The 60,008-nt window shown below is 35.0% G+C and overlaps 3 protein-coding genes across 4 annotated transcripts; all 3 read left to right on the plus strand.

Annotated features, from left to right (window-relative positions):
• The first annotated feature begins 15,272 nt into the window (after positions 1 to 15,272).
• LOC138897964 (uncharacterized) lies at positions 15,273 to 15,977 on the plus strand. The gene has a single exon (XM_070183991.1). The coding sequence runs from the start codon at positions 15,273 to 15,275 to the stop codon at positions 15,975 to 15,977; it is 705 nt and encodes a 234-aa protein (XP_070040092.1).
• An 11,331-nt stretch (positions 15,978 to 27,308) lies between these two features.
• On the plus strand, positions 27,309 to 39,527 carry LOC104100027 (ubiquitin-like domain-containing protein CIP73). Of its 2 annotated transcripts, XR_011410545.1 has the most exons (17): positions 27,309 to 27,411; positions 28,045 to 28,188; positions 28,544 to 28,661; positions 28,774 to 28,845; positions 29,310 to 29,428; positions 29,526 to 29,591; positions 33,945 to 34,088; positions 34,243 to 34,312; positions 34,409 to 34,584; positions 35,577 to 35,741; positions 35,854 to 35,925; positions 36,010 to 36,142; positions 36,270 to 36,677; positions 36,792 to 36,872; positions 37,353 to 37,690; positions 37,872 to 37,952; positions 38,915 to 39,087. XR_011410545.1 is itself a non-coding variant. In XM_009607183.4 (16 exons), exons 2-16 carry the CDS (start codon positions 28,060 to 28,062, stop codon positions 38,921 to 38,923), a joined length of 2,100 nt encoding a protein of 699 aa, XP_009605478.1. In that variant the 5' UTR covers positions 27,309 to 27,411; positions 28,045 to 28,059; the 3' UTR covers positions 38,924 to 39,527. The 2 variants fall into 2 exon arrangements, 1 of the variants encoding a protein (XP_009605478.1); XM_009607183.4 differs by lacking the exon at positions 36,792 to 36,872 and having other exon boundaries at positions 38,915 to 39,527.
• Positions 39,528 to 40,508: 981 nt separating this feature from the next.
• LOC104100026 (small ribosomal subunit protein uS17-like) lies at positions 40,509 to 42,920 on the plus strand. Its single transcript, XM_009607182.4, has 6 exons — positions 40,509 to 40,691; positions 40,796 to 40,836; positions 40,935 to 41,035; positions 42,250 to 42,394; positions 42,473 to 42,562; positions 42,641 to 42,920. The coding sequence occupies exons 1-6, from the start codon at positions 40,680 to 40,682 to the stop codon at positions 42,729 to 42,731; spliced, it is 480 nt and encodes a 159-aa protein (XP_009605477.1). The 5' UTR covers positions 40,509 to 40,679; the 3' UTR covers positions 42,732 to 42,920.
• Positions 42,921 to 60,008: the final 17,088 nt, after the last annotated feature.

Below are 60,008 nucleotides of genomic sequence, written 5' to 3' on the forward strand. Positions count from 1 at the left end.
ACCAAAGCTACCTCTCAGAGTCTTTCTAACTCTTTCAGCAAATAATGAGGGAAGGCCATCTATAAACTTAGCTTTCCAATGGTCATACTTATTTTCTGGTAACTCTATAACTCTACTCATAAAGGTGTCTTTATACCATCTGAATTCACCTAAGGTCCTACATCTAAGACCATTAAGTAGAGTACGAACTGTCTCATGCTGATTGGTAAATCTACCATTGAAGTGTTCTAATATTATAAGAATAAGGGTATAAATAGCATCTTCTCTATTTTTCACAAGAGCCATGCCTAAGTTATCAATTCCTTCGTCAGTGGCTATAGCATTAATAACCATTAACTTTTCATCAGCAGTCAAATAATTATCCCACTAGCCACGAAGTTGGCCAGTAAAACCTGCAACAATCATTTTGTAAATAGTTCTATCTGTATTTTTCACACTCTTACAGATAGTTGCATACATAAGCATTCTATGCACAAGAATAGCTAATTGTCTATCAGTTAATCCATCAAGATTCCACTCATAAATTTCGGAACCACTATAAGACGTATTAGTCTGATTCCAATCACATTCCTCTATCAAGACATCTTGAGGAGTAGGACGATCGTAATAATAAGTTTGCATTCTGGGTTTATCAGCATGCCTACTATTCTTTTTGGGATAACTTCTGAGTTTATTAAACTCTGACCAAACTTCATTTTTGTAATCAAAAGTAGTATCTAATTTATCAGCAAAATCTTTTGAGAAATCAATAGGTTTGATATTCAAACCGGATAACTTTTTATCAAGAAGTTCTTCTAAATCATTTAAAGATTTAAATTTAAAATCCTGAATCTCAGGGGGTCTTTGAACACGAGTAAGAACAATTTGAGGTTCTCATTTGCTTCCAGACGTAGAGGCAATATCAGTTGTCTTCTTGCTAGTACTCATATCTTTTATCAAAACAGTTAATTCATCAAGTTTTTTATCAAGAAAACTGATTTGTTCACTCAAAACCTTAACATATAAACTCAAATAATTATTTTGAGAAATCAAATTATTAATTTCTGCGATGCTGACTGCAGCAACATCTTCATCAATAAATTTTTGAAATGCAGTAAATGTAATACCTATATTATTTGGTAAAACAAAAGGTGTTTGGGGAGGGTATATTGCTTTAGTAATATTGCCCTTCCCATCTTTATAAGATCTTTCTAAAACCTTTATATAAAGCGGTAAATAAGTGGTTATAAACCAAGGAACAAAATACATAATTTGATTATGTAGAGCACAAGTTTCATAAAACTCTTGAGAAATATTATTTAAATCCTCTTTACTATAAGTATCAAAAAACCAAGTTTTAAACCGATTCCATTTATTACAAAAAAAATCTTTTTGAATATATTTTCCAGCTTGTGACCCTGGACTAAAATCTATTTGGTGTGGGATCATTAAGTATCATTGGGGTTGAAATCCATTTCGGATGCAGAAGGAATATCCTTATAAGAAATATTATCACTATCCTGAACAATATTTCTTTGGGGGTTAATCTTAACCTTTTCAACTGGCTTATCACCCATTTTGGTAGAAATTGTATGCAAATATGCAGCACGATTTCTAGCTGGTCCATAGACTGGTTCAATAATAATAATAATAATTAATAATAATAATAATAATAATAATAATAATAATAATAATAATATTATTATTATTATTATTATTATTATTATTATTATTATTATTATTATTTTCAAAGTTTTATTTAAAATCTGGATATTGGCAGATACAAATATTTAAAGAGCATACTTATAGAACTGCTTTTAATGTTCCATTTGGGCAATATGAATGGAATGTTATGCCTTTCGGTTTGAAGAATGCCCCTTCTAAATTCCAAAAAATTATGAATGATATTTTCAACCCCTATCTAGACTTTATCATTGTTTATATCGATGACATTTTGGTATTTTCCAAAACACTTGAAATGCATATTAAGCATTTAGATATTTTTAAAAGAATTGTTATACAAAATGGTTTGGCTATCTCAAAACAAAAAATGAGTTTATTCTAAACTAACATTCGATTTTTAGGAATTTATATTTGTCAAGGAAAGATTACTCCTATTCAAAGATCGATCGATTTTGCTTCAAAATTTCCCGATATTATCACTAATAAAACTCAATTACAAAGATTTTTGGGAAGTTTAAATTATATATCGCCTTTTTATAAAGATTTGTCGCGAGATTTAGCCCCCTTATATGATAGGCTAAAAAAGGATTATAAAAACCCTTGGACTGATAGTCATACTGCATTGGTTAAAAATATTAAGCAACGTGTTAAATCTTTACCTTGCTTGACCCTTGCTAATCCTGCATGGCAAAAGATTATAGAGACTGATGCGTCTAATATTGGTTACAGAGGGATTTTGAAACAGATAAATCCCAATAATAAGCATGAATATCTGATTAGATTCTACTCTGGTAAATGGTCTGAAGCCCAGAAAAAATACGCTACTGTGGCACACGAAATGTTAACCATAGTAAAATGGGTTTTAAAATTTCAAGACGATTTATACAATCAAAGGTTTTTGATATAAACTGACGCACAATCTGTTAAATATATGTTTAACAAAGACTTTAAACATGATGCCTCGAAAATGATATTTGCAAAGTGGCAGGCTCAATTAGCCCCTTTTGATTTTGAAATACAATATAAAAGGGGAATTGATAATTCTCTGCCAGATTTCTTATCTCGTGAATATTTACAGGATGGAACCCCCCTGGGTAGGGGAAGAGGTAGAGGTTGGGGAAGATCATCCCCACAGTCCAGAGGAAGATTATCACCTTCAGGATCGTCATACGGATCCACATCAAACTCCCCAGTTATAAAAATGGGAAGAAAGAGTTTAACCAATGAGAGGATATCTCTCAGAGAAGAATCATCGATCGGATCATCCGTCCATCTGAAAGATATTCCAGAAGATAGTCCGTTATACGCACATTTGCAGGCATATTTGACTGCTCAAAAACAGAAAGATACTTCTGCTAAGCAAAGTGATACTTTTGCTTCCATTACAAAAGATGACAATGATGATATCAAGTCATATGAGAAAGTGTCTAAAAAATAAATGATATTTCTTTTAGAAAATTCTAACATTCAGAGAAAAGAAGAGTCGTGGAAGATATTCCCAAGGTATTTGATAAATGGATTATATTATCCGGGTGAGTCATATAAAACTTGATCTTATTATGAAACAATACTCACCAGTACTGGCAGTGCAGAGTTTCAGCACTTTTCTGGTTATAGAACAGATGAGAACGTTTATAACTTCTCGAAGATTATAATTAAACAGATTATATCTGTTGAAGACTGGTGTATATCCACAATGAAAGAAAGGCAGATAAGCCTTAACAAATCTCGAATAAATTTCACCTATTGGGATATATCCAGGCATTTGATAAAGTGTTATACTACAATAATGATCGACACAAACATACTTGGTTTATTAAAGTATGTGCAAAGATATTTGCAGAGGCTATTCCTAATTGGTTTCTAAACTGGTGGTCATACCACAGTCCGACAGTAAAAGTTTTACCTAATCCATTTCTCATGTTATACAAAGAATGGATAAAACTTTCCCCTTTTATAATCAATTTATATCACACTGATCATATCTGTTACCCAAAAAAAATTGACCAAATTTATTTCTTTCTGGAATTATCTATTCCCTGAATTCATAAATGGACTCCAGAAGTCGGATTCACCGAAGAACAAGTCCCATGCTTATACAGGACCTTTTAAAACAACTTTTGGGATAAACTAATGAAAAAGGATCCCAAAACAAAGACATTATATGGTCAAGAACTCTTGGATTCCATCAAAATAAAAATCCAAGAATATTCCAGCAAACCTCAGAAAGAGGTGATTGATGACAGCTCAGTACGGCATATTGCCAGAAAGATCTCCTTTCAGGAAGGAGATAAAGAAGAAATGATTAACAACTACTTGGAAGAAGTCAAAAGAAATTCACTTCGTTCCATTAATCAATATGAAAAATCAGATACTTCAATGCAAAGTGAAACCAGCAACGATGATATCGCTGAAGATTCTCAGCCCATTGAAGCAGAAAGGATGTTATCTGAAGAAGACTTAAAAGATGCGGAAGAATTCCTCCGCAAAATGAAAGAATCAGACAAACGACCAGCACAGTGAAAACAGCTGGACCCCACAAGCACAGTGAAGCCGCCGGACCCAGTGCATAGTGAAGCCGTCGGCCCCCACTCAAACAGTAGATACACTGTTCATCAACAGTAGATACACTGTTTATCAACAGTAGAAATACTATTTTGTATAGTAAAAATACTGTAACAGGGACACACGGGACCCACTTTTACTGTTCATAGATTCTTTTCTTTTTCTATTTATACGTTTCATTCGTTCAGAAGAAGAAGAAGGAAATCGAGACCCTCTCTCTCTAGAATTCTCTCTCTCTCTCTTCAAAGTGTAATTAAGAGTTTGTAGTTTGAAGTTTGTAACAGAAGAACAAGTAAATAAAGTTTTCAGTTCTTCATCTTCAGGCCTTGTATCCCGGCCAAAAGCAACTGATTTCTTTCTTAGTTAGTTTTTCTTCTAGTCTCTCCTCTCTGGCCCTGACGATGTCCGGCTAAGAGATTTCATATCTATGTTGAATATCTAACTTCTCTCCTATATAAACCATGAAAGCGACGGCATCTATTAAAATATAAATGAATTTTATATATAGTATTTTGACTTGGTTTCGAGATGGTTGGTACAGTCTAATATAGCACTACTCTTATTGGCTTTGCCTTAGTGGCTTCGTCTAGTCAGCCATAAACCTTAGCCCGATTAAAGGAGTTGAAAAGGGCATCTTCTTTCACGGTTAGAACTGCTAGACACATAAGCTCAATAAAAGTATGTATTATATTAAGACAGGCCCCTTGCTTGAGTAAAAGGTTTTAACCTTCCATACAGTCATTAAACTATATAAAACATTCAAGTATATTTCAATTCTTATATCCTTACTGATTGTGCGGATTACCGCCAGTCTTTAAATATAAGGGTACTGAATTAGCTAGATTAAGAATTCTCAAACATGTTAAAATAGAAATCTTTAACTGGTGGAAACCTTGGTGGACATATAAATGTCAGCAGAGGTGCGAAACAATTCCAGTTCCCGGTTAAACGGTGATTTCTGTTTTAGCTTAGTTGAGAAGGCCGCGCGGATTACCGCCCGCTGCTTGATCCTGTTAAAATGGTTGATTGGAAGAGGTAGATATACCTCAAAACCTTGATTTGTTAAACAAATGGACGATTCCTAAAGTCCCTATTAGAACAATCTATGATTATGGATGGTTTGATAAACTTTCTTCTAAACAACTTGTTAAAACTACTGAGTAATCTTTAACTTTAAATTCGTCTGAACAGACTATTCGTTTGTTGAATAAGCATGATGTAGATGTTTATAAAAACCAATATAATTATCTGCATATTGGTATGGTTCAAATTGCTTTTAAGCCATTAACCCTTAAAGGGTTACCAGAGACGTTTTTGGCTGCTCTCAGAGATGCCAGAAATCTGAATTTTAGACAGTCTCTGATGGGTTCTATTGAATCTACTGTTGCCTACGGCCCAGTATATTTTAATACTCAACCCAATCTGCAATTATCTCTATCTGATATTAATATACTTGATGCATTAACATTAAATGTGAAAACGCATGGCTATAATTATGCGCCTGGTTCTGAACTTATATGTTTAACGTATAGGATTTACTTTAAATTGCTATCAACGTTAAACCCTAGATGTAAATTATATGATACATCTGATCAGACTATATTAGTGGAAACGAATTTTACAAAGTCTAAGGTCACAACCAGGAGACCTATTAAGTGGGAAGAAATTAATTTTCCAACTACATGGACTTTGGATTCGGTTATATCCCCCAGTCAGATAACTAATGATGTCAGTAATACTGAGTATTCTCATATTACTCGAAATCCGGATGGAAGGATTTGCATTCAGTTTGATGATAACAGTTCCACTTATAGTAGACAATCATTTTCTAATAATAGACGGTTGCCTGCTATTAGTTCTAATTATAATAGACATTCTTTTACTAGTCGTAGACTGTTGCCTGATATTCAACACATTTTTCCTGTTGAACCAGTCTATAGAGCAACTACAAATCGTGCTGCATCTCTACACATAATTTCTACTAAAGTAGGTGATAAACCAGTTGAAAGGGTTAAGATTAACCCGAAGACAAATATTGTTCAGGATAATGATAATATTTCTGATAAGGATATTCCTTCTGCGTCCGAAATGGATTTTGACCCAAATGAAGTTTAAATGATTTCACACCAAATTGATTTTAGTCCAGGGTCACAAGCTAGAGGTTATATCCAAAAAGAATTTTTCAGTAATAAATGGAACCAGTTTAAAACTTGGTTTTTTTATACTTATAGTAAAAAGGATTTAAACAATATTTCTCAAGAGTTCTATGAAACTTGTGCTTCACATAATCAAATTATGTATTTTGTTCCTTGGTTCATAACCACCTATTTACCACTTTTTATAAAAGTTTTGGAAAGATCTTATAAAGACGGGAGTGGCAATATTATTAAAGCCACCTACCCTCTTCAAGTTGTTTTACCTAATAATATAGGTATTACTTTCACTGCATTTCAAAAATTTATTGATGAAGATGTTGCTGCAGTCAGCATCGCAAAAATTAATAAATTAATTTCTCAAAATAATTATTTAAGCTTATATGTTAAAGTTTTAGGAGAACAAATTAGTTTTCTTGATAAAAAACTTGATGATTTGACAGTTTTGATTAAGAATATGAGTACTAGTAAGATTTTGACTAATATTGCCTCTACAAGCAAATCAGAACCTTAAACTGTTCTTACTCATGTTCAAAGGCCCCCTGAGATTCAGGATTTTAAATTTAGATCTTTTTATGATTTATAAGAACTTCTTGATAAAAAGTTATCCGGTTTGAATATCAAACCCATTAATTTATCAAATGATTTTGCTAATAAATTAGATACTACTTTTGATTATAAAAAAGATGTTTTGTCAGAGTTTAATAAACTCAAAGGATATCCCAAAAAGAATAGTAAGTTTGCTGATAGCAGATATGCTGATAAACCCAGAATGCAAACTTATTATTACAATCGTCCTACTCCTCAAGATGTTTTAATGGAGGAACGTGATTGGAATCAGACTAATACGTCTTATAGTGGTTCCGAAATTTACGAATGGAATCTTGATGGATTGACTGATAGACAATTGACTATTCTTGTGCATAGAATGCTTATGTATGTGACTATCTGTAAAAGTGTGAAAAATACAGATAGAAATATTTGCAAAATGATTATTGCAGGTTTTACTGGCCAACTTCGTGGCTGGTGGGACATTTATTTGACTTTAGAAGAAAGGGAAATGGTTATTAATGCTACAGCCATTGACGAAGGAGTTGATAACTTAGGCATGGCCCTAGTGGCAAATAGAGAAGATGTCGTTTACACCCTTATTCCTACTATATTAGAACACTTTAACGGTAGATTTACCAACCAACATGAAACAGTTCGGACTCTCCTTAATGGTCTTAGATGTAGGACCCTAGATGAATTCAGATGGTATAAGGATACCTTTATGAGTAGGGTTATGGAACTACCCGAAAATAAATATGACCATTGAAAAACAAAGTTTATAGATGGCCTTCCCTCCTTATTCGCAGAAAGAGTTAGAAAAACTCTAAGAGGTAGTTATGGTGAAATCCCGTACAAAGATTACACCTATGGAAAGTTAATAGGAATTTGCACACAGGAAGGGTTAAACCTGTGCAATGAGTTAAGATTGTCTAGACATCTTAAGATGGATAAGCTTAAGGAAAAATCCCAGTTAGGAGATTTTCGTACCCAGTTCGGTCTACCCGAGGCTTCTACTCATAAGAAGAAAAAATATAAGTATCATAGATACCCTAACCAAGATAGTCCTTATAGGAAAAAGAGATCTAGATATAAATCCAAAGAAGAACGAGAAGCCAAGAAAGCTCATCGCAAGTCTACTAGATTTACCAAAAATAGGTCTAAGCGAGATCTTGCTGACATTAAGTGTTATAAGTGTGGTAAATTTGGCCATATAGCCCCGAATTATAAGCTTCAAAAGCTGAAAACCTTAGAACTAGACAATGAGTTACGTGATAAGGTTTATGGTTTGTTATACACTTCTGGATCAGAATCTGATTATTATTATTTTGAGTCAGAATCCGAAGTTGAAGTAGATTTACTTGATTTATCCGATAGTGATAAAAATATTGATAATACTTGTACCGCTTGCAATAGTAATACATGTACTTGTGAAGATGATGAATTTTATAAATTGCAATCACAGTTTCAAGATTTGAACATGAAAACTATTACATCTGATAATGTAATAGAACTTTTAAAAGAAGTTACTGATGAAAAACTTAGTGAAAAAATTATTAATTTGGCTGCTAGTTCAAGTTCTAAATCAAGTTCTAGTTTTTCAAAACCTTTTGAAAAAGAATTTGAATATTCCCCGCCTTATTCTTTACTAGAGGTTAATAACCGTCTTTTAAATAAAAATGCAACTCCAGCAAGAGATTCTTCTTTCAATGATTTAAAGGTTGAAGTTGAAAACTTGAAACGAGAGATTAAATCTCTTAAACAAAATCAAATGATTTGTGATCATAGGATTACTCAGATTGAGAAAATCAATTCTCCAGCTGAGAAATCTAATGATAAAAACAAAGGTATTTCTGAAAATGATATTGAAGAAAAACCTATTAGTTTTGATCCTAAACATGATATGTTTTTAGGAATGATGCAAATTATTACTGCTCATAAATGGTATCTCAAATGTACTATTTTCATTGATAATAGTTTTTCTATTACAAACATTGCCATGATTGATAGTGGAGCAGATGTTAGCTGCATTCAAGAAGGTTTAATACCTACGAAATATTTTCAAAAAACTACTCATATGGTTAGATCTGCATCCGGACATGCTTTAGATATAAAGTATAAACTACCTAATACGGGTATTTGTCAGAATAAAGTCTGTATTCCTCACTTCTTTTTCTTCATTAAAAACCAATTATACCCTCCTATTATACTTGGAACACCGTTTATTAACGCCATTTATCCTTTTACTAGCATAGACTCGAAAGGTTTTACTGCTATTTATAAGGATAAGGAGATAAGTTATACTTTTGTTACAGATCCAGTAACTAGAGATATTAATACTTTAATTGATATGAAGCAAAAACATGTTGATTCTTTGCAGTTAGAATTATTTAGTATGAATATATTTGATAATTGAATTCTACAAAAGTACAGGAAAAGATCAAATTGATTTCCGAAAATATTGCCATTGATATTTGTGCAGAACATCCCAGTGTTTTTGGAATAGAAAAAAGCATATTGTCACTCTGTCTTATGAAGATAATTTCTCTGAGGATGATATTCCTACTAAATCTCGACCATGTCAGATGAACGCGGAATTAGTGAAATTCTGCAAAAAGAGATTGATAATTTGTTACACAAGGGTTTGATAAAACCCTCAAAATCTCTTTGGTCTTGCACAGCTTTTTACGTTAATATCGCAGCTGAAAAGGAACGTGGTATTCCTAGATTGGTCATTAATTATAAACCATTGAATAAATATTTGAAGTGGGTTAGGTATCCTATTCCCAATAAAAGAGATTTATTGTCAAGATTATATGATGCCAATATATTTTCAAAGTTTGATTTAAAATCTGGATATTGGCAGATACAAATATTTAAAGAGCATACTTATAGAACTGCTTTTAATGTTCCATTTGGGCAATATGAATGGAATGTTATGCCTTTTGGTTTGAAGAATGCCCCTTCTGAATTCCAAAAAATTATGAATGATATTTTCAACCCCTATCTAGACTTTATCATTGTTTATATCGATGACATTTTGGTATTTTCCAAAACACTTGAAATGCATATTAAGCATTTAGATATTTTTAAAAGAATTATTATACAAAATGGTTTGGATATCTCAAAACAAAAAATGAGTTTATTCCAAACTAACATTCGATTTTTAGGACATTATATTTGTCAAGGAAAGATTACTCCTATTCAAAGATCGATCGATTTTGCTTCAAAATTTCCCGATATTATCACTGAAAAAACTCAATTACAAAGATTTTTGGGAAGTTTAAATTATATATCGCCTTTTTATAAAGATTTGTCGCGAGATTTAGCCCTCTTTTATGATAGGATAAAAAAGGATTATAAAAACCCTTGGACTGATAGTCATACTGCTTTGGTTAAAAATATTAAGCAACGTGTTAAATCTTTACCTTATTTGACCCTTGCTAATCCTGCATGGCAAAAGATTATAGAGACTGATGCGTCTAATATTGGTTACGGAGGGATTTTGAAACAGATAAATCCCAATAATAAGCATGAATATCTGATTAGATTCTACTCTGGTAAATAGTCTGAAGCCTAGAGAAAATACGCTACTGTAGCACATGAAATGTTAACCATAGTAAAATGTGTTTTAAAATTTCAAGACGATTTATACAATCAAAGGTTTTTGATAAAAAATGACGTACAATCTGTTAAATATATGTTTAACAAAGACTTTAAACATGATGCCTCGAAAATGATATTTGCAAGGTGGCAGGCTCAATTAGCCCCTTTTGATTTTGAAATACAATATAAAAAGGGAATTGATAATTCTCTGCCAGATTTCTTATCTCGTGAATATTTACAGGATGGAACCCCCCTAGGGTAGGGGAAGAGGTAGAGGTTGGGGAAGATCATCCCCATAGTCCAGAGGAAGATTATCACCTTCAGGATCGTCATACGGATCCACATCAAACTCCCCCGTTATACAAATGGGAAGAAAGAGTTTAACCAATGAGAGGATATCTCTCAGAGAAGAATCATCGATCGGATCATCCGTCCATCTGGAAGATATTCCAGAAGATAGTCCGTTATACGCACATTTGCAGGCATATTTGACTGCTCAAAAACAGAAAGTTACTTCTGCTAAGCAAAGTGATACTTTTGCTTCCATTACAAAAGATGGCAATAATGATATCAAGTCATACGAGAAAGTGTCTAAAAAAGAAATGATATTTCTTTTAGAAAATTCTGACATTCAGAGAAAAGAAGAGCCGTGGAAGATATTCCAAAGGTATTTGATAAATGGATTATATTATCCGGGTGAGTCATATAAAACTCGATCTTATTATGAAACAATACTCACCAGTACTGGCAGTGCAGAGTTTCAGCACTTTTATGGTTATAGCACAGATGAGAACGTTTATAACTTCTCGAAGATTATAATTAAACAGATTATATCTGTTGAAGACTGGGGTATATCCACAATGAAAGAAAGGCAGATAAGCCTTAACAAATCTCGAATGAATTTCACCTATTGGGATTATATCCAGGCATTTGATAAAGTGTTATACTACAATAATGATCGACACAAACATACTTGGTTTATTAAAGTATGTGCAAAGATATTTGCAGAGGCTATTCCTAATTGGTTTCTAAACTGGTGGTCATACCACGGTCCGACAGTAAAAATTTTACCTGATCCATTTCTCGCGTTATACAAAGAATGGATAAAAATATCCCTTTTTATAAGCAATTTATATCACACTGGTCATATCTGTTACACAGAAAAAATTGACCAAATTTATTTCTTTCTGGAATTCTCTATTCCCTGGATTCATAAATGGACTCCAGAAGTCGGATTCACCGAAGAACTAGTCCCATGCTTATACAGGACCTTTTACAACAACTTTTGGGATAAACTAATGAAAAAGGATCCCAAAACTAAGACATTATATGGTCAAGAACTCTTGGATTCCATCAAAATAAAAATCTTTCCAGCAAACCTCAGAAAGAGGTGATTGATGACAGCTCAGTACGGCATATTGCCAGAAAGATCTCCTTTCAGGAAGGAGATAAAGAAGAAATGATTAACAACTACTTGGAAGAAGTCAAAAGAAATTTACTTCGTTCCATTAATCAATATGAAAAATCAGATACTTCAATGCAAAGTGAAACCAGCAACGATGATATCGCTGAAGATTCTCAGCCCATTGAAGCAGAAAGGATGTTATCTGAAGAAGACTTAAAAGATGGGGAAGAACTCCTCCATAACATGAAAGAATCAGACAAACGACCAGCACAGTGAAAACAGCTGGACCCCACAAGCACAGTGAAGTCGCCGGACCCACAGCACAGTGAAGCCGCCGGACCCCACTCCAACAGTAGATGCAATGTTCATTAACAGTAGATACACTGTTCATCAACAGTAGATACACTGTTTATCAACAATAGAAATACTGTTTTTTATAGTAAAAATACTGTAACAGGGATCCACTTTTACTGTTCATAGATTCTTTTCTTTTTCTATTTATACGTTTCATTCGTTCAGAAGAAGAGGAAGGAAATCGAGACCTCTCTCTTTAGAATTCTCTCTCTCTCTCTTCAAAGTGTAATTAAGAGTTTGTAGTTTGAAGTTTGTAACAGAAGAACAAGTAAATAATTTTTCAGTTCTTCATCTTCAGGCTTTGCATCCCGGCTAAAAGGTACTGATTTCTTTCTTAGTTAGTTTTTCTTCTAGTCGCTCCTCTCTGGCCGTGACGATGTCCGACGAAGAGATTTCATATCTATGTTGAATATCTAACTTCTCTCCTATATAAACCATAAAAGCAACGACATCTATTAAAATATAAATGAGTTTTATATATAGTATTTTGACTTGGTTTCGAGATGGTTGGTACAGTCTAATATAGCACTACTCTTATTGGCTTTGCCTTAGTGGCTTCGTCTAGCGAGCCATGAACCTTAGCCCGATTAAAGGAGTTGAAAAGGGGATCTTCTTTCACGGTTAGAACTGCTAGACACATGGGCTCAATAAAAGTATGTATTATATTAAGACAGGCCCCTTGCTTGAGTAAAAGGTTTTAACCTTCTATACAGTCATTAAACTATATAAAAAATTCAAGTATATTTCAATTCTTATATCCTTACTGATTGTGTGGATTACCGCCAGTCTTTAAATATAAGGGTACTGAATTAGCTAGATTAAGAATTCTCAAACATGTTAAAATAGAAATCTTTAGCTGGTGGAAACCTCGGTGGACATATAAATGTCAGCAGAGGTGCGAAACAATTCCAGTTCCCGGTCAAACGGTGATTTCTGTTTTAGCTTAGTTGAGAAGGCCGCGCGGATTACCGCCCGCAACTTCACCCTGTTAAAATGGTTTATCAGCATATCTGCTATCAGCAAACTTACTATTCTTTTTGGGATATCCTTTGAGTTTATTAAACTCTAACAAAACATCTTTTTTATAATCAAAAGTAGTATCTAATTTATCAGCAAAATTATTTGATAAATCAATGGGTTTGATATTCAAACCGGATAACTTTTTATCTAGAAGTTCTTCTAAATAATAATAATAATAATAATAATAATAATAATAATAATAATAATAATAATAATAATAATAATACCCAATCTGCAATTATCTCTATCTGATGTTAATATACTTGATGCATTAACATTAAATGTGAAAACGCATGGTTATAATTATGCGTATGGTTCTGAACTTATATGTTTATCGTATATGATTTACTTTAAATTGCTATCAACGTTAAACCCTAGATGTAAATTATATGATACATCTGATCAGACTATATTAGTGGAAACGAATTTTGCAAAGTCTAAGGTCACCACGAGGAGACCTATTAAGTGGGAAGAAATTAATTTTCCAACTACATGGACTTTGGATTCGGTTATATCCCCTTATCAGATAACTAATGCTGTCAGTAATACTGAGTATTCTCATATTACTCAAAATCCGGATGGAAGGATTTGCATTCAGTTTGATGATAATAGTTCCACTTATAGTAGACAATCATTTTCTAATAATAGACTGTTGCCTGCTATTAGTTCTAATTATAATAGACATTCATTTACCAATCGTAGACTGTTGCCTCATATTCAACACATTTCTCCTGTTGAACCAGTCTATGGACCAGCTAGAAATCGTGCTGCATCTCTACACACAATTTCTACTAAAGTAGGTGATAAACTTGTTGAAAGGGTTAAAACTAACCCCAAGACAAATATTGTTCAAGATAATGATAATATTTCTGATAAGGATATTCCTTCTGCGTCCGAAATGGATTTTGACCCAAATGAAGTTTAAATGATTCCACACCAAATTGATTTTAGTGCAGGGTCACAAGCTAGAGGTTATATTCAAAAAGAATTTTTCAGTGATAAATTGAACCAGTTTAAAACTTGGTTTTTTGATACTTATAGTAAAGAGGATTTAAACAATATTTCTCAAGAGTTCTATGAAACTTGTGCTTTACATAATCAAATTATGTATTTTGTTCATTGGTTTATAACCACCTATTTACCACTTTTTATAAAAGTTTTGGAAAGATCTTATAAAGACGGGAGTGGCAATATTATTAAAGCCACCTACCCTCCTCAAGCACCTTTTGTTTTACCTAATAATACAGGTATTACTTTCACTGCATTTCAAAAATTTATTGATGAAGATGTTGCTGCAGTCAGCATCGCAGAAATTAATAAATTAATTTCTCAAAATAATTATTTAAGCTTATATGTTAAAGTTTTAGGAGAACAAATTAGTTTTCTTGATAAAAAAACTTGATGATTTGACAGTTTTGATTAAGGATATGAGTACTAGTAAGATTTTGATTGATATTGCCTCAACAAGCAAATCAGAACCTCAAACTGTTCTTACTCATGTTCAAAGACCCCCTGAGATTCAGGATTTTAAATTTAGATCTTTTTATGATTTAGAAGAACTTCTTGATAAAAAGTTATCCGGTTTAAATATCAAACCCATTGATTTATCAAATGATTTTGCTGATAAATTAGATACTACTTTTGACTATAAAAATGATATTTTGTCAGAGTTTAATAAACTCAGAGGTTATCCCAAAAAGAATAGTAAGTTTTTTGATAGCAGATATGCTGATAAACCCAGAATGCAAACTTATTATTATAATCGTCCTACTCCTCAAGATGTTTTAATAGAGGAACGTGATTGGAATCAGACTAATACGTCTTATAGTGGTTCCGAAATTTATGAATGGAATCTTGATGGATTGACTGATAGACAATTGACTATTCTTGTGCATAGAATGCTTATGTATGCAACTATCTGTAAAAGTGTGAAAAATACAGATAGAACTATTCGCAAAATGATTGTTGCAGGTTTTACTAGCCAACTTCATGGTTGGTGGGACAATTATTTGACTCTAGAAGAAAGGGCAATGGTTATTAATGCTACAGCCTCTGACGAAGGAGTTGATAACTTAGGCATGGCCCTAGTGGCAAATAGAGAAGATGCTGTTTACACCCTTATTGTTACTATATTAGAACATTTCAACGGTAGATTTACCAACCAACATGAAACAGTTCGCACTCTCCTTAATAGTCTTAGATGTAGGTCCTTAGGTGAATTCAGATGGTATAAGGATACTTTTATGAGTAGGGTTATGGAACTACCCAAAAATAAATTTGACCATTGGAAAACAAAGTTTATAGATGGCCTTCCCTCCTTATTCGCTGAAAGAGTTAGAAAAATTCTAAGAGGTAGTTATGGTGAAATCCCGTACAAAGATTATACTTATGGTACGTTGATAGGAATTTGCACACATGAAGGGTTAAACCTGTGCAATGAGTTAAGATTGTCCAAACATCTTAAGATGGATAAGCTTAAGGAAAAATCTCAGTTAGGAGATTTTTGTACTCAGTTCGGTCTACCCGAGGCTTCTACTCATAAAAAGAAAAAACATAAGTATCATAGATACCCTAACCAAGACAGTCCTTATAGGAAAAAGAGATCTAGATATAGATCCAAAGAAGAACGAGAAGCCAAGAAAGGTTATCTAAAGAAGACTTAAAAGATGCTTAAGAATTCCTCCGCAAAATGAAAGAATCAGACAAATGACCAGCACAGTGAAACAGCTGGACCCCACAAGCACAGTGAAGCCGCCGGACCCACAGCACAGTGAAGCCGCCGGCCCCACTCAAACAGTAGATACACTGTTCATCAACAGTAGATACACTGTTTATCAACAGTAGAAATACTGTTTTGTATAGTAAAAATACTGTAACAGGGACACACGGGACCCACTTTTATTGTTCATAGATTCTTTTCTTTTTCTATTTATACGTTTTATTCGTTCAGAAGAAGAAGAAGGAAATCGAGACCCCCTCTCTCTCTAGAATTCTCTCTCTCTCTCTCTTCAACGTGTAATTAAGAGTTTGTAGTTTGAAGTTTGTAACAAAAGAACAAGTAAATAAAGTTTTCAGTTCTTCATCTTTAGGCCTTGCATCCCGGCCAAAAGGTACTGATTTCTTTCTTAGTTAGTTTTTCTTCTAGTCTCTCCTCTCTGGCCGTGACGATGTCCGGCTAAGAGACTTTCATATCTATGTTGAATATATAACTTCTCTCCTATATAAACCATGAAAGCGACGACATCTATTAAAATATAAATGAGTTTTATATATAGTATTTTGACTTGGTTTCGAGATGGTTGGTACAGTCTAATATAGCACTACTCTTATTGGCGTTGCCTTAGTGGCTTCGTCTAGCCAGCCGTGAACCTTAGCCCGATTAAAGGAGTTGAAAAGGGCATCTTTTTTCACGGTTAGAACTACTAAATACATGGGCTCAATAAAAGTATGTATTATATTAAGACAGACCCCTTGCTTGAGTAAAAGATTTAATCTTCCATACAGTCATTAAACTGTATATAAAATTCAAGTATATTCCAATTCTTATATCCTTACTGATTGTGCGGATTACCACCAGTCTTTAAATATAAGGGTACTGAATTAGCTAGATTAAGAATTCTCAAATATGTTAAAATAGAAATCTTTAATAGGTGGAAACCTAGGTGGACATATAAAAGTCAGCAGAGGTGCGAAACAATTTCAGTTTCCGGTCAAACGGTGATTTCTGTTTTAGCTTAGTTGAGAAGGCCGCGCGAATTATCGCCCGCCACTAATAATAATAATAATAATAATAATAATAATAATAATAATAATAATAATAATAATAATAATAATAATAATAATAATAATAATAATAATAATAATAATAATAATAATAATAATAATAATAATAATAATAATAATAATAATAATAATAATAATAATAATAATAATAATAATAATAATAATAATAATAATAATAATAATAATAATAATAATAATAATAATAATAATAATAATAATAATAATAATAATAATAATAATAATAATAATAATAATAATAATAATAATAATAATAATAATAATAATAATAATAATAATAATAATAATAATAATAATAATAATAATAATAATAATAATAATAATAATAATAATAATAATAATAATAATAATAATAATAATAATAATAATAATAATAATAATAATAATAATAATAATAATAATAATAATAACGGTAATCCGCACGGCCTTCTCAACTAAGCTAAGATAGAAATCACTGTTTGACCGGGAACTGGAATTGTTTCGCACCTCTACTGACTTTTATATGTCCACGGCCTTCTCAACTAAGCTAAGATAGAAATCACTGTTTGACCGGGAACTGGAATTGTTTCGCACCTCTACTGACTTTTATATGTCCACCGAGGTTTCCACCAGTTAAAGATTTCTATTTTAGCACATTTGAGAATTCTCAATCTAGCTAATTCAGTACCCTTATATTTAAAGACTGGCGGTAATCCGCACAATCAGTAAGGATATAAGAATTGAAATATACTTGAATTTTATATATAGTTTAAGGACTGTATGGAAGGTTAAACCTTTTACTCAAGCAAGGGTTCTGTCATAATATAATACATACTTTTATTGAGCTCATGTGTCTAGCAGTTCTAACCGTAAAAGAAGATGCCCTTTTCAACTCCTTTAATCGGGTTAAGGTTCACGGCTGGCTAGACGAAGCCACTAAGGCAAAGCCAATAAGAGTAGTGCTATATCAGACTGTACCAACCATCTCGAAACCAAGTCAAAATACTATATTTAAAACTCATTTATATTTTAATAGATGACGTCGCTTTCATGGTTTATATAGGAGAGAAGTTAGATATTCAACATAGATATGAAGTCTCTTAGCCGGACATCGTCACGGCCAGAGAGGAGAGACTAGAAGAAAAACTAACTAAGAAAGAAATATGTACCTTGTGGCCAAGATGCAAGGCCCTGAAGATGAAGAACTGAAAACTTTATTTACTTTGTTCTTCTGTTACAAACTTCAAACTAAACTTTAAACTTTAATTACACTTGAAGAGAGAGAGAGAGAGAATTCTAGAGAGAGAGGGTCTCGATTCCATCATCTTCTTCTGTCAGGAAGGAGATAAAGAAGAAATGATTAACAACTACTTGGAAGAAGTCAAAAGAAATTTACTTCGTTCCATTAATCAGTATGAAAAATCAGATACTTCAATGCAAAGTGAAATCAGCAACGATGATATCGCTGAAGATTCTCAGCCCATTGAAGCAGAAAGGATGTTATCTGAAGAAGACTTAAAAGATGCGGAAGAATTCCTCCGCAAAATGAAAGAATCAGACAAACGACCAGCACAGTGAAACAGCTGGACCCTACAAGTACAGTGAAGCCGCCGGACCGACAGCACAGTGAAGCCGTCGGACCCCACTCAAACAGTAGATACACTGTTCATCAACAGTCGATACACTGTTCATCAACAGTAGAAATACTGTTTTGTATAGTAAAAATACTGTAACATGGACCCACGGGACCCACTTTTACTGTTCATAGATTCTTTCTTTTTCTATTTATACGTTTCATTCGTTCAGAAGAGCTGTCATCAATCACCTCTTTCTGATGACAGAAGAGCTATCATCATGTCTCGATTCCTAAAAGGAGATCTTTCTGGCGATATGACGTACTGAGCTGTCATCAATCACCTCTTTCTGAGGTTTGCTGGAATATTCTTGGATTTCCATTTTGATGGAATCCAAGAGTTCTTGACCATATAATGTCTTTGTTTTGGGATCCTTTTTCATTAGTTTATCCCAAAAGTTATTATAAAAGGTCCTGTATAAGCATGGGACTTGTTCTTCGGTGAATCCGACTTCTGGAGTCCATTTATGAATCCAGGGAATAGAGAATTCCAGAAAGAAATAAATTTGGTCAATTTTTTCTGGGTAACAGATATGATCTGTGTGATATAAATTGTTTATAAAAGGGGAAATTTTTATCCATTCTTTGTATAACATGAGAAATGGATGAGGTAAAATTTTTGCTGTCGGACCGTGGTATGACCACCAGTTTAGAAACCAATTAGGAATAGCCTCTGCAAATATCTTTGCACATACTTTAATAAACCAAGTATGTTTGTGTCGATCATTATTGTAGTATAACACTTTATCAAACGCCTGGATATAATCCCAATAGGTAAAATTCATTCGAGATTTGTTAAGGCTTATCTGCCTCTCTTTCATTGTGGATATACCCCAGTCTTCAACAGATATAATCTGTTTAATTATAATCTTCGAGAAGTTATAAACGTTCTCATTTGTGCTATAACCAGAAAAGTGTTGAAACTCTGCACTGCCAGTACTGGTGAGTATTGTTTCATAATAAGAACGGGTTTTGTATGACTCACCCGGATAATATAATCCATTTATCAAATACCTTTGGAATATCTTCCACGGTTCTTCTTTTCTCTGAATATCAGAATTTTCTAAAAGAAATATCATTTCTTTTTTAGACACTTTCTCATATGACTTGATATCATCATTGTCATCTTTTGTAATGGAAGCAAAAGTATCACTTTGCTTAGCAGAAGTATCTTTCTGTTTTTGAGCAGTCAAATATGCCTGCAAATGTGCGTATAACGGACTATCTTCTGGAATATCTTCCAGATGGACGGATGGTCCGATCGATGATTCTTCTCTGATAGATATCCTCTCATTGGTTAAACTCTTTCTTCCTATTTGTATAACTTGGGAGTTTGATGTGGATCCGTATGACGATCCTGAAGGTGATAATCTTCCTCTGGACTGTGGGGATGATCTTCCCCAACCTCTACCTCTTCCTCTACCCAGGGGGGTTCCATCCTGTAAATATTCACGAGATAAGAAATCTGGCAGAGAATTATCAATTCCCTTTTTATATTGTATTTCAAAATCAAAAGGGTCTAATTGAGCCTGCCATCTTGCAAATATCATTTTCGAGGCATCATGTTTAAAGTCTTTGTTAAACATATATTTAACAGATTGTGCGTCAGTTTTTATCAAAAACCTTTGATTGTATAAATCGCCTTGAAATTTTAAAACACATTTTACTATGGTTAACATTTTGTGTGCCACAGTAGCGTATTTTCTCTGGACTTCACACTATTTACCAGAGTAGAATCTAATCAGATATTCATGCTTATTATTGGGATTTATCTGTTTCAAAATCCCTCCGTAACCAATATTAGATGCATCAGTCTCTATAATCTTTTGCCAGGGTCAAGCAAGATACAGATTTAACACGTTGCTTAATATTTTTAACCAAAGCAGTATAACTATCAGTCCAAGGGTTTTTATAATCCTTTTTTAGCCTATCATATAAGGGGGCTAAATCACGCGACAAATCTTTATAAAAAGGCGATATATAATTTAAACTTCCCAAAAATCTTTGTAACTGAGTTCTATCAGTAATAACATCGGGAAATTTTGAAGCAAAATCAATCGATCTTTGAATAGGAGTAATCTTTCCTTGACAAATATAATGTCCTAAAAATCGAATGTTAGTTTGGAATAAACTCATTTTTTATTTTGAGATAACCAAACCATTTTGTATAACAATTCTTTTAAAAATATCTAAATGCTTAATATGCATTTTAAGTGTTTTGAAAAATACCAAAATGTCATCGATATAAACAATGATAAAGTCTAGATAGGGGTTGAAAATATCATTCATAATTTTTTGGAATTCAGAAGGGGCATTCTTCAAACTAAAAGGCATAACATTCCATTCATATTCACTATCAACCATGGCAATATTTGTAATAGAAAAACTATTATCAATGAGAATAGTACATTTGATATACCATTTATGAGCAGTAATAATTTGCATCATTCCTAAAAACATATCATATTTAGGATCAAAACTAATAGGTTTTTCTTCAATATCATTTTCAGAAATACCTTTGTTTTTATCATTAGATTTCTCAGTTGGAGAATTGATTTTCTCAATCTGAGTAATCCTATGACCACAAATCATTTGATTTTGTTTAAGAGATTTAATCTCTCATTTCAAGTTTTCAACTTCAACCTTTAAATCATTGAAAGAAGAATCTCTTGCTGGAGTTGCATTTTTATTTAAAACACGGTTATTAACCTCTAGTAAAGAATAAGACGGGGAATATTCAAATTCTTTTTCAAAAGGTTTTGAAAAACTAGAACTTGAACTAGCAGCCTAATTAATAATTTTTTCACGAAGTTTTTCATCAGTAACTTCTTTTAAAAGTTCTATTACATTATCAGATGTAATAGTTTTCATGTTCAAATCTTGAAACTGTGATTGCAATTTATAAAATTCATCATCTTCACAAGTACATGTATTACTATTACAAGCAGTACAAGTATTATCAATATTTTTATCACTATCAGATAAATCAAGTAATCTACTTCAACTTCGGATTCTGACTCAGAATAATAATAATCAGATTCTGATCCAGAAGTGTATAACAAACCATAAACCTTATCACGTAACTCATTGTCTAGTTCTAAGGTTTTCAGCTTTTGAAGCTTACAATTCGGGGCTATATGGCCAAATTTACCACACTTGTAACACTTAATGTCAGCAAGATCTCGCTTAGACCTATTTTTGGTAAATCTAGTAGACTTGCGATGAGCTTTCTTGGCTTCTCGTTCTTCTTTGAATCTATATCTAGATCTCTTTTTCCTATAAGGACTGTCTTGGTTAGGGTATCTATGATACTTATATTTTTTCTTCTTATGAGTAGAAGCCTCGGGTAGACCGAACTGAGTACAAAGATCTCCTAACTGGGATTTTTCCTTAAGCTTATCCATCTTAAGTTGTCTGGACAATCTTAACTCATTGCACAGGTTTAACCCTTCCTGTGTGCAAATTCCTATCAACTTACCATAGGTATAATCATTGTACAAGATTTCACCATAACTACCTCTTAGAGTTTTTCTAACTCTTTCAGCGAATAAGGAGGGAAGGCCATCTATAAACTTTGCTTTCCAATGGTCAAATTTATTTTCGGGTAGTTCCATAACCCTACTCATAAAGGTATCCTTATACAATCTGAATTCACCTAAGGTCCTACATCTAAGACCATTAAGGAGAGTACGAACTGTTTCATGTTGGTTGGTAAATCTACCGTTGAAGTGTTCTAATATAGTAAGAATAAGGGTGTAAATGGCATCTTCTCTATTTGCCACTAGGGTCATGCCTAAGTTATCAACTCCTTCGTCAGAGGCTGTAGCATTAATAACCATTGCCCTTTCTTCTAGAGTCAAATAATTGTCCCACCAGCCACGAAGTTGGCCAGTAAAACCTGCAACAATCATTTTGCAAATAGTTCTATCTGTATTTTTCACACTTTTATAGATAGTCGCATACATAAGCATTCTATGCACAAGAATAGTCAATTGCTTATCAGTTAATCCATCAAGATTCTATTCGTAAATTTCGGAACCACTATAAGACGTATTAGTCTGATTCCAATCACGTTCCTCTATTAAAACATCTTGAGGAGTAGGACGATTATAATAATAAGTTTGCATTCTAGGTTTATCAGCATATCTGCTATCAGCAAACTTACTATTCTTTTTGGGATAACCTCTGAGTTTATTAAACTCTGACAAAACATCAATCACCTTTCTGAAAGGATCTCCTTTGGATTCGGTTATATCCCCCAGTCATATAACTAATGATGTTAGTAATACTGAGTATTCTTATATTACTCAAAATTCGGATGGTGCATTTAGTTTGATGATAATAGTTCCACTTATAGTAGACAGTCATTTTTTAATAATAGACTGTTGCCTGCTATTAGTTCTAATTATAATAGACATTCCTTCACCAATCGTAGATTGTTGCATGATATTCAACACATTTCTCCTGTTGAACCAGTCTATGGACCAGCTAGAAATCGTGTTGCATCTCTACACACAATTTTTACTAAAGTGGGTGATAAACCTGTTGAAAGGGTTAAAATTAACCCCAAGACAAATATTGTTCAAGATAATGATAATATTTCTGATAAGTATATTCCTTCTACATCCGAAATGGATTTTGACCCAAATGAAGTTTAAATGATTCCACACCAAATTGATTTTAGTCCGGGGTCACAAGCTAGAGGTTATATTCAAAAAGAATTTTTCAGTGATAAATGGAACCAGTTTAAAACTTGATTTTTTGATACTTATAGTAAAGAGGATTTAAACAATATTTCTCAAGAGTTCTATGAAACTTGTGCTTTACATAATCAAATTATGTATTTTGTTCCTTGGTTCATAACCACCTATTTACCACTTTTTATAAAAGTTTTGGAAAGATCTTATCAAGACGGGAGTGACAATATTATTAAAGCCACCTACCCTCCTCAAGCACCTTTTGTTTTACCTAATAATATAGGTATTACTTTCACTGCATTTCAAAAATTTATTGATGAAGATGTTGCTGCAGTCAGCATCGCAGAAATTAATAAATTAATTTCTCAAAATAATTATTTAAGCTTCTATGTTTAAGTTTTAGGAGAACAAATTAATTTTCTTGATAAAAAACTTGATGATTTGACAGTTTTGATCAAGGATATGAGTACTAGTAAGATTTTGACTGATATTGCCTCTACAAGCAAATCAGAACCTCAAACTGTTCTTACTCATGTTCAAAGACCCCCTAAGATTCAGGATTTTAAATTTAGATCTTTTTATGATTTAGAAGAACTTCTTGATAAAAAGTTATCCGGTTTAAATATCAAACCCATTAATTTATCAAATGATTTTGTTGATAAATTAGATACTACTTTTGACTAAAAAGTGATGTTTTGATAATAATAATAATAATAATAATAATAATAATAATAATAATAATAATAATAATAATAATAATAATAATAATAATAATAATAATAATAATAATAACAACAACAACAACAACAATAACAATAACAACAACAACAACACTAGAAATAAACAGGTAACTCAATTCAACAGTTGAAGCCAACTCGGCAGTCATAACCAATTATTATTTCAATCAGTTTTCGTTGCAGCGTGCAACCCGATCCCACAATATATTCATTTTCATTCAATCCTGTTGCGGCGTGCAACTCGATCCTCAATATATCTTTTCAATCAATTCTGTTGTGGCATGCAACCCGCTCCTCCAATAATATAATTTACCAATCCTTATAAAAAAAATACTCAAATAAATGCAACAATTAATATGAAATTATAAGACAACAAGCATACAATAATTATAATTTATTTAGAAATAAGTGATGACAAGTAGCAATTAATTATAGAAATCAAGGAGGAAATATGAATTTAAATAATTAGTATGCTAATTGTCAAGTAGCAATTGAGTCACATAAATCAAATAAGCATGTAACAATTATAGCATGGATTCAAGGCATAATATTGAGCAAGGAATGTGAGAGAAGCAATTAATATAATAATTAATTCATGATTAAAAAACGATTTATGATTTTAAAATAATTATGCAAATAATTAATTTGACGATGTATAGGCACTCGTCATCTTGCCTATACGTCATTACACATGAATTTCACTTAACAAATAATTCAAGGGCTCTATTCCCTCAAGTCAAGGTTAACCGCGACACTTACCTCGCTTCGAAACCAATTTCAAGATTTCAATACACCTTTGCCTCGTGAATTTGTGTCCGAAAGCTTCAAATCTAGTCACAAACAATTTGATATACTCAACACGAATCATAGGAATTAATTCCATATGAATCTACTAATTTTTCGGATAAAAAATCAAAATTCATTTTAAAAATCGACAGTGGGACCCGCATCTCGAATCCCAAAAAACTCATGAAATTCAAACACGCGTTCCGATACAAGTTCAACCATATAAAAATTATCGAATTCCGACATCGGATTGACTTTCAAACCTTCATTTTATATTTTTGGAAAATTTTATAAAAATCTGATTTTTCTTCCATAAATTTACGGATTCATGATGTAAATGAGTATGGAATCATAAAATATAATCAATATAGTATAAGGAACACTTACCCCAATGTTTTCACGGGAAAATCACCCAAAAATCGCCTTACCCGAGCTCAAAACCGTGAATAATGAAAAATGGGAAGAAATCCCATTTCCATAACTTAAGTTCGACTATCCAGGAATTTCTTCTTTCCGAACGCGGAAGTTTCCTCATGTTCCCGAAGCACATTTTGTGTTGCCCCAGATTCCTTCTTTGTGAACGCGAGCCTAGTCTCGCGAACGCGAAGACCAATTTCACCCTAGACCGGCTTTTCCCTTCGCGAACGCGAAGCTTTGCCCTCGACCCTTCGTGAACGCGTGCCCTTAGTCGCAAACGTAAAGCACAAAACGGGCAAGTCCAATTTTTCTCTTCGCGAACGCGAGACACCCCTCGCGAACACGATGAAGGAAACCAGATACAAGCATCAGAAATTCCAGCAGATGTCTAAGTCCAAAATTCAAACCGTTAACCATCTGAAACTCACCCGAGGCCCCCGAGACCTCAACCAAATACACCAATAAGTCCTAAAAATAATACAAACTTAGTCGAAATCTCAAATCACATCAAACGACGCTAAAACCACGAATCATACCACAATTCAAGCTTAAGGAACTTAAGAATTTTTAGCTTCTATATTCGATGCCGAAACCTATTAAACCGAGTCCGATTGACCTCAAATTTTGCACACAAGTTATACATGATATAACAGATATACTCAAATTTCCAGAATCGGATTTCGACCCCGATATCAAAAAGTCAACTCCCCATTCAAACTTCTAAACTTAAATTTCTATTTTAGCCATTTCAAGCCTAATTTTAACTATGGACCTCCAAATAATTTTTCGGACACGCTCCTAAGTCCAAAATTACCATACGGAGCTATTGGAATCATCATAACACTTATCCGAGTCCGTTTGCTCAAAATATTGATCGAAGACAACTCAAATGCGTTTTGAAGCTCTATTTCACATTTTAATCAATTTGTCACATAAAAACTTTCCGGAGAATTTACGGACAGCGCACGTAAGTCGGTGAAAGTTGAATGGTGCTATTTGAGGTTTTAGAATACCGAAATAATTATTAAATTTAAAGATGACCTTTCGGGTTATCACACTACTTGGCTTAACCACAATGCATACTACCCTCCTTCTAATATAATATAGATGATCCCCTACCCTCCTTTTAATATAATATATAGATAGATATAGGTATTGTCCTAAATTGTCAAGTGGCTTTTTTTTTAGCTTGTCACTTGGCTTAAGCACAATGCATACTACCCTCCTTTTAATATAATATATGTAAATTTTATTTTTATTTTTATTTTATATTTTAACTTGCTCCAAATTATAGATAGTCATAGGTTATCTCAATTTACGCCTTTCTATATATATTTTTTTCTATTATAGTTTTTTTAGTTAATTATTTACCTTCGTAGTTCTAGCTAATATAGAAGAAAATCTATGAGTGGATCAGTATATAGATAGATATAGATATACATGTAGATATATAGATACGAGTGGTCTCCATGATTAAATATAATGAGTTTACATGTTGGCTATTAGTAAATAGACATGTAGTAATATTGAATTCAATAATAGAGGTGTATGATTTACTAAAGCAATACGATATAATATGTTCAAACAAGTCTGATCACAAATTAAATTTATTAATAAATTTTTAATATTGATCGTGTATCGCGGGTACGACTATTAGTTATATTAAAAATAAAAAGTGACAAATTATAATAATTTAAAGGACAAAACAAGCATTTAAGAAATTCAATCGAGATATGAGGAGATAATGTTGGATTGTTCAAATTGAAATCTGGGGTTTGATTTATGTGAAAAACAAAGTTGGAGCGGAAGCATGATTTTTATTTTACCCTCTTATAATTTAAAAAGAAAACTTTTTTTTAAAGAAAGGCAAAGGAACCGCATCGGACGGCTCTAATCGCTCAATCAGATCTGATATTAACAGGCACTGACTATTTATTATATCTAAGAGAGAGAGAGAGAGAGCGCCACATAAGCTTGACATAACTCTCTGCTGATTGCTCACAGTAGAATCATCTTCGTGACCACTTTCGATCGAGCTATCCGTCAGGTTCTATCTCCGATTATTCTTTGTGAAAGTCGTTTTATTTTATGATCGTTTTGGTTTGTTCACTTTAATTTAGGGTTTTTGATGATTGATTCTGATTGATCAAACCAGAAAAAATTATGGAGATTTAGTTCTATTTAGCTGTGAAAGGTTGGAATTATGACTGTTATGTTTGCTATGCCTTGGGGTTTTAGGCTGGTGATAACAGCTGCAACGATTGAACACCGAGTTTTTTCTATCTGTATTTGATTTTTTAAATCTTTTAGGTACTCTTGTGTGTGTGTCTCTCTCTGTGTCTGTGTCTGTGTGTGTGGTGAGGTGGTAATAGCAGTTGTCAAGACTGAACTTTTACTATTCTGGGTTTGAGATTTTTTTGTTTAGGCACTCTTCTGTGGGCGCCTGTGTTTTGTGGTGAGATGGTAATAGCAGTTGTCAAGACATGAAGTTGTCAAGACTGAATATTTACTGTTTAGGGTCTGAGAATTTAGGGTTGTTTAGGCATTTGGGTTATGATGGCTTTTGTTAGACGTAATTAACTTGTTGGATGAAAGTTGGGTTATCTCTTGAGCAACGTGAGAAGTTCTTATTTTTCTTTTTTCTTTTTTTATCATCTGAATGTTACTTTCTTTGTTTCAGGGGGCAATAAGTGAGATGGGTAACAACGGTGCTGAAGACATGAAAATTTGTGGGTTTGATGATGCTATATCTCCTGAGACCACTGTTGAAATAAAGATAAAGACATTGGACTCGCAGACATATACATTACGAGTGGATAAATGTGTAAGCATCTTTTGCCTTTTGTATTCTGTGCCTTAAGGAAGAAGGCTCTTATACCTGTCAATTTGGGGGGGGGGGGAGGGAAAGAAACAAATACGGAAGGGCTATCCTTCCATACGTAATTTGCTTATATAGTTCATTAGGAAATAGAACCTCTTAAGCAAGCATTTCCAGTGCATATGAGCTTGTAATATCTATGAGAACTCCAGTTCCATTTTCATGTCTGATTTGAAGCAGAATCACGTGTACACTAATCATTCTATTAAGTTGACATTGGTAACTCTTTTCTCTCTTTCAAACATGCTTCAATACTCATGATAATGCTTTTTCTCTTTTTTCTTTTTTGCTTTGAATGCAGGTTCCAGTTCCAGCACTGAAGGAACAAATTGCCACAGTTACTGGTGTCTTGTCAGAACAACAACGGCTCATATGCCGGGGGAAAGTGTTGAAGGATGATCAGCTCCTTTCAGCTTACCGTATCCTTCTTGTTATTGATTCTTCTTCAAGGGTACCACTACTTGTATCCAATCCTAGGATTCCGGGACTTCAATTTAGATACTTGAATTCCTTCATTGATTTACATAATAGATGTAGAAGATGGACACACACTGCATTTGGTTGTGAGGCAACCTTCATCAGAAAGCACCCCTGATCCTCAAGGTTTGTTATGGTTTGAGCCGTACTGTGTTTCATTTGGAAGTAGACACGAAGTGCTAGAGCAAGTCGAACTTCCCTTGTTGTTTAGGTTATGCTCTTGTGATCTCACTTTGTTGTTATAATGTTTAATTGTTGGATATTTGGAAACTCAGTATTATTGAGGAAAGTAATCGCAGATAAAACAAATCAAAGACATTTCGACTAAACTAGTTGTTTGCAACCTAGGTGGTTGAGTTGACCAAAAAACAGCCGTGGTGGTTGAAAAAAGGGTAGAAGAAACAATACACAAATTGATGAATGCTTTATATAGATCCTATATCATGTTTGCGAGTTCTTTCTAGTCTTCAAAATTTATGGAAACTTGTAGGAACTGCTAGAAGAAAAAAATAAAAAATTTGATGGATGTTTTATGTAGATCCGGCCATGTTTATGTGTTTCATAACCTTCAAGATTTATGAAAACTGTAGGGACTGCTTCTGCATCAAGTTCTGGGCATATTCAAGGAAACCGAGTGGGTCCTGGTGTAGTTGTTGGAACGTACAACTTATCCGAACATGGAGATGGAACTTTTCCTGACCTGAATCGGGTAGGCATGCTTCTTATTTTTTCCTTGTGACAGTGTATGTAGACCATTTGCCTTATGTTTCAGGAAACAAATTAATTTCTACTTTCATATTTATAAGATTATCTCAGCTGTGCTTGGGTCGTTTGGAGTTGCAAGCGTTGGCAACGAGGGGATTGATCTCAATGTAAGTTTCATCAGGCCTCACTTTTGATCCTATGCTGATTTTTGAAATTTCCCCTGTTCTGTGGAGGACTGCTGGAGGTGGTTCAATAACTTTCACATTTATTTCATGTTTACTAATTTTCTTTGTCAAAGGTTGACGAATTGCATGTGGACCCACTCATCTCTTCTTGGGTGTGTGGTTTATTAAGATGCCAGGCACACCCACTTTGTGCTCTTTTTGAGGGTTTTTTGACTTAAAAATTGTTAAAAGTAATTTATCCAAAATTTGACATAAATATATTTGCCATTGCTATGAATTGTATTACTCAGGCTTTCCAGTTTTACATGAGGTAGTTTTGTCGTGAAGAGCCTTCTAAAGATAAGTATAACTTGCATATTATGCTAGTGAGAGTAAAAATATATTAAAGTGAAAGAAATTTGTGTGGTAAGGGAGACATCATATATTAAAGTTGAATTACTCATAAATGAACCAGAATTTTCAGAGGAAGTAAGTTTTGTATTAAACAACACCAAAAACCAAAAAAAGGAAAAAAAAATCATCTCAAACATTTTAGGACATCCCAAATTGAGAAAATGTGTCATATAAAATTTGATGGAGGGAGGTGATGTATTGAAATTTTCAGTTCATCTTGATGAACAGAGAAGTTGGTATTGGTAAATGGAAATGTTAATCTGTGAAGGTGATTCGCATGACAATAAAAGGAAAATACCACATGTTGGAGCAATTAATGAGCATGCTGCAGTACTATTATACTTGGAGATTAGGTCAATACTTGACGACGCCTTTATGCTCTTGTGATATTTAAGTTGTAGTTATGTGGAATGTTTGTACTTTAATGGACAATTATAGATTTTTTTTAAAGAAAGTTCATTTTCACATCAAATACATTTGTACTCTCCATGTATATTATACATGTAATAGAATCACCTCTATTAACAATAAATTCTTCTTGCTTAAGCGCAGGAGGAAGGACCTTCCTTCCCTCTTGTTTCAAATACATAGAGCAATTCTATAATTTACCCTTCATTGAAGAAAAAACCCTTTAATGAAAGAAATCGAATGTGACTGTTATAGTTTGAGTTTTCTTTTATTTCAAGTGCTAACTAACACGATTGATTTCTATGATTTACAACACTAATTGTGGTAATCTTGGAATGCCATATAACATTAATATCAGATCGTTAAAACTTTAATAACCATAAGAAGGGAAGTTAGTTATTCACTTTTCTTTAAAAAATGTGGTGTGCAATGTAATCTTGTAAACTGGAATGGAAGTGTGAATGATTTCTGTTGATGGAATGGGAGGTTAGTGGTTTACGCTGGTTTAGTCCTGTGCATGGATTGTGGTATTCAAAAACGGCATATGATATCCATGTTTTTTATGTTTGTTCCAAACTTTGGGAACTTCTTGGAAATTGACATTTTCCCTCAAAAGCCTTGCTCAACACAAACTAAGAACCCATCATATTTCCAAGGAGATCCTGCATTTTAACCCCACTTTACCTTTCATGTGCTCTAAAAGGCTGCACTCATTTTTCTTCTGAACAAGCCCCATTTCTAAATTTTGAAGACATACATGCATTTTGTTTCAGAAGGCATGATTTTCCAAAAGGTGCCAATTTAGCCCGTGAAAATATAACTCGCAAAAGTTTTCCAAACTTGGGAGGGTTGAGTCGGGTATATATTCGTTGACAGGTCAATTCAGGCATAACCCAAACAGGTCCATCTACAAGTTTGGGTCAATTTGAACTACCTATAGCGCAAATTGACCCGTGACAAAACTTGTCAAATAAAGCAGAAATAATTTAAGGTTTGGTTTGTAGGTGGAAAAAACTTTTTTTTTTTTGAATTTGGCGTGTTAATTAAGAGTATATATTGCATTTGTTTTCAGTTGGGCGGGTTTGGTTATAACCCATTATTTAGCCATATTTACCACCTATTCTTTTTTCACGTAAGTTGTGTGTGTGTTTTGTGTTATTTATTACTAAATCAAAGAAGATAACATAATGAAAGATATATACAGCATTTTTAAGGAGAATGTTTTTTAATTAAAAAGGACAAATAATGAACACAAGGAAGTAATAATTTTTTTTAAATTGGTAGTAACTTTTTGAAAAATCTGATTCAAGAACAGTACATGCATCTTTTGTGCATATGGCTCTACAAGAAAATTGACCTTCCTTTCTTCCTATTGGAGAAAGAGAAAAATAGAATGTATCAAACTCAGATGGGTAAATGGTCAAATTGTCATTCATTTTTTTCGGAGTTAAATTGCAGCTACAAAGCTCCCCCCCCCCCCCCCCAAAACCAACGGAACAAAATGAAGATAGAGGTTGCATTTGATATGGATCTATAGATCATTCTTCCAATTTTATCTTGATATATGTGACATACCCTCGACATACCATCTATTCCATTTATTTGCTATGTCTGTTTGCTCTGACAGTTTGAATTACTCCTATGTCTTATAGTTTGAATTACTAGATCTTTTATTTCCAATCTGAATCTCGGTATCTAGTGAAAGAATCAAATCATTGAAGGAAAAGCGAGAGATATAGGCATATTCAAAAAATCTCGGAGTAATCTTTCTTTAACATTCCGAAGAAGTAATTGAGTAAACCATTGACATTAGTTCAAGGGGCGGCAAAAAGGAAGAGTAAACCTCACACCTTTTTACGCATGATCCTTGATATGAAATAAGTCGATGAAGATAAATTCATTTTCAAAAATTTGAAAGTGATAAATGTGCAATATGCCTAGTATCTCATTATACAACCACTATGTTTTCCTTTCTTTCTCATACAACGTGCATATACATACAAAGTTTGAAGGAGGAGGCTTGGACCGGCAGGAGGATTTATTCAATTACATAGTTTGGGCTCATAATGAAATTGGTTCTCGAGTGTATCTTATCAATCTTTTTTGGCCAGAAGCTCTTGAATTATTGTTCTATTTCTATAAGAAGATTCATTTAATTATTGTAGGAATGCATAAAAAAAGATGGCAGTTCTCGAAAACTGCAAAAAGGAGATTTACTTTGTTTGTAATGTCACCGTTCGAGGAAATAATGTTCTTTAACTAATTGAAAAAGTCAAATAATAAATACAGGGAAGTAATGAAGTATTAAAATTAATTTTAACTATTTGACAAATATGGTGGTTTCCGAAAACTTAGAAAGTAGATATTATGCATTTCTGATGTCACCATTCAAGGAAATAATGAAAGTTTTATTACTTTATATAGTCAAATAATGAATACAAGGAAATAATAAAGTTAAAAATATTAACTGTAAGCACAATTGTACCCTACATCTTTATTAAAAAAATATTTTAACCCTACTTGGAACGCACTTACGAAGAGTAAATAAAGTTCACCGATACTTTGTGTTGGGGTTTCTGCTTGAATAGTAGAATAGATAAGTAAATTTACCTGCCCATCTTGACCAAGTAAACATAGGCCATGTTATGACCCAACCCGTTTACTGACTAAACCTATTCAATCTGTCCAAATTTAGCACAAGTTTGACACAGCTAGTTTAGTACATTTCCGGGCCTCGAGGAATATATCAAGTTACCTAAATGGATAGCTTGGCAAAACAAAGTTTATTGGCTGAGGCTGAGATTTAGTTTTATGAAAAGCCATTGCTTCATTGCTTGAAGCGATGCAAAGCGAAGGGGTTATTGTTTCATGGGTGAAACCATGCGCTTTAGAGAAGTTTGCGCTTAAAAAAATGGTGCACAAAGTGATCCCAATGAGAATTGATTGCTTCTTTGAATCTTAACTTTGAGGAGTGGATTAATATTAGCAATTATATATCGGATGCTGAAATTAGGTAGTTTAATTGTAATTTTCAAAAACGTTGGTAGCAATTTGACTTTAATTGTACTGAATTTATAGATGTTTGGTATTTTTTTAATTTCCCATAAATTGTGGACTTCACTTTAAAGAAGGTGTGATTGACTTCTCTCTTTTTGCTTCAAGCTTCATGGACCTTGTCGTTTTTCTTTTTCCGGCCTTATGCCTTTAAAAACACAGTGCTGACTGCTGAGTGATATTAGTGACTGCATATGACATGTCTGGTTCTCTAGGAACTTCAACTTATTGTAGTAGCTCTGTTTACTATTTACAGTTAGGTGCTGTTTCAATATGTTCTTTATTTAGGGCTTTCTAGTGTTAACTTGCACCTGCATACACATGCACGCTCATTTCATTGTGGGCTTTCTAGTGTTAACTTGCACCTGCATACACATGCACGCTCATTTCATTGTGGGTTGGGAGGGGGAGGGGGAGTTGATTGCAGGACTTGATTAGTTGTTTTGTAACTTGTGGACATCCATGCTGTATCATCTGTAGGGTCTTGGTGCAGCTAGTATGGGAAATATGAGAAATTCTGACCAACTGCAGACTGAACAAGCTAGTACAACCAATCAATCTGGTTCCGGTATTGGCGCTTCTGCACGTGCAACAGGTTTCCCAGTGGAAGCTCTGCAACCACCGGTAACTTTTCCATCAAATGTTTTCAGGCATCTCTTTGTCTGATGTACAAAGCAACATGTTCTCCATCTCCAGTATCATTTCAGTGGTAGAACATTGTTGTCACTTATTCCAGCTTTTCTCCTTTACGGCTCATTTATCTGTGTTTTTCTTGCAGGTTATTCCCGATTCTCTGACAACTTTAACACAGTATTTGACTAATTTGACTGAAGAGTTCAGAGCAAATGGTAAAAGTCCCTTTGTCTTCTTTGCCACTGACAGCCCTCCTTGGAGAGGGATGAGAGGTAAAAATTGTTCTCATATGTGAAGTCTACTGTTGTCAGCAAGGAGACAAAGTGAGATTGCATTAACTGTTGGGATCTGTGGAGCTGATAGACCAGATTCTAATGCACCCTCACATACCAGTCGACAGAGAGGCCTTCCAACGCCTGCATCCTTGGGAGAGATGATGCTCTCGATGCAACAATTACTCACTGAGCAAGCTGCAGAGTGCTTGTTGGTATGTGCTTTAACTTTTAGCAAATTCTGTTTAAGCCTTCCATTATTTTAAAAAAAGTTTCTGGTTGATTTGTTCTGCTTATTATCCTCTTGAAACTAATCCGCAGTTCGAGGATAGACTTCTTGAAACCAGTTGAGGGAGAGTTACTTCCCTATTATACAGGAGAGTGATAAGTAATGAAGCTTCCTATATCTGGAGCTACTTAACATAACTAGCTTTTTGGGAATGATGATAATGAGCTAGCAGTAAGTGATTGAAGAAGTAGCGTTGTAGAAACCTTGGAGCCAAATGCATTCTACTAGTTTTGCGTGAATCACATGAATTCAAAATTAACTTTATTGTTACTAAACCTCAACGTTTATGGTTGTTTTATGATTACCTATTTAGTTTCTTTAAGAGTACTAATATTCTGCTTACTTCTAAAAAGAAGTTATTGAAAAAAAAAAGATTTATCCATCAAACCAAAAAAGAAAACTGAAAAAGAGAAGTTCTGGATTTTGCTGTCTCTTAAGGGACTACCATCAAGGTTCTGTTTGGCCAATGCTTGTCTTTTCTTTTCTGACACTGTAGCTTTCTCATTCAACTGAAGCAAAATGAAGTATAATATTGTTTTTCCTCCTTTTTACAACTTTCAAAGTCTTATAAAAAAGAACGTAAAATTGGTATTTTGGTTAGTCATATTATGTGGAAGTACCAATTACTGTTAATCTCTTCTTTTATACCCATCAAGCTTCAACTTACGACAATTATTTTACCATGATTTGAATGATCTGTAGAGTTAGATATCTGAATTTGTAACAGAACTGCTCTTATATCATAACTGCGCTTAATGACAATTCTATATGGGTTTGGTCTTCCCGGGATGCTAAGGAAAAGGAATATATTAGTATGTCTATACAGTTGTAGCTGGAGGTACTATTCAGCATGAAGCAGAACGTTGTTCCATGTGACAATTAATTTTCTGGTATTTCCTGCTCTGCACTTGACTGCAGCAATTTTCGAGGCTGCTAGAGAATCAAGCAAATATCACAGAACCAACGCAAAGAATGAGAATTCAATCGCATGCTTTAAGAACTGGAGATCTATTCCAAAAATTAGGTGCTTTGCTGCTTGAGCTTGGTCGGACAACAATGACATTGCGAATGGGTCAAACAGCGGTAGGTTTAATTTCAATTTGGATGAGGGTAGCATTAATATTATATCCTGGATTTGCTTGTCTTTGTGCTGGTAAGATTGTAAATCATGCTGACAAAGGAACAATGAACTTAGGATGATGCTGTGGTGAATGCTGGACCTGCTGTTTTTGTGTCTACTGCTGGCCCTAATCCTATTATGGTTCAGGTGTTTTACTTGTCTGAGATATACGTTATTTATCGAAGCCCATTGATGTGGATGCTCAAGTTCATTATGTTTGATGATGTGCAGCCACTACCTTTCCAGCCGGGTGCAAATTTTGGTGCCATTCCTGTTGGAACTGTACAAAATGACAGTGGACTTTCTGGACCATCTATTGGTTCTGGTTTTACTCCTAGGAATATTGACATCAGAATACGAACAGGTTTTTTCTCATTCTTGTTTGCATTGATGGCACCCTTTAGGATGGACGTGAACCTTTTTAGAGTCGCTAGATCCACATCTTGTTCATGCGTATCTTCTACTTGTTACTCACTCACTTGTACCGTTAGGTTCATTTACGCCTTCAACTCTTAATCGAAGAGAGCCTGCTGGTTCACAGCGTCCAGTTCAAGCTACTCCTGCAGCTTCTAATGGTGGAAATCCTGATCAAGAGACCAATGGAGGCACTGGAAGCTCTGCTGCCATGGAGTCTGGAGTGCGGGTGGTTCCTATCAGGACAGTCGTTACTACAGTTCCAGCTTCTGTTGGGCATTCAGCTTCTGATTCATCTCGAGGTTCCATGGGATTATTTTATCCAGTTTTAGCAAGAGTTCAACATATCAGCTCCAGGAATACTAATAATTCTGCAGCTGCTCAAGAATCTGCCGTAAATAATTCACATGGAGTTGAGGCTGAACAACCGCCTAATCCTGATAATGCTGGGGAACGGCAAACTAGTGGATTTGCTGGTGCTGAAGGTAATTAACTAACCATGCAATAATGTCTTTTTCCTCTCAGCAGGAATTTGGCCCTTTAAGATTTTTTCTGTCAGGTTTCTAAACATTAGGCTGAAAATGGTTGAGTCGTTACAGGGTTTATGGAGTACTATTTGAGTGATCTCTTACTATTTGACAGCACATTACATCCACCATTTTTTTTATGATAAAGTGGCGGTAAGTATGTCCAGTAAAGAAGTAGATCTTTTATCTTTGTTGCTTTCCACTGTCACTGGCATTTGATTCGAGTACATGTCCTGTCTCTTCCACTATATCTCAAATCAAATTTCATAAAACCTGTATCGATGAGTAGTTATGCTTGCATCAATATTGTTCTTAGCTGCTATACACTCCCATTTAAGTTGTCAGGCAGATGATCTTTTATGTATGGAAGGTTGATTCTGGTCAGGGTGTTAGTTTGTTTCTGTAGTTTATGAATAGAGGAAGGCATAAATGCCATGTGGGTATTATGGCTTTTGGTTTTCTGATTGCTTGGTCTGGTATAATTTCTGAGGTTGCTGTTGATATGTTTTGAGTATTCATATTCATGCAAAAAAAACCAAAACACACACGCACGCACACACACAAAAACAGACTCATTTTTGTTCTTTCTAAAAAAAAAACAGACTCATTTTTGTTTGGGATAACGGGTTTCAGGTAATTTTGGCTCACTTAGTGAACTATCAAGCAGTGAAGAGTTCTCCACACAGTTCCAAAGTAGAATTGACCAAATTTATAGGTCATTTTTCACTGGAGAAAATCTACATCCTGAGAATGTCAGTGGGGGTAACAATTCTGCCACTGGAGGTAGTGTGGCTGCTGAAGACATTGGTAATTCTCAGGCTACGGCCATGGTAGCAGGCGAGGAAGGAGTTATTTTGTCAAATATACTTCGTCATATCATGCCGATTATCTCTGAATCTGTAGGAACTGATAATTCATCTAGTGATAGACCAAATCTTGATGAGGATAGAAGTGACCATGATTCAATGCAGGTATTTTCAGCCCCTAGACATCTTGTTTAGTAGACTAATTTGTGGTCATAGTAGGTTTGAAAGAGACAGAACAGCTTAATTTTTTGAGAAAGAAGACTCGATAGATTCTTGAAGGCCATCACTTGTGAAACAGAAATACTTACCAGAACTCTCTATCTAAAAATGTTTTGCCTTGTCTCAGGGTCAAGAAAACACGGAGCAAGCAAGTTCTTCAGATAGGTGCCACAATCCTTCATTGCCACCAAGTTCAAAGCGTCAAAAGGTAAGTGCCCTTTTCTCCATATCGTATACTTCGAATAACTGCCAAAGAGAAAGTTAAGCTGCAAAGCTATGCCGCACACCTCCTGCTGGGCAGATAATATACAAAAAAGAAAAAAGTAGAGGGATGAAGGGTTGGGGCAGGATAGAGTGAGAGTAGGAGCAGATATGGTATGTTGTGATTGAGAGGATTTTTATTTTTTAGGTTCAAAATTATAAGGCTGATTGCTGATATCAATGTCACATGAACTACCTAAGTATACAACGTTGGTGACCCAAAACTTTGCTAAAGGTTAAAGTCATTTGCCTGATTGTCTTTTGGGGAATGGGAAGGTACTAATATGCCGACTCTTCTTCACTAGAAGTCAAGAAGAATGAAATGTGTTTTTTTGGTCGAATCTGTATATTAGAAAATTTGGTTTCAGAATAAATTGACAGGTTCTGGACACAAGCTTAATGCGTGTAATTTTATGAGCCTGTTTGAAATAGAGCTGAAAGTAGTATCAGGTTTCTTTCTATTTGACCAAGAAGTGTTAGTTTAAGATATTTCTAACTAGATTAACTGTTCTTTTGGATTGCAAAACCTTCTGGATGTAATCCAACTTTGGCTCTACATTAATGTGTACGTAGTAATGATGGGTGATGAGATGGTGATTTATCGCCAAGGCAAGTGAAGTTGCTCTAGAGCAAAGTGGGATAGGACACTCCCTGATTGGAGGGTTTTTTTTAGAAGGGGATGGGGGGTTGATTAATGGTTAACTTAGTAGATCTGAATATTTTTATTATACAAGTGTTTTTTGGCTTGGTCATTCCATGAATACTTGTTGGGGTTACAGTGAACAACATGATCAAAATCTTTTGTTGGTTTGAAATGTGTTGTAACTCCTTTAGTGTTACAGGCTCACTAGTTATTTCACATTGCATGTTCACCTGTCCAGAAAATAATGTTACTGATTTATGATGCAGCGGGAATGATTTCAAGGTCCCAAGTTCATGCAACGTTTCCAGCCATGATAATGCGTTGCAGCCTTCTTTTTGATGTTTCGATCTGTATAACGAGATCTGAGCGCTGCTTTGGCAGCACAGCTGTAGTAGTGAACACTTTCCAGATTCTATAGTATTGCCTTGTTGGTCCTCCATTTAAGTTCTGCATTTTTGGCTCTTCATTCTGGATATCAAGGAAGTGTATAATCATATAGCAAGTCAGAAGGTCCTTGCATGGACAACTAAGTTATCGTTCTCATTTTTAAAGCTCTATTATGATATTCTTCAAACAAATGTAGAAGAGGTTGAAGAAGGGGCAATGATCCTGAATTTGTGAGGCAACGGAGAGTTGGGGTGGGGGTGGGTGGGCGCTATTGGCAGCTGTGATGATCACCTTTACCCCAGTTATTTATATACAACAATATTTAAACAAAAACTCATGCTTGTGACGAAGATGGAGATTTTTTCTAGTATATCTTTTGTTTCTACTCTATAATTTGTTCAATGAGGCTTACGTTTGTCATGCGAAATTAAATGTATGTTCGTTTGATGTTTTCCTAAACAGAAAATCGAAGCTCTTATTATTTCTTTTTTCCTTTTGGATCTATTTTCTGTATCTTATATGGGATTTATTAGGTATTTCTGTTTTTTCACGTAGTATAGAACTGAGAGTGTTGCATGAAGTCATGAACGATTAATGAGAGTTGAGAGGTGAGACGTATGTAAAATTCATAGAAAGAGACTATTAGAAGCTTTAAGATTATAGGCGACAAGGCAAATTCAGTATTACTAAAGGAGCTAATCATGTTCTGATAATACTTTAAATGAGTTATCTAGATAAGGAAAAGAAAGAAAGAGGACATTGTAAATTTCTTATTTGGTCAGATTGGAGCGATGTTACGATTTTAGACTACTCCATTTATTACGGGAATTTTTAGATCTAAAGTTATTAATAAGCTATTCTTATTTCTCCAATGCTGGACTGCTTTATTTGTTTTCATTAGTTAATTTTTCTATCCCCATCCATTTATTGTCTATTCTGCCCCAGTAGAACCAGACATTGACCCTATTGAGGATTTCCGTCGAGTTTTAAACCCAGAAAGATTGTTGGACTTGAAAAAAAAAAAAAAAAGAATCGGTGGCTTTGAATTTAAAAACAATTTGGCGTTATTATTTTAAAATTTTAAATTGGAAAACAATTAAATGCGTATGTTTTTTGCTCCTTTTCGGACACTTAACTCCCGTTTAGCCATAGATTTTGGCTTCATTTTTTCAATTGTTTTTTCAAAAAACGTTGCTTGTATATGAAAGATGATCATGTTTTGAAAAAAAAAAAACTTCAAAATTTTTTAAATGCCTTATTCCACTCACAAAATTTCAACTTTTCTTCAAATAAAATGCATGTACAAATACAACTTCAACTTTTAAAAATTATTTTTCAATTAAATTTATGTCCAAACGCTAACTTAATAAAAAATTTAAAAACAAAAGAAGCGTGTTTTTGATGATTAAAAAAAAGGATAGAGCGGGTTTGGGCCAGGCTATATATTAAGTTGGGCTAGGCCTGTCAATAAACAGGCCTAAATCAATATCACGGGCTAAGTGAATGTCATGGCTAGGGTATCAGTAGTATAAACTATAAAGTCTTCAGTAGCTCACAATTCAATTCAATCTCCGCCTAGGGTTTTTGCTGCCGTGCCACTCCCCTCGTTTCAGTTCAGCTTTCAGCTCTTTCAACTCCACAGCCATGGCCGAACAGGTACATCTCTTTCACAACCACTTTATATAAATAAGTTAGTAACTTAATCACTTTATGACTTAGGAATCTGAATGATTTGCTTCTTTTTTTTTGTATTGTTGTAGACGGAGAAGGCGTTCTTGAAGCAGCCAGGTGTTTTTCTTAGGTGAGATTTTTGTCTGATAAATCTTCTTTTTTATGTTTTGTGTTCGGTTTTAGAAATTGTTTTAGGCTAAGGTTTGTTTTATTTGTGTGATTATGCAGCTCGAAGAAGACAGGGAAGGGGAAGAGACCAGGGAAGGGAGGTAACCGCTACTTCAAGAGCATTGGTCTAGGGTTCAAGACTCCTCGTGAGGCTACTGAAGGTCCGTATACTTTTTATTTCGTTTAATTGCAGATCTAATTCTTTTTTATGTGAACAAGTACAAAATTAAGCAGTTGATCTTAAAGTTGCTATGCAAATTAGAGGTGTCCATTTTCGGTTATTGAATCCGTTTGGCTTTAACTTTTGCTATGGAAATGCTTCTGATGCATCTTTCTTTTGCTTGTTTTTAAAATGTCCCCAGTTACTTGCAATGTAGTTGGGAATGTTGTGATCTGTATTTTCAGAAATGATATTCATTACGAATGGCTGCTCAGATAAGGGTATATATAGTGCAATAGATGATGCAATGTGAGGAGGACGGATAGATTCTGGTGAATGAGTACAATTTAGTGCATAAGAAGGAATATTATTCTGTATAATGAAAATTGTGAGGGACTGTATGTTAGGGTACTTATTGCTGGTAAGCAGGAAAAGTTAGTTGTGCCTTTGTATATTGTTGGCTCAATGGTTCTTCTGGCCTTGATAATCTATTTGCAAATTTATTATAAAGTAACCAGTAGGATAATATAAGCTAATGTGCCTATATCATGAGGGGCTTGGATCACAGTCCAAAAAAGATCTTGTATTTTACTTGGTTCTCTGAGGGTGTCAGCAATGACTTTAAACCCAGCTATCCTTGTGAAAGTCATCAATGAAAATTGCTGCTTCCATTGCATCACTGTACGTTTCTTCAATGATTATGTGGATATCTTACCTTAATGTCCATTTATGTTCGTAAATTAAGGAAAAGGGAAGTTATTTCTAGGTTTTTAGGCTAGTTATTTGCTTTGTTTTCTACTACAACATGTTGTGATGCTGGTCTATTACTGAGCTCCGTGACAGCTTCAGTTAGTAAATTTATTTTTACTCAATTCGGGATCCATCATTTTTTTACATGGAAAAGTTCTTAGGAGCTCTTATGCAGAGTATGAGATAGCTGCAATTAAAAGAATAACATCCTTCCAATTCCAATTTTTTGTTTCTGTTGTACTTGGGCAAGTTTATGATTTATGATTTGATGAAATAGCACACTGGACAACAGCATTCTACTTTGTGTATCACTCCTTATTTATAATGCTCGCGTTTAGGTACTGAAGTAATTGATAATTTCAACCTTTATTTGAGCTGCAGACTTGTGAATTTATACCTGGTTATTGATTTTGCTTGCAACTTCTGATTTGATCTAATTTAGTTGTTGCATCTCTTGTATTTTAGGTACGTACATTGACAAGAAATGTCCATTTACTGGAAATGTTTCAATCAGAGGTCGTATCCTTGCTGGTACATGCCATAGTGCCAAGATGAACAGAACCATCATTGTTCGTCGGAACTACCTGCATTACGTCAAGAAGTACCAGAGGCAAGTCCTTGTCACTTCTAAGTTAATGGCTGCTCCACTTGTTTTATGAATTTTAATTTAACATGAAATACTATACAGATATGAGAAGAGGCATTCAAATATCCCAGCTCACATATCACCTTGCTTCCGTGTGAAAGAGGGAGATCATGTTATCATTGGACAGTGCAGGTCAAGACATAGTTGCCTTTTCCTTTAGACATTGTACTGTTTATCTGCTATTCCTAATTATATCTTTCAACTTGATAGGCCTTTGTCCAAGACTGTGAGGTTTAATGTGTTAAAGGTGATTCCAGCTGGTTCTGCTGGTGGCGGCAAGAAAGCATTTACAGGAATGTGAGCAGGTGTTTCTTCAGTTTGTTGTCACTTCTAGAGTATGAAAGTAATTATGTTTAAGACTGAGAAGAGGAGTGACGTTAAGACTTATCTACTAAAAGCTGTTTGCGTTTGCCTTTGAAGGCTTAAATTTTGTATGGATACTTGCCACTTATCATTAGTAGGAGTTCAGATTTCAGTTTTCTTGTTACCATTCTTATTTCCAATCAAATGTTCTTCCTGATTGCCCCACGAGAGAAATGTCTATTGTTGAGATCTTTAGGTACTGTTAGGAGGTTATCCCGTTTTAGCGTCTCTGTGGTTGCTATACTGTGGTGAGCTACTTAGTAGATTTTGTGCCATATAGTAACTTCTTGGGAAAATTGATATTGCGCCAGCCAGTTGATCCAATAACTTGGCGTCTATAAACTCTTCATCTGGTTTGATTTCCCACTTTTGCGCACTTGATAGTTGACCCTTAGCACACTCGGATGGAAATTGATTTGGTATTAAATTTAAAAGCCGGCAATGCCAGGCTTTGCCTTGATATTGTCGAAAATTTTGAACTAAAATTAACCAAGCTAGCTTGTTAACATCTCTGTTTGAAATTCTTTAAGTATTATCATGCATTTTTATAGTTTCTGTTCATATGTGACTTTGGGTATAAGTTCGAAGAAATTAATATAATTTGTTTGGACCAAGGATGCTAATTGCCCCATACCATTGGTAGTGATTGTTTATTGTCCAGTTAATACTCTCTGGACATAAAGTGAGGAGATTAGTAGTGATTGTTTACGTTTTTTATATGATTTGATAATATTTTTCATCATAATGAAATCAAGTCGACGAGTTTATAGTCTTTCTGTTAGTAAGCATGTAAGACTTGCGCATAATTTTACCTCGACTTATCTTTTGAGTATCTATGAACTCAAATAAATTTTCTTTTCTAGTATAAGTTCTTGAAACGAAACCAATTAAATAAAAGCAAGACTGGATGAAATTCGAAGCGATAACTGCGCGTTATGTTAATTTATTTTGGTTTGTAAACTTAGCAAATAATGTAATTGGTTGGTCCCCACCCCCACCCCCCACCCCACCCCACCCCACAAAAAAAAAAGACTTAACTTAAGAGCTTGTTTGGACATAAGAAATTTTTCCTTTTTTCCTAAAAAAAAATCAAAATAATGTTTGGTTATGAAAATTTTATATTTTTTCAAATCCAATTTGAAAATGTATTTTCGTTTCGAATTTGAAAAACTGCTGAGAATTGAAAAATTGAAAAGTTGGTATTTTTAAGTTTTACAAATTTATCCTTGTTATAAGAAAAATCAAATTATGGTGGATGTCTACTCTTCCTCCATGATCTTCTCAAATGTTTAATGACATATTCAATGACATATTTCTATGCTTAATGACATATTCAATGACACATTTTTCTTCACTTTTCATGCCTATATAAAGGCCTTGTAATAGATAAGAAAATACACACAATGGAAGAAGAAAATCTCTTCCTTCTTTCTATCTCCATTTCTTGTTCATGTTTTACTAAATTGCTTGTATTTCATAACAACATTTCTTATTCATGTTTTACTAAATTACTTTTATTTTATAACACGTTATCAGCACGAATTGCCCATTTCATGATCTTCTACTTCAAGACTATGTAAATTATAAGCAGACAATGAGATCAAGTTCAATGAAAAATGTCTTGGATGATAATACAAAGATAAGTTTTACATCCATCTAAACTCATTCATACTTTCATATCTTTGCATTAACTTTATGTGCAGTGTTTAGTTAAAATAGTTTTTTTCAATTGTATCTAGTGAAATAAAGAACCGGAAAGGTATGTCTTTATTTGCTACATCTCTTATAGGACAAAATTAATATTCCAACATATATATATGTTCTGACCGTTTACATACTATGTTAGATAATTATTAAGATAATTTAGTAATAATATTTTTACCATCACATGATGTATTTCATTGAAAGCAAAATTATCAAATATGTAGTCGATTTTACGGTACCTTGCAAATTTGACATTCGAATATACAATCAATATAAACTCATTATAGTTATAATTTATAATAGTCACGGTTATGCATTAAGCCTTAAATATTTTTGCTGGAAACATAAGGCTCATTCCTCCGTATTGAATTTTTTTTGGTAAAGTTCTTATAATCTTTGAAATATAAGTGGTTATAGGTTATCTGCACCTTTTCCCTAATTAATTTATTAAAATGTAAAAATGATTGTATCATTTTTTTAAAAAAATGGCATATATCCTAACTAACATTTTTGTTACAGAGGAACTCTTTCAAGGTTGAAATAGTTATATAAGTCTTCTTGAAAGTTAATTTACTTATGCCTATAATTACGAAGTAATAATATTTTAAAGGCTCGAGTGCAAGTCCTAGTGAATTTTGGCATATTATGCCAAAGATTGAGGGTAAGACGATGTGTTCAAGTCCCAACGCACTATGTTGATGAAAAGACGTTGGATTCAAGTTCCAACGCATTATGGCCTAGCATGCCTTTATATGGGTAAGGCATTGGGTTTGAGTCCTAATGCACCATATTGATAATAATAATAACTAAAGAAAAATAATGTATTTTTCAATGAAAAAGCATGAAGCTTGTCCCACTTGATTTGCTCAATTCTTGAAGTGAATGTGATATCAGTGCATGATAAGTCTAAATAAAGAAAAGTGGTTGACCAATGAATGTGAGCGAGCGAAAGGCCAAAATAATAATAGTTATCACTATGGTAATTATAAAAAGGGAGAAATTCATTAAAGAGAATGTGACTTGTGATAAACATTGAGATTGCATACTCATTCCTGAAAGTGAATATGAAAATATATATGTGATAAAGATTATGCATAATAATATACTTGTACATGGTTGGATAAATACTACAACTCACCTCTAAGGGAGGTTTGAGACAAAGAAAGATAATGAATATTACTGTGTAATTACATGAATATATCATTGGTCGCATACGTGTGATACGCCAAAAATATTTTGTCAAGCCTTATGAAAGTTATTAAAAGCAAAATTAAAGTAAGAAATTATTTTGCTTATGATGATTTTGAACATGACAATTATTATGATATGATTCTCTTTGTGAAGGAAACATTCATTATTTGGATGGTGTGACAAAAGATTTTGTAGTACAAAAGCAGTTAAGAGCTCTGAGAGAACTAATTTGTTACTACCCGCATGAATGAAATTGTTCATGACATTAATATTTTAGTAAGTCTCAAAAGAAACATTCTGATTTACAAATATATTAGCCAAAGTGGTTGGCATATTTAGACTATAAATAAAAAGAAGATTGAATATCTTTATATTACTATAATCATACCGGGTAAATATGAAAGGTTACCTGACTTTTATTCTATTTGTACTACACAAGTATAAGCATGATGATGCAATCACAAGCCACAAGTAAACTAGAGGTTTACTTAAATAAATATTAGTTGGCATGACCGGTTGACCATCCCGGTTCAATTATGATACAAAAAAATTAATTGAGAATTACATTGGCATATATTGAAGAAATATAAGATTCTTCAAGAATTCTCTTGTGCCGCTTATTCTCATGATATACCAGTTAAAGTTGGGATTGAATCCCTTGATTTCTGGAATGAATAAAAGGTGATAAATATATGGGCCCAGTCACCTTCCACGTGGACCGTTTACTATTATATGATTTTAATAGATGCATCTATTCTATGGTCACATGTGCATTTGTTATCAACTTGCAGTTTGGCTTTTGCAAGATTGATTGCTCAACTTATTAGAGCACAGTTCCAGAATATAAATTATGATGATTTATCTTGATGATACTGGTTTAAATCCAAGTTGGTTTAGCAAAAATTGTATGCCTCCAATTATATCTAAACCATTGGTTATGAGAAAAAAATTGCCAAAATAAAATTTGGTATGTGATGTATTATTTAATATACAACAGCACTTGTACGCATCTAGCCAAGTTATGATAAGTTCTCCCTATCACAATCGGTTCGGGGTCAAGAACCAAATAATTTTCATCTAGAAATATGAATGTGCTATATGATTTAATTGTTCCACCACAATGCACAAAGATGGATCCCCAAATAAGGCTAGGGATATGTCTTGGTGATCCCAATAATAGGGGGAGAAAATGGGCAGCTGAAAAAGTAATGCATGTAATGAATTATTATGAGTACATCTAAATCCTCATACGAGAAAACGTGAACTTAAAGTTCAAGTGATAATTCATTTGCAAAATATTGCCAGGCATATTTGCTGACCCAAAGCTAAATGTCATATTCAACTGCTAATGCTCCAAATAAAATAAAGTTTATAATAAATAGAGTCTATGGCATGCATGAAGTATAATAGACTAATCGGTTCCAAAGATAAAACTCCTCGAAGAAAGAGATGAGCAAATGTTCAAGATGGTCATAATAAGGAGGCAAATGCTCTAAAAGAACACCACGACATAACACTTCATAAGACCTCATGGGAGAGGTTCAGGTACCTGAAAATAATAAGATAAAGAGATCTCAATAAGTTATGTCTTTATTGGGTAATAGTAGAATCGATAAAAAAAAAATTAATCGTCGACAATATTGTTAATATAATGTAGAGCTCAATATTATTAATATTGACGAGGATCTTGAGCTCAAATCTATCATGAAATTTGGACAGATAAATGATTGGTCAAATGAAAAATATGCAATAAAATTTGATTTCACCTGAAAAATATAAAGTTGGACGGATAGTCCCAACACCTGAAAGTATAAAGCCAGTGGAGGTATAAATGTGTTCTTGTGCAAAAAAAGAAGAAGGTCAAGTCGATAGACATAAAGACGACTTGTGTCACAAGAAGATTTGTAAATATCCTGGCATTGATTATATAGAGACATGTTCTCCTGTGGTGGATGTCGCCATTTCAGGTTTTAATCTGGCAATACAAGAAAAATGTGATATGCGTATAATGGAAATCATTGAAGAATTTAAATTGTTCTGAAGCATATTAAGGTTTCCAATAAATTTATTAAATAAAGCTTCAAAAATTCTTATACGGATTGAAACAAGCAGGGCGCATGTGGTATAATTGCGTGAGTGAGTACCTATTGAAAGAAGGGTACAAGAATGATTCAATTTGACCTTGTGTCTTTATAAAAAGATCTGAATCTAAATTTGTTATAATCACCGTGTATGTTGATGATTTAAATATCATTGGAACTCCTAGAGAGCTTCCTAAAGAAGTAAACTATTTAAAGAAAAATTTTGAAATGAATGATTTTGGAAAGACAAAATTTTGTGTTGGTCTACAAATTGAGTATATGAAAAATAGATTTTTTGTCCATCAATCAGCATACACTAAAATATTTTTAAAGCGATTCTATATGGATAAAGCACATCCATTCCGACCTCATGAAAATAATGAAGAGCTTTTTGGTCTCGAAGTACCATATCTTAGTGTCATTGGTGCACTAATGTATCTTTCTAACATTACAAGGTCTGACATAACTTTTTTAGTTAATGTCTTAACAAGATATAGCTCTGCTCCTATAAGGAGACATTGGAATGGAATCAAACACATATAGCGGTATCTAAAAGGGACTACCGATATGAGATTATTTTATGGCAATGATTGCAGTCCCGATCTTGTTGGTTATGCTAATGCTGGGTATTTATATGACCCACACAAGGCTCGATCTCAAACAGGCTATTTGTTTACATATGGAGGCACTGTCATATCTTGGCGACCGACTAATCAATCAATCGTGGCTACTTCATCTAATCATGTTGAGATAATTGCTATTCATGAAGCAAGTCGAGAATGTGTATGGTTGAGGTCTATAATACACCTTATTCGAGACAAATATGGTTTGAAGTGTGACAAACTACCAACAATTTTGTATGAAGACAATGCAGCATGCATAGCCCAATTGAAGGGAGGATTTATAAAGGGGATAGGACAAAGCAAATTTTACCAAAGTTATTTTTCACACATGATCTTCAAAAGAATGGTGATATCAATGTGCAACAGATCCGTTCAAGTGATAATATGGCTGATCTATTCACCAAATCTCTACCGACGTCAACCTTTAAGAAACTAGTGTACAAGATTGGGATGCGAAGGCTAAAGGATGTGAATTGATGCTCTCATCAGGGGGAGTTAATATGCGTTGTACTCTTTTTTTCTTACAATATTTTGTCCCACTGGGTTTTCCTTGCAAGGTTTTTAACGAGGCAACCAAAAGGCGTATTTCTAAACATGTGTACTCTTTTTCCTTCACTAGAATTTGTTTTCCCACAGGGTTTTTTCCTAATAAGGTTTTAACGAGGCACATTATCTATGGACATCTAAGGGTGAGTGTTATAAGAAAAATCAAATTATGGTGGATGTCTACTCTTCCTCCATGGTCTTCTCAAATGCTTAATGACATATTCAATGACATATTTCTATGCTTAATGACATATTCAATGACATATTTTTCTTCACTTTTCATGCCTATATAAAGGCCTTGTAATAGATAAGAAAATACACACAATGGAAGAAGAAAATCTCTTCCTTCTCTCTATCTCCATTTCTTGTTCATGTTTTACTAAATTACTTTTATTTCATAACAACATTTCTTATTCATGTTTTACTAACTTACTTTTATTTTATAACAATTCTATATTTTTTAAATTTATAAAATGACCCAAATCAGTTATTAAATCCAGGTAACACCTACAATTACCCACCATCTGATTGAGTGGCCTAGGACTATATTTTGATATTCACTGTTGAGATCTACAATTTATACTTACCTGAAGGAGCTACTACAACTTCTATTAGGGATTGTTCGTACAATTAAACAATCAGCATGTGTTGATTGTTTGTTTCAAGTAGCATAATCAAGTCGGGGTGGTTTTGATATTTTTTATAAATTGTGGGGTATAAATCATGTTTTGTAATATGGCCAAATTTTCATGACATTTGTCATGACATAATATCCATTATAACAAATTTGTGGTTCATGACATTTGCCATGACATAATATCCATTATAACATATTTGTGGATCATGACATTTGCCATGACATAATATCCATTATTAGGCCAATGATTTCTTGCTATAAATAGAAGAGTTTCTCCTCATTTGAAAACTCACCAATCCAAGAGCTTTTCACTCTTGTCTTTCTTTCTCCTCTTTTATTTTATTATAGAGTATTTTATAAGAGAGTTAGTGTTGGGAAACACTTGTGTGAACCCTTTCTTTGGAGTGATCTTGTGAGGTTATTCTTTTGGGGTATTTGGGATTAATTAGAGTATTTACTCTAATTTTATACTCTTGTTGGTATAGTAAAATTGCTTCTCTCCGCTTGTGGACGTAGGTCACCTTGACCGAACCATGTTAAATTTGTGTCTTCTTCATCTTCTTTCTTCTTCATCTTCTTTAATTGTCGTTATTATCAACTTGCATTGTCTTTGTTATTATCATTATAACGTTGTTTGGCTAAAATTCGCACTACCCGATTTTCCGATCCTAACAAATTGGTATCAAAGCCAGATCTAACCGGGTTAGTTTAAATTGCCAAAATGACTCTAACAAAGTCTTATGTTGAGAATTTTGACCGAAGTGCAAACTTCGGAATGTGGCAATTAAAGATGGAAGCTATCCCAATTCAGGATGGCTTAGATTTGGCATTGCAATTGTCACGACCCCAAATTTCTCTTCGTAGGTTGTCGTGATGGCACCTAGTCTCTAAGACTAGGTAAGCCTATCAATGCGGAATAATCATAAATATCTGAAAATAAATAATCTACAATTCAAATGATTACAACTCCCAAAACCCAGTACTAATAAGTCACAAGCATCTAAGAATTTATTCTCAATGTCTCTATAAGTCAAGGTCTAAATAAAATATAAGAAAGCAACATAAAATGATAGAATGGGACTCTGGAGTGTGCGGACGCTGGTAGATATACCTCGAAGTCTCCATGTACAGGTAACTCACAGATGTCGGGGCTGGTAAAGAGTAACTGGATCTGCACAAAAAGATATGCAAAAGCGTAGTATGAGTACACAAATAGCGGTACCCAGTAAGTGCCAAGCCTAACCTCGGTAGAGTAGTGACGAGGTCAGATCAGGCCCTACTAGAAAATAATAATTGCATGGTAAAATGTTTAACAATATAATAAAATAAAATAAAAATGAAAATAAATCAAGTAGCATGTCACTATTTAATTACAAAAAAATAATGGCAAATAATATCTCATGGCTGGTAAAATATACCTGAATCTGCACAAAAAGATGTGCAGAAGCGTAGTATGAGTACACCACAGCGGTACCCAGTAAGTGCCAAGCCTAACCTCGGTAGAGTAGTGACGAGGTCAGGTGAGGCCCTACTGGAATATAATAATGGCATGGTAAAATATTTATCAATATAGTAAAATAAAATGGCATTGGAAGTGAATCAAATAGTATGTCACGTTTAATGACACCAAATAATTGCAAATAATATCTCGTGGAATCAAAACAGAATTTTCTTCAACTTTATGAAAATCACAACAATTAATCGAAAGCAACTATGGCCATAAATCAATATCAACAAGAGCAATATCGAGGTACCGCCTCGTAGTCCCAAATTATAAATAAATTCACAATATCTCATTTTTTTATATCACCGCGGGAGCCTTCACAATTTATTTAAAGAAAATATTTTTCCCGAAATAGCATCCCGCATTTTAGCCACCCTTATCACACCGCATGACTTTTAGTAGTTACCCCTATTAGCCACGCGTATCAAGCCACCCTTATCTCACCGCATGCGTTTTAACACCCAGACCTTATACCACCTCATGCGTATCAATATCTCAATATATCACAATTTGCACCTCAAGTGCTCAAATAATTTAACTTGCCAAAATAATTCAACAACAATATTTTTCCACAATAAAGAGCTCACTGCTCCATCACAATCAGTACGGAGATCTTACAAAAATATTCAGGAGTAAATAATTCAGGAAAATAATATTTCAAAATCTTTAACACGTTGCTTCAATATCAAGTTTAAAAATGCTGAATACTTCAAATTAATAATGTTTAATTTAAAGAAAATCAACCTTCAAATAATGCACAGAATAAAAGAAACCAAGTTCTAACTAAACAGATAAAACAATTAGCAGGAGAAGATCAAACAAATTTAAAATATAAATATTTAATCAATGATGAAGAATATAATAAGATAGAATATTTTAATAAATGCACCACAATGATCTACACAATTTAAAAATATAATTCTTCACATTTAGCCCGTGTACACACTCGTCACCTCGTGTACACGACTTTCAACACATTTCAATAATCACATTAATATCAATTCTAGGGAAAATTTTCCCCACACAAGGTTAGACAAGTCACTTACCTCGACTTGCTCCAATTTAATCAAGTATTATGCTTTATCCTTGATTTTCCGACTCCGATCGACTCGTATCTAGTCATAATCAATTCGATACAGTCAACAAAAATTATAGCAATCAATTTCATAAGAAAATATTATATTTTTTAATAAAATCCGAAATTAGCTTAAAATTTCCCCGTATGGCCCACATCATGGAATCCGGCAAAAGTTATAAAATATGAAAGCCCATTCAACCACGAGTCTAACCAGATAAAAATGACTAAATTCCAACAACGATTCGACCCTCAAATCCACAAATCTATCCAAGAGGGTTTTCAAATTTTTCCAACTTAAATCACCAATTAAATGTTAAAAATATTGATGGATTCGGGTAATCTAACCAAGATTGAGTTAAGAACACTTACCCCCAATACTTTTTCTTGAAGATATATCAAAAATCGCCTCTGCTCAAGCTTCAAGTTGTTAAAAATGGCGAATGGGACGAACCCCCCTGTGTTTTATAACTTACGGATCTGTTCAGGATGACTTCGATCATGGGGTCCGATCCTGGACCTCGATTATGGGAGTCCGATCATGGGGAGTCCGATCATGGGGAGTCCGATTAAGGGGAGTCCGATCATGGTCCTCGATCATGGACCTCGGTTATGGCCTTCGATCATGGCCCTCGGTCATGGGGCTCGATCACAGCCATCAATCATGGCTTTGATCTTATTGGCCTTCGATCAGTGGCCTTGGTCATAGCCCTCGATCCTGGGCCTTCGATCAGTGGCCTTCAATCATGGATCTCGAGACTGCCTTCGATGCTCAGCTCGATTTCTGGGGGCTCGATTTCTAGGCAGAAACACATTTCCAACAAAAGGAAATTGCAGCAGCTGTTCTAGTTCAATTCTTGATCCGTTAACCATCCGAAACTCACCAGAGGCCCTCGGGACCTTAACCAAATATACCAACAAGTCCTAAAACATCATACGAACTTAGTCGAATCCTTAAATCACCTCAAACAACGCTAAAACCATGAACTACACTCCATTTCAAGCCTAATGAACTTTGAATTTTCTAATTTCTACAAACAACACCAGAACCTATCAAATCAAGTCCGATTGATCTCAAATTTTGTACGCAAGTCATAAATGACATAACGGAGCTATAAAAATTTTCAGAATCGGATTTTGACCCCGATATCAGAAAGTCAACCCCTCGGTCAAACTTTCAAAAAATTCAACTTTCGGCATTTCAAGATTAATTCCACCACGGACTTCCAAATAAAATTTCGATCATGATCCTAAGTCCAAAATCACCATACGGAACTATTGGAATCATCAAAATTCTATTTCGGGGTCATTTGCACATAATTCGACATCCGGTCACTATTTGAACTTAAACTTTAAAATTTTCATCAAAATTCCATATCTCGAACTAGGGACCTCGGAAATTGATCTCGGGCATAAGCCCAAGTCCCAATTCACGATACGGACCTATCGAAACTGTCAAAATACTGATCCGAGTCTGTTTGCTCAAAATATTGACCAAAGTCAACTCAGTTATGTTTTGAACATCTAATTCACATTTTAATCCATTTTCACCTGAAAACTTTCCGAAAAATTTTTACGGACTGAACACGCAAGTCGAGTAATGGTAAATGGTGCTTAGATCATATAATTAATCATTAAATTTAAAGATGATATTTTGGGTCATCACATTCTCCACCTCTAAAACAAACCTTCGTCCTCGAACGGAGTTAGAAAAAGTACCTGAGCTGGTGAATAAGTGTGGATAACAGCTACGTATATCATGCTCGACCTCCCAAGTCGCCTCCTCGACCGGATGACCCTCCACTGAACCTTCACAGAAGCAATGTTCTTTGACCTCAGCTTTCAAACCTGCCTATCTAAAATAGCCACTGGTTCCTCAACATAAGATAGATCCTTGTCCAACTGAACCGAACTGAAGTCTAACACATGAGACAGATCGCCGTGATATTTCTGAAGCATAGAAACATGGAATACCGGATGAACCGCAGAAAAACTAGGTGGTAGTGCAAGTCTGTAAGCCACCTCTCCAACTCTCTCAAGAATCTCAAAAGGCCCAATATACCTAGGGCTCAACTTGCCCTTCTTCCTGAACCTCATCACACCTTTCATAGGCGAAACCCGGAGCAATACCCGCTCACCAACCATGAATGCAACATCACGAACTTTCCGATACGTATAACTCTTCTGTCTAGATTGGGCTGTACGAAGTTGATCCTGAATCAACTTAACTTTCTCCAGGGCATCCTGAACCAAGTATGTACCCAAAAGTCTAGCCTCACCTGGTTCGAACCAACCCACAGGAGACCGGCACCGCCTACCATACAAGGCCTCATACGGAGCCATCTGAATGCTTGACTGGTAACTGTTATTGTAAGCAAACTCCGCAAGTGGTAAGAACTGATCCCAAGTACCCCAAAATCTATCACACACGCACGAAGCATATCCTACAGTATCTGAATAGTGCGTTTGGACTGCCCGTCCGTCTGAGGGTAAAGTGTTGTACTCAACTCTACCCGAGTACCCAACTCATGCTGTACTGCCATCCAAAACCGTAAGGTAAACTGTGTACCCCGGTCAGAGATGATAGATACTGGTACACCGTGAAGTCTGACAATCTCGCGAATATATACTTGAGTCAGCTACTCTGAAGAGTAAGTAGTAATCACAAGAATGAAATGAGTTGATTTGGTCAGCCTATCCACAATCACCCAAACTGCATCACACTTCCGCTGAGTCCGTGGGAGCCTAACAACGAAATCCATAGTGATCCGCTCCCATTTCCATTCTAGAATCTCTAATTTCTGAAGTAATCCACCCGGTCGCTGATGCTCATATTTCACCTGTTGACAATTTAGACACCGAGATACATACCCCACTATGTCTTTCTTTATCCGCCTCCACCAATAGTGTTGTCTCAAGTCCTGATACATCTTTGCAGCACCCGGATGAATGGAGTACCGCGAACTGTGAGCCTCCTGGAGAATCAACTCACGCAAGCCATCCACATTAGGCACACATAGCCTGCCCTGCATACGTAATACATCGTCATCTCCAATAGTGACTTCCTTGGCATCACCGTACTGAACTGTATCCTTAAGGACAAGCAGATGGGGGTCATCATACTGGCGTTCCCTGATACGATCATAAATAGAAGACTGCGAAACCATGCAAGCTAAAACTCGACTCGGTTCGGAAACATCCAATCTAACAAACTGGTTGGCCAAGGCCTAAACATCCAAGGCCAAAGATCTCTCTGCTACCGGTAAATATACTAAGCTGCCCAAACTCTCCGCCTTACGACTCAAGGCATCGACCACCACATTGGCCTTCCTAGGATGATAGAGAATGGTGATATCATAATCCTTAACCAACTCCAACCACCTCCGTTGCCGCAAGTTAAGATCCTTCTATTTAAAAAGATGTTGTAGACTCCGGTGATCGGTGTAGATATCACAATGGACACCATATAAATAATGCCGCCAAAATTTTAAGGCATGAACAATAGCTGCTAACTCCAGGTCATGTACAAGATAATTCTTCTCATGTACTTTTAACTGTCTGGACGCATAGGCAATCACCCTACCGTCTTGCATCAACACTGCGCCGAGATCAATACACGACGTGTCACAATACACAGTATAAGATCCTGTACCTGTAGGTAATACCAATACTGGGGCTGTAGTCAAAGCTGTCTTGAGCTTTTGGAAGCTCTCCTCACATTCCTCGGTCCACCTGAACGGAACACCCTTCTGGGTCAATTTGGTCATAGATGCAACAATAGATGAGAAACCACTTAAAATCGGCGATAATACCCATCCAAACCAAGGAAACTCCGGATTTTCGTAACTGAGGACGGTCTGGACCAACTCTGCACTGCTTCAATCTTCTTTGGATCTACCTTGAGTCCCTCACACGAAACTATATGACCCAAAAATCCCACTAAATCAAGCCAGAATTCACACTTTGAAAATTTTGCATATAACTTCCTTTCTCTCAAAATCTGAAGCACTCAGGTGTTGTTCATGATCTTTCCGACTCCGGGAATACACCAGAATGTTGTCAATAAACACAATGACGAAGGAATCAAGATAGGGTTGAAATACACTATTTATTAAGTGCATAAATACTACTGGGGCATTGGTCAGCCAAAAAGACATCACAAGGAACTCGTAATGACCGTACCGAGTCCTGAAAGCCGTCTTCGGAATATCTGGCTCCCGAATCTTCAACTGATGATAGCCTGAACGCAAGTCAATTTTAGAGAATACCCTGGCACCCTGAAGTTGATCAAATAAGTCATCAATACCTGGCAATGGATACCTGTTCTTCACTGTAACCTTGTTCAACTTGCACATCCGTATAGAACCATCCTTCTTCTTTACAAATAAAACAAGAGCACCCCACGGCGATACACTAGGCCGAATGAAACCCTTATCAAGCAATTCCTGTAACTGTTCTTTTAATTCTTTCAACTCTGCCGGGGCCATACGGTATGGTGGAATAGAAATGGGCTGAGTACCCGGTAATAAATCAATACCAAAATCAATATTCCTGTCAGGTGGCATACCTCGAAGATCTGCTGGAAATACATCAAGAAAATCCCTGACTATAGGAACTGACTCTACAGTAGGAGTATCAATACTAACATCTCTCACATAGGCCAGATATGTATCACATCCCTTCTCAACCATTCGTTGAGCTTTAAGAAATGAAACAACCTTTCTAGGAATATGATCTGAGGTACCTCTCCACTCTAGCTGCGGTAGACCCAGCATAGCTAATGTCACCGTCTTGGCGTAACAATCAAGAATATCATGATAGGGCGACAACCAGTCCATGCCCAAAATAATATCGAAATCCACCATACTGAGCAATAATAAATCAGCTCTGGTCTCAAAACTACTGATAACAATTAAACATGACCGATACACACGGTCCACAATAATGAATTCACCCACGGGTGTAGATACATAAATAGAAGAACTCAAGTAATCACGTGATACGCCCAAATACGGGGCAAAATAAGATGACACATAAGAATAAGTGGAGCCTGGATCAAATAAAACTGATGCATCTCTATGACATACCGGAATAATACCTTTGATAACAGAATCGGATGCAACGACATCTGTCCTAGCAGGAAGGGCATAATATCTGGCCTGGCCTCCCCCTCTAGGGCGACCTCTACCTGCTCGACCTCCACCTCTAGCTGGCTGTGCAGGTGGAGTGGCAACTAGTGCAGTAATCATGGCTTGAGAAGCCTGAGGACCCTGTGGAATAGGTGGGGCTTGAGAAATTTGTGGGGGTGCAGCCCTCCTAAATCTGGGGCAATCTCTCATAATATGACAAGTGTCACCACACTCAAAATAAGCCCTCGGAGGACGTGGCTGTTGGGACTGGCTCGGGCCTGATCGACTAGACTGTCCGCTGAAAGCACCCCGTACAGGAGGTACAGAAGACACTGGTGGTGCATAATATGGAACATGAACTCTAGGAGTGGTCGGAATACCACTGGAAGCTGGAAGTGCTGAATGAATAGGATGACTCACATAACCTCTACCATGACGGGCTGCAACTGGGGCACGAGAATTATTATATGTTCCAGAATCTCGGGGTCTCTTAGCTTCCCTTTCTTCCCTCTCCCGAGTCTGCATACCTTCCAATCTTCTAGCAATTGACACCACCTGTTGGTATGTGATGTCCATCTCTAGCTCTCGGGCCATACTGTATCTGATACTAGGATGAAGACCCTAAATAAATCTGTGAACCCGCTCTCGAACAGTAGCAACTAAGGCTGGTGCATGCCTAGCCAAATCACTGAATCGGACCGCATACTCTGACATAGTCATAGAGCCCTGGCGTAACTGCTCAAACTCTGCACGCCATGCATCCCTAAGACTCTGAGGAACATACTCCCTTAAGAACATATCCGAAAATTGAGTCTAAGTGAGTGAAGATGCCTCAGCGGGACTATCCAACTCATATGCCCGCCACCACTGGTAGGCTGCTCCTCTAAACTGGAATGCAGTGAAAGAAACCCCACTGGAATCCACAATACCCATAGTACGAAGGATACGGTGACATTCCTCCAGGAAAACTTAAGCATCCTCTGAAGCTAAGCCGCCGAAAGTGGGAGGGTGGTACTTCTTATACCTCTCGAGCCTGAGCTGCTCCCCCTCTGAAACTGCTGTTCTAATATCAGGTCGAACTGGGACAACTGGTTGCACTGGTATAACCTCTGGGGCATGGTCAACTTGGGCACGTGGCTCTGGAGTATGGGCGGCGAGAATCTGCGCTCCTCCCCCAGCCTGAGATGTGGCAGGAGCAAGTGGAATTAATCATGCCTGAGCTAAAGTGCCAAACATGCTCAAAAACTGGGCAAGAGTCTCCTGAAGTGCAGGAGTAGTAACAGACGTCTCAGGTGCCTGCTCTTCAACTGGAGCTACTGGTGGCTCTGGTGCAGCAGTTCGTGCAGGTGCTCTGGCTGTACCACGTGGTCTTCATCGGCCTCTGTCTCGGTCTCTGCCTCGACCCCGGCCTCTTGCGGCTCCAACAGGGGGCGCGGGTGTCTGATCATCAGATCCAGTTGTGCGTGTCCTCATCATCTGCGGTAGAATAGAAAGATAATTGTTTAGAACTTTGAAATCAACAAAGGCGCACGATAAGGAATCAAAGAAGTGAATATTTCCTAACAGTTCCATAGCCTCTCAAAGATAAGTATAGACGTCTCCGTACCGATCCGCAAGACTCTACTAAACTTGCTTGTGACTCATAACACCTGTGAACCTAGTGCTCTGATACCAACTTGTCACGACCCCAAATTTTCCTCCGTAGGGGTGTCGTGATGACACCTAGTTTCTAAGACTAGGTAAGCCTATCAATGCGGAATAATCATAAATATCTGAAAATAAATAATCTACAATTCAAATGATTACAACTTCCAAAACCAGGTAGAAATAAGTCACAAGCATCTAAGAATTCATTCTCAATGTCTCTATAAGTCAAGGTCTAAATAAAATATAAGGAAGCAACATAAAATGATAGAAGGGGACTCCGGAGTCTGCGGACGCTGGCAGATATACCTCGAAGTCTCCGTACGCAGGTAACTCACTGACGTCTAGGCTGGTAAAATGTACCTGGATCTGCACAAAAAGATGTGCAGAAGCGTAGTATGAGTACACCACAGCGGTATCCAATAAGTGCCAAGCCTAACCTCGGTAGAGTAGTGACGAGGTCAGGTGAGGCCCTACTGGAATATAATAATGGCATGGTAAAATATTTATCAATATAGTAAAATAAAATGGCATTGGAAGTGAATCAAATAGTATGTCACGTTTAATGACACCAAATAATTGCAAATAATATCTCGTGGAATCAAAACAGAATTTTCTTCAACTTTATGAAAATCACAACAATTAATCGAAAGCAACTATGGCCATAAATCAATATCAACAAGGGTAATACCGAGGTACCGCCTCGTAGTCCCAAATTATAAATAAATTCACAATATCTCATTTTCTTATATCACCGCGGGAGCCTTCACAATTTATTTAAAGAAAATATTTTTCTCGAAATAGCATCCCGCGTTTTAGCCACCCTTATCACACCGCATGACTTCTAGTAGTTACCCCTACTAGCCACGCGTATCAAGCCACATTTATCTCACCGCATGTATTTTAACACCCAGACCTTATACCACCGCATGCGTATCAATATCTCAATATATCACAATCTGTACCTCAAGTGCTCAAATAATTTAACTTGCCAAAATAATTCAACAATAATATTTTTTCACAATAAAGAGCTCACTGCTCCATCACAATCAGTACGGAGATCTTACAAAAATATTCAGGA

The sequence above is a fragment of the Nicotiana tomentosiformis genome, chromosome 8 (assembly GCF_000390325.3).
Source record: "Nicotiana tomentosiformis chromosome 8, ASM39032v3, whole genome shotgun sequence".
In the NCBI taxonomy this organism is placed as follows: Eukaryota; Viridiplantae; Streptophyta; class Magnoliopsida; order Solanales; family Solanaceae; genus Nicotiana; species Nicotiana tomentosiformis.

Bases quoted from the DNA above. Each gene is read 5' to 3' on its own strand.
- LOC104100027 (XM_009607183.4), top strand. From the start codon at position 28,060: ATGGGTAACAACGGTGCTGAAGACATGAAAATTTGTGGGTTTGATGAT. The intron at 34,089-34,242 runs GTAACTTTTCCA...TTTTTCTTGCAG, and splicing joins TGGAAGCTCTGCAACCACCG to GTTATTCCCGATTCTCTGAC. The intron at 34,585-35,576 runs GTATGTGCTTTA...ACTTGACTGCAG, and splicing joins AAGCTGCAGAGTGCTTGTTG to CAATTTTCGAGGCTGCTAGA.
- LOC138897964 (XM_070183991.1), top strand. From the start codon at position 15,273: ATGATTGTTGCAGGTTTTACTAGCCAACTTCATGGTTGGTGGGACAAT.
- LOC104100026 (XM_009607182.4), top strand. The intron at 40,837-40,934 runs GTGAGATTTTTG...GTGATTATGCAG, and splicing joins CAGCCAGGTGTTTTTCTTAG to CTCGAAGAAGACAGGGAAGG. The intron at 41,036-42,249 runs GTCCGTATACTT...CTTGTATTTTAG, and splicing joins TCCTCGTGAGGCTACTGAAG to GTACGTACATTGACAAGAAA.